We start from the raw sequence: 72,089 nt of genomic DNA, 5'->3' as shown, positions 1-72,089 counted from the left end.
GGGAGATGTGGGACTGATGGAGGATGGGGGAAAAAGACTTGGGGGAAGAAAATGAGAATTATAGGCAGTTGAGGTTGGCCAAATTTTTGTTCTCTACTTATTTTAGCAAAATTAGAGGAAGGGAAAGGTGCTTTCGGTTGGATTTCTCCAATGGTTGATGCAGGATCAACGGTTGAATGACTATAGTGGTTCAAGAGGGTTATTCAACAGTCGCTTGTTCAGCATTAAAAACAACGGAAGGGCCACCATCGGTATATGACTAGTTGATGTCCGAGACTACAATTTCGTCTTATTTTGCTTTCTCTTCATTCCCAACATCTTCTTCTTCTACGCTCATTTCATTTAGCATGCAAAGGCTTCGGTGGCATAGATTTTGTTTGTCTTGGAGAGTAGTTGAAGATAGAGTAGTTGAAGAGGCATTTCAAACTTTCTCCGCTTATTCTGAATCTCGGCGTCGATGGACAAAATATTCAACTCCAGTCGTGAGATGACGACAACATCATTGAGAGTTGTGCGGCTCGTGAAATCAAAATTTGTCTGCCGCTGGATGATTATCAGTCGTAGAAGGCTTTCCCTCAGTTGGAAGTTAATAAATGTTCGTCGAACAAGAGTTGCTTCAATTTCATCAGTTCGGCCCAATCCAACATCTGGTCTTTCAAGGTGGCCAACTTCTCTAGTAGATCCTCCTCCAGGATGATCTTGAACAATACAGAGGTGCGATGTTCAAACCATCTGTCGAACATCTTCATTTTCTTTGTTGCCATCTTCGATACTTGAGAAAGTGTCAGAGCGCATTTTTTCTGAATATCAGTAAGAGTCTTGGATGGGGGTCACATCTTACCCTTGCCCTTGTCCTTAGTGCCCGCTAGAGGAACAACAAAAGTAGTTGAAGGAGCAGCTTCTTCAGAAATGCAAATGCCAGATACCTGCCGAGTGGGCTGGACTTGTGGAATATCTGCAGGTTGAGTCACTTCGGATACCAACTTGATTTTCTTCAAGCTAATGACGTTGTGCCAAGCTACTGATGTTGTGCCACTTAATCTGATTGGCTAGGTGGACCATAAAATATTGAGGTCAGATTTTATTGGATAATATCGTCTTTGTTGGGGAAAGTGCCAATGGTAGAGAATGAGTAAGACTATTCTTTAAGCGATATAAAACAACACCAGTAGATAGACACGCACTTCTTTGGACTCAAGAGCCCAAATGCCCAACCGATTAAGCACCCAAGTAGGTGCACTATCCGTTGCCACGAGTGTAAGAAACTATAGTTGTACCTTAACTAAAAATTATAGTTTTTGGCACATTGGTAAATGGCTGATCCTAAAAATTGTAATCAAAGCGAGTTCATGGGTTCAAATTTCCCAAGAAGCATTTATATATTTCTTGATGGGATGTTGGGTTAAGCATGCATGAATAAAATAGTACTGGGACGAACGACCTCCTTGGAAGTTCTCGTGCATCAAGATATAAATGTTGTGTCACATAATTTTTTGGTTGATTAAGTGGGCCGTAAAAAATGACATCAGATCTTAACGAGCAATAATGTATCTGCTTAGGACAGTGCAAATGATAGGAAAAAGTAAGACCGATATCTAGAAGATATGAGACAACAACAGCAGTTAGACACACACCTCCCCAGACTCATGAGCCTAACATCACGACTCATTAGCACCCAAGTAGATCCACTTTGCGTTACCAAAAGTATAAGAAAATAAAGTTGCACATTGACTAATAGCTATAATTTTTGGCTTAGTGGTAAACATTTAATCGTGACAGTCATATCTTAATAATTTAGATATGTGTATTCTCAAGTAAGTTAATGATAACAAACAAGCACAACGTATCATGAAGCTTCAAAAAAGAGAGGAGTCTGACATCACTTTATTATTTACAATAACACTCAAAACAAACCAAAAAGTATGTAACTCATTTTTTTTATTTTAATAACTATTTTTTAATAGTTAATTTTTTTTTTTGGCATATAGATTTCTCTGTGTTGATATTTATACATCACTTAATTAAGATCAAATATGCAACATGGTGATACCCCATGAATGGATCTATCAAGATTAAGTCTAAACCGGACATTGGATCTCCGGCCCATTCCTAACCGAGATAGGTGGCCCATGACAGACCCAAATATTCTCCTTTAAATATCAGGTTTGAGTGTCTAATTCATTCATTTACTGTATTGATTCTTAGCAGCGTCCCTATCTTCTCTCTAATTTTATTCTCGATATATTACTTGAGCGTCAGAGGGGATACGCAGGAACACCCTCCCGGCCCCTTTCTAACGATCTCCTATGTGATTTCAGGACCAATTCGAGGTTTGAATTCGGGATAGTATCACCTGCTGGAATCGAACCTATATTTCTAGTGAGTATCACTTGGCGCTGTCTGTGGGAAACTTGAGCTGAGACGTAAAGATGGTAGGCCCGAGAGGGAGCAAAATAACTAACTCAGTATCGTCACATCCTCAGACGAGACCCAAACAACCTCGTCTTGAGATGGGACCTGAGAAACCTTGTCCCAATGAGACGTATAGATTTCTCTGTGTTGATATTTATACATCACTTAATTAAGATCAAATATGCAACATGGTGATACCCCATGAATGGATCTATCAAGATTAAGTCTAAACCGGACTTTGGATCTCCGGCCCATTCCTAACCGAGGTAGGTGGCCTATGACAGACCCAAATATTCTCCTTTAAATACCAGGTTTGAGTGTCTAATTCATTCATTTACTGTATTGATTCTTAGCAGCGTCCCTATCTTCTCTCTAATTTTATTCTCGATATATTACTTGAGCGTCAGAGGGGATATGCAGGAACACCCTCCCGGCCCCTTTCTAACGCTCTCCTGTGTGATTTCAGGACCAATTCGAGGTTTGAATTCGGGATAGTATCACCTGCTGGAATCGAACCTATATTTCTAGTGAGTATCACTTGGCACTGTCTGTGGGAAACTTGAGCTGAGACGTAAAGATGGTAGGCCCGAGAGGGAGCAAAATAACTAACTCAGTATCGTCACATCCTCAGACGAGACCCAAACAACCTCGTCCTGAGATGGGACCTCAGAAACCTCATCCCAATGAGAATGTGGGGAGTTTGACCCTGAAACAGTTAGGCCAATTTATTACCAGGACAGTAGACGAAGCCATAAAGAAGAACCAAGAGTCATGTTTGCCGAATAACAAGCTCTTCGTTAGGAACGAGAGGAGAATGTTGAGGGCCATCAGAGCAGGGTTGAGATGCAATTGCATCAGTATTCGGATGGGGTTAGGTGCAGGGTGTTTCTAAGCACGTTGGTGAGATCATCCAAGCAGTGGAACCTAACTCCATACGGTCTTTTGAGGATTTTTCAGAGCTTTTTGCATCTATTTGCTAGCAGCAAGAGGTACCAGAATAGTTATCTAAGCTTGTTTGTGATGAAGCAACAAGTGACAAAGACTTTGCGTGAGTTTATCTAGCGCTTCAACAATACAGCGTTGGAGATACTAGCGGCTATCTCTGGTATCATGATAAGCTCCTTTACCCAAGGATTGAGAGGAGAGGAATTATTCAAATTGCTAGTTAAGAAACCTCCATTGAGCTATGATGATCTTTTGGCTCAGGCAGAAAAGTATGTGAATCTAGAAGATTCCCAACGGCACAAGAGGATGGAGCAGCGAACCGAGGGAAGTAGCGTTGAGGGAGCAGAGAAAGGAGGTAGGAATAGAGGCACGGGCGAAAGAGAAGAGGATAAAGCATTTCCTCGATACCTACTACTCGGCTAGCTCAATCGCAGATCAGGCATCCTCGTGATAGATTCAGCCAACTTCTTAGCTCAGCCTCTTGCAGACCTTCGGGGCTCTTACCCATATGGGGTGCTGTTCATAACAGTCATATTGTTCTGATGGAGAGAAGAACTTATGATTAGCTTTTCAGGAAATTTCCACTTGTTTGGATGGGTGTTCACCCCAAAGTGTTCCCGGACATGTCGTTTCCTTGGCTCTTTCCTTTCGTTCGGTATGCTAGGGTTGCTCATCCTTTATCATCACACTAGCTCAATTGGTACCAGGACTCTTGATATCAATGTACTTATCCTATAGGTCATGGGATCGAGTCCTAGGGAGGCGAAAGAAACCCCTTAGTAAGGAGGGGGAGATCCTATGAGTAACCCGTACGACGCCTATGGAAAGCCCGTGAGGGAAAAGGCCCCTTTGAGGGAGCCCAAGATCGGGATAGCCTTGGGTCGATCGGGGCAGTGCGCCGTATGGGCGGTCCACTGGGCCTATAATGGGTCGTTACATTGAAAGGCGCCTTTTATTGTAAAGACCCATTACAGGCGCAGTGGACCGCCCATACGGCCCACTGCCCCAATCGACCCAAGGCTATCCCGATCTTGGGCTCCCTCAAAGGGGCCTTTTCTTTCACTGACTTTCCATAGGCGTCGTACGGGTTACTCATAGGATCTCCCCTTCCCTACCAAGGGGTTTCTTTCGCCTCCCCAGGACTCGATGTCATGGGATCAAGTCCTGGGGAGGCGAAAGAAACCCCTTGGTAGGGAGGGAGAGATCCTATGAGTAACCCATACGACGCCTATGGAAAGCCCGTGAGGGAAAAGGCCCCTTTGAGGGAGCCGAAGATCGGGATAGCCTTGGGTCGATCGGGGCAGTGGGCCATATGGGCGGTCCACTGGGTCTGTAATGGGTCGTTACACAGGTCCTATGTGCTGAAGTTGAACCCTCAGAAGTATATCTTTGAGGTGATGAGTGGGAAGTTTCTTGGATATATGGTGACAGAGAGAGAGAGATCGAGACTAACCCCGAGAAGGTACAAGATATTCAAGATATGATTTCCCCCCGAGGACCTAAGGATGTCCAACAGCTGACGGGGAGGATTGTTGCGCTGGCGTGGTTTATCTCAAGGTCCACTCACAAAAGCTTACAATTCTTCCGAATTTTGCATAATGAAAAAAAAAATTAATAGGGTCCAGATTGTGAGAAGGCTTTTGAATAATTGAAAAGGTATCAAGCTGAACTCCCTGTCCTAGCCAAACCGATAACATGTGAGCGTTTGTGGGTATATATATATGCCGCCGAAGGAGATGTGAGTTCGGTTCTTATCAAACAAGAATAATCAACTCAACAGCATGTCTACTATGTTTCACATGCGCTCAAAAGGAGAGATAAGGTACTCAGGGCTGGATAATTTTGCTTTGGCTTTGGTAATGACAGTGAGACGCTTGAGACCATATGTTTTGTCTAATCCAATTGTGGTGCTCCCAAACATTCTGTTGGATAGGATCTTAACTCATTTGGATATGTCTGGTCTTTTGGTTAAATGGACTACTGAGCTAGGAGAGTATGATATTTAGTATGAACCAAGAACAACTATTAAAGCACAAGCCTTGGCCAATTTTCTAGCTGAAACTGTACATCAGGAAAATGAGGACTCTTGGAAAGTGTATGTAGATGGTTCCTCTTCGAATGATGGAAGTGGGGTGGGGGTGGTATTGATTTCGCTAGCTGGAGATGAAGTGAAGTTAGCTATAAGGTTGAATTTTCGGGCATCAAAAAATGAGGCGGAGTATGAAGCAGTGTTGGCAGGGCTCTGGGCAGCCAAGAACGTGGGAGTTGCTCAGGTTCATGTTTTTCTGACTCACAATTGGTGGCGCAGCAGATGAAGGGAGTGTATCATTTGAAAAATGAAAAACTTATTGAATATGCTCGAGAGGTGGACATGGTTAGAGAGAGGTTCACAGAAGTCATGTTTGACCATATCCCCAAGAAAGAGAACAAGAAGGCGGAAACTCTAGTCAAAATGGCTGGGGTGATGAGAAGTTTGAACACTAGGGATGTGGTATTTCAAGTTGAACTCACACCTCACATGAAAGATTCCTGATGATTCTAGGGAAGCTCATAAATTGAAGATGAAGTGTTCGCGCTATGTGTTAGTCGAAGAAGTGTTGTATTCGGAGATCCTTTCAAGGGCCGCTTCTTTGATGCTTGAGTTATCAAGAAGCTGATTATTTACTCCGAGAAGTTCACGAGGGATGTTGTGGAAATCATTTGGGAACCTATGCTTTGACAAGAAAAGTGTTGCTAGCAGGTTATTGTTGTCCCTCGATGCTGCATGATGCCAAGGAGTTAGTGACATCATATGATAGTTGTCAAAGTCATGCTCGGTTGCATCACCGGCTAGCTGCGCTGATGAGGACTATCATAGCCGCTTGTTCTTTTGACTAGTGTGAAATTGATATTGTGAGATCTTTCTCTATAGCTCCCGCTCAGAAGAAATTTTTGTTGGTAAGTGAACTAATTTTTGAAATGGGTGGAAGTAGAGCCTTTGGCTAGGATTACTGAGATTGAGGTCTTAAAATTCTTATGGAAGAATATAGTGTACAGATATGGGGTACCTAGGAGACTGATATCCAATAATGGAAGACAGTTCCATGTAGCTAAGATTCAAGCCTGGTGTAAAGAGATGAAAATTTAACAAGTCTAAAAGTTCTATTTTGCAAGGTGGAGGTGACTAATAGGATGCTAGTGCAAGGTCTAAAAGTTCGATTTGGCAACGCTATGGGAAATTGGGTGGATGAACTACCAAGCGTCTTGTGCGCGTACCGAACCACTCCAAGAGAAGGGACAAAAGAAACTCCTTTCAGTTTATTCTCTGATAATGAGCCGACGCTCCCAACTGAAATCGGATTGAAATCAGTGAGGGTGATGTTCTACGAGGAAGATAATGGTATGAGACAGGCCATTGACCTTGAGCTGTTGGAAGAGAAGAGAGAGGCCGCGCGCATGCGCATAAAAGCTTATAATAATCATGTAGCTCAGTCTATAATCGTAGGGTCATTCAGAGAAGCTTCCAAGTTTGTGACTTGGTCCTGTGGAAGGTACAAGAAGAGCAAAGAGGAAAGTTGGACCCAAAGTGGGACCTTTCAGAGTGATCGAGAAGCTTAATTCTTGAAGAACGTGCAAGGAAAGGCTTTAAAGAGGCTCTGAAATGCTTACCACCTTAGGAAATATCATTCTTAATTTTATCGTTGATATATTTTGTTTTTGAATTTGTCCTATGTAATCGGTTCAAATTTAATAAAACAAAGTTCTTCTATTCAGTTCATGTATGTTTTTGTATTATGAGGATGACATGAGTTAAATTTTACCTTCGTGGGTTATGCCTTGTAAAGGAGAAGAGTAGAGAGGATTGAAAATTAAATTGTACCTACTTGGGCTGCACCTGGTAGAGAAGAAGAGGTGAGGATATGGAAAATTAAATTATACCTACGTGGGCTATGCCCAGTAGAGGATAAGTGAAACGAGATTTTTTATATACTAAAGCATAAATTATAACTCAAAAATACCAAATAAATAAACTTAACATATGAAATCTCAAGTTCATAAAATAAAATCCTAAATCATCGACTAACCAAAATTCTTAAATCGACCTTTAAAAAGATCAGCTAACAATAAAATTAAGCATAAAAATATCTCTAATAAAAATCATTAACATAATCTTTAAATCATTTATCTATCTAGCTAGTACGGAAACATAAAGGCCCTCGGGTGTGTATTGCTGCACTCGATCAACTCAATCGTCAGCACCTCCTATAAATCATCAAATCATACATCATACAAACCTAGTGAGTTTAAAAACTCAACACGTTCTAAAGATGGATAGCAAATAATACATACACATTCACATGCATTAAAATCATATTTTTATTTAAAATATCTTTTGAACATAAATAAACCATTTAAAATCATTTTAGCATAATTAAATCATAAATCGTAAAATCATTTCAAAATAACTTTAACCATAAATAAATCCTTTAAAAATCATTTAAAATAAGCTTTAATAATAAATAATTCATTTTAAAAAAATAGCTTTAATCTTCATAATAAATCATATATCATAAGAATCATTTTTATCATAAACTTTCAATCATATATCATTTTGGGTGAAGTTTGATCCTTGAAAGTGACTAGCTTTTATCCTTTGGTCGACTAATCGGTCTTCAGCTCCACATGCCCCATGGGGTGTGCACGAGGCTCTACCATAAAAATACGATCGTCGAGGTTCCCTCGGGGGTCTTTTCCCATAGACGGGTTCCCTAGGGGGCCTTTTCCCACAAATGTGTTCTCTCTGGAGCCTTTTCCCGTAAATGGGTTCCCTCTGGGGCTTTTTTCCCTCACGACATCCCCATACAATCATATATCATAAATCATATCTTTTGTCACAGTCAATTCACATCTCTCAAAATATTTTTCATTTTCTTTTAAAGTCATAAAATAAGACATATTTCCAAAAATAGCATTTTAAACAGTATAAATTGCACAGCTTCACCATAAATCATAAAAATACATATTATCATAAAATCATCATTTTAAATCATATAATATCATTTAACATGCGTTATGATCCTTCGGGACGCTGCCCAGCGTTTACGTACTTTCCTAAGTGTAAAATTACTGTTTTGCCCATGGACGTAAAAATTCTCGAATTTATATTTTTCTCAATTTAAATGACATGGGCTTATCTTAAATAATTATTTAAGCTTAAATTTAATTTTTCATAATTTTATAATGCATAAAACCAGGCTTTTTAATTAATTCTTTACTTAACGTTTTGTGAGGCGATAAAATCCCGGATAAATCCAAAACTCAATATTTTGACCTCAAATTTTAAACATAACATTTTTATTATTTATTCTACCCTTGTGAGCCACGAACCACGCCCATGGACCCATGGTTCCAAGTTTTCCTTATTAAATTCGAAGCATGACCCTTAACCGATCAACCCGAGTCATCTCCCAATTTACTCGAGCCACGTCCGAGCCACCTAGAGCCAAACCCTAGACAACCCACCTAGGCACCCTCCTTCCAACACTGACCCAAAGAACCAGACATAGCTCGCTCACCAGCCCTGCACCCGAGCTCCAGATTTCTGCACGTGAGCTTCCTCTTCACTAAGACACCTAGTCAACCTAGGACACTTCCAGTCAAGCCACCACCGAGCCAACCTGACCCTAACCAGTCCCAGACCCAACCCAGATCAGCCCAGGCCCTTGAACCCAAGCACGAAGCACCTGAATTCAGAAGACACAAGCTGCGCGTTCTAAGCTCTCTCACAGTTCCATCTTTTTCCTCGAGCCAGCAGCGACCCAGCCACAGCAGCCCCATAGCCCAGCCCTTACCCAACTTCCTTAGACCCTATAGGACACACCTGGCTCACCCCCAGGCCATCCACGAGCCCCCTTTCTCAGCCACACCAGAAACCTGCACGCTACTACTCTCTCACCCATCTCTCGAGCCAGCAGTGAGCCCAGCCGTTCCAGCCCCTGGCCCGACCTCTGCCCATGACCCTAGTACCTTGATGGACCTACCCAGCTTGCCCTTAGCCCCGCTGCAGCCCTCTCCCAAAGTCTATCAGTGCACAACGCATGGGGGAGAGTCCCACTTCACGTGGAATCTTCCCCAGCCCATGACTCGAGCCCTAGCCTTCCTAGGACTCTCCCTAGGACCTAACCATGACCCCTAAGACCCAACCACCAGACCTGGTCGAGCCCTCTTTCCCCATGCACAACCAACCGAACCTTGCACCTTGAAAAATCAAACAAAACCTTAAGCCCTTGTTTTGGTTCCTTGCCCACGGTTCCAGCTTGTTTTCTCCTAAACAAATTATCATGTTTTGGGCTATAAATCATTCATAATTTATCGTGTATTGCAGCGTACTCGTTGGATTCAAAACATTTTTCATAAAAGCGCAAAAACGTCGTATAAACGTTCTACCGTAAAAATCGAATACCTATTTTTTCACGCATAAACAATTAATTCAAACATATTATGATTTGTATGATGTTTTAAAAAGGTTTAGAAAATGTGCCTTTGCAAATATCATTAACTCGATTATTCGATCGTTGGCGAGGTTGCGACGTTGGACGACCGGACGACGAAGAACACAAGATTTTCTCTCCTCCTAATTTTCAAAAATCTGAATTGTGTGTGCAAGGGTGATTCACGGCTATTTGGTGGTGATTTCTGACCTAGGTTTAGTTATTTATAAATTTAATTACATATTAATGGGCTTTGGTTTTGGACTTGCAAGATTAAGGGTAATTGGACCTACTTAAATTAATTAAATTGGGCCCAATAAAACTTATTTAATCAAATAATAAAAGTTTATAAAATAAGTTTACATAAAATAATATTTTTGATCTTTTAAAACACCTCGTTTGCCCAAAATCGGCTTCTCGGGAAAAATCGAGCTCAACTCGTATAATAATTTGAACTACAACATTTTTAGAAAAATTAAATTATTTTTAATCATATTAGGAAGAAAAATTATATTTTACCTACTTGGGATGTGTATAGTAGAGGAGAAGAAAAATTATATTTTACCTACTTGGGTTGCGCCTAGTAGAAAAGAAGATTGAAAATTAAATTTTACATACTTGGCCTGTGCCTAGTATAGGAGAATAAAAATTAAATTTTATCTACTTGAGTTGCGCCTAGTATAAGAGAAAAGTGGAGGAGTAGATAAGTTAAATTTTATTTACTTGGGCTACGTCTAGTAGAGAAGAAGAGTTGAGGAGATTGAAAATTAAATTTTACATACTTGGGCTGCGCCTAATAGAGGAGAAGAGTTGAGGAGATTGAAAATTAAATTTTACCTACTTGGGCTGCATCTAGTAGAGGAGAAGAGTTGAGGATATTGAAATTAAATTAAACTAATTGGGATGTGCCTAGTAGAAGAGTTGTGGAGATTAAAAATTAAATTTTACTTACTTAGACTATGCCTAGTTGAGAGAAGAGGTGGTGGAAGAAAAATTTAGATTCTGTTTACCAAGTTAAGCATGACAGAAGGAAAGACATAAGGAGAGAGAGCTTTGGTAAGCTCGCCTTCTAGCTGATGAGCTTTGGTAAGCTCATACCCCAGTAGTTCTAACACGCCGAAGATAAACTCGGAAGAAACAATATATTTAAACGTAAGATACTCGATGTAGCATAAAAGTGGGTCTCATACATACCAAAAGTGCGTAAAAGGAGATAACCACATATACGCGTCACAAAATCCATAATCGCACAACAGTACGTAAAATTAAAGTAGTGCAATATGTGACAAAATACAGCCCGAAGGCATATATTGTTTGCGTCAATTACAAATTGTACAAGTAAAAGAGCGTGCTACCTAAGGCTGATGAACTCAGTGGAAGCACTTGTCGGAGGGTAGCCACGAGCCTTGAAGAGGTTGACTGCACCATCGAAACCTACCTCCAAGTAATGGAAAGCTTTCGGACCACAAATCTAGTTGAATTCTTCAGACTTGAGAAATTCTTCCTTGAATGAGGAGGCTTCCTTCACGTGTTGTGCAATGGCGTCTTTTGAGGTCCCCATGGGCTTGTGCTGCTTCAACTCGAGAAATCTTTGACTCCTCCTTCAACTTCTGGATCTCTTTTATGTTCTTCTATCAGTCGCCGAAGCTCCTCCTATTTCTTCTTCAGAAGCTCATCATATCGAGCTTGAGACTCCGAAAGCTCTTTATCATGTGTCGCGTTCACCTCGTCGATAGTCGCCTAGAGCTGATCGCGAAGAGCCTTAACCTTGCGTAAATCGTGGCAGGCGTTCGACCTGAGAACGTTGGCGCGCTCAACCAACTCTCCTAGATACATGATGCCCTGAATAAAGAAGACGAGAATGAGAAAATGAGAAGAAAATTAATCGTATATTGAACATCAAGTTAAGGTTTAAAGGGAGAAATGTACCTCAGTGAGACTGCTGCATGTCCGACGGGCAAGATCAGACCATCCCAGTAAATTCAAGAACACTGCATCTGCATGGGAAGGGACCTAAAATAATAGCTTATGTTCTATGTGAGTAGGACCTCGCCCAACAATAACCGATTCCGAGGCATACAAAGGATGTATCCTTGACCGAGAAGGATATTCATCATCTGAACCGAACACTTCTTGAGAAGAAGCCCATGTGATTGAGATCTCGGAAAGTTTTCGCTTACCTTTCTGTCGGATGGATGGGCCGAGATCAGGGAAAGTATTCTTCTTGCCAGAGTGAGGGGGGACTCGACCTGAGGAGGCGGGGAGGAAACTCGCCTCTGGGTGGAGGAGGATGAGACTGCCTTTTTCTTCGTGGTGGTAGGTGAGCCAACATGTATCTTCGTAGCAGTGGAGCAATTTCCCTTCATGTTTGTCATAACTGCTGGAGTTACTTGCTTCTTGGGTGCTGATAATGAAACCCCAGCCTTATCTTTATTCTCAAGTTCACGGAGAAATATCGCATTCGTTACTTTAATACCTGTGGATAAAACCAATGTACCAGATGAGAATGTTATCAAAGAGCGTAATAAGTAAAAATGAAACAAGAAGTATAAAAAGATAAGAATATCTACCAACGTCCCCCTTCAGTCTAATCTTTGTAGGACTTAACCCGACATAGCACAAGAGATTTTCAGATAAAAGTTTGGGGAAAATATCGGCGTTGGATATGCCATATATCCAATCTAATCTTTGTAGGACTTACCATATATCAGCGTTGGATATATTCATCTGTTGGTTCACGTGACATATTTCCTTACCGGGACGACTATGACTTACAATCTCCTCCTCGTGGGAGTTGGGGGAAAATTCGAGATCTTCTAAGGAAGTCCTAGTCTCGTCAAACTCGCTAGACCTCTTGGAATCGCTCGAGGAAGTGAACTCAGAATCAGATGAAGACATGGACGTTAAAGGTAACTAAACAAACAGAGAGAAAAATTACCCAAAAAAAAGATAGGGAAAACACTTGAGGAATAAGATTAAGGGGTGAGCGTGCGGGCGAGGGTGTGTGGGTAAAGGCGTGCGGGTGTGGGCGAGGTGGCTGGGCAAGGTGTGCGGGTGAGGGCGTGCGGACGGGGCGAGCGCATGGGGCAGCTGGGAGAGTTCGTGCGGTTGTGAGAGATGCGGCTAGGCAAGGTGTGCGTGATAGGGCGTGCTGACGAGGGCGAGTGCGCGGGGCAGCTGGACGAGAAGATGAGTGTGCAAGGCGCGTGGACGGGTCGAGACTGTTGGGTAGGGCGTACTGACGGGGCGATCATGTTGAGCAGCGGGGCGAGGATGTGTGGGCGATGGCGTGCGGTTGTGGGCGAGAGGTCGTGTGGCTGTGGGTGAGGGGGCGAGCGCGCAGGCCGCGCAGACGAGGCGAGCGCTCGGGGAAGCCAGGCGAGGCAGCTGGGCAGTGTGTGCGGGTGAGGGCTGGCGTGGGCGATGTTAGAGGTGTGGCGAGAGGAGGCTGCGAGCGGTAGCGGTGAGGGCGGAGGGGGTGGGGCGAGGCGGCTAAGGCTGGGCTAGACTGTGGCAAGGGCGATGGGCGAGGATGTGGCGAGGGCCGAGGAGACTGCGTGGCTATGGTGCAAGGACATGCCACGAGGGATGGTGCAGCAGCTGCGGGCGAGATGGGCAAGTGTGGGCAGGGCTGTTGGCAAGGGGAGATTGGCAAGGGCAGGGGTGAGGCCGTGCTAGGGCAAGGCTACGGGCTACGTAGGCAAGGGAGAACTAGTGAATGAAGCGAGGATGAAGTATTGTGTGTAGAGAGAAGACTAAGTGGCGAGTGGATGACTATTTATAGGGGAGCCCAAAACAGACCTGACCCGCCAAATGGAAAGGTGATCCAATTTGTTTCCAAGTTTTTGGAGACTAATGAGTAGCAGGAGAAGAATACACAACTCACATATTGTAAACCAAGGGCTACGCAATTAATCGAACTTCAAATCTACGATTCAGTTCGATTTGGAAGGTGGAGACTAGTGATACTCCACGAATGAGCCTATTAATATCAGGCCTAAACCGGAGTTTGGATCCTCGGCACATTCCTAACCAAGGTAGGTGGCACATGACAGGCTCAAGTACTCTCCTATAAATATCAGGTTTATGTGTCCAATTAATTCATTCACTATATTGATTCTTAGCAACGCCCGATACCTGACTTGAGAATCAGATGGGCTACGTCGGGACACCCTCCCGGCCACCTTCTAACGGTCTCCTGTGTGATTTCATACCCTAAATAAATTTGAGGTCTGTATTTGGGCTAGTATATCACCTTTTGGAACCGAACCCTATATTTCTAGTAAGTATCACACCATTAAAAAATTGAGAAAAAAACAAAGGATTGAATAGAAATTATAAGATCATGGCAATGCGAAGTGAGAGGGAAAAATGTAAGTGCAACAAACTTACGATAACAACTCTGATGTAACGAAAAATTATCTAGGGTTCAGTAGAAAAATCTTCCTCTTTCCAGGTGCGAGTCGGGCAAGGGGTATATACGGATCTGTACAGACGAACAAGAGTGAGAAGGCATCAGAGATGTTTCTGACGTTACCCCACCATGATTGAGTCAATACTCGGACGAGATTATATTGTATTTAGATGAATGAATTTGAGGCTATGGATTTCATATTCATAATAACAAATCTATTGGTCTGTTTGGGCAAATCCACTCGGCAAATTATTTCACATCTCAAATAGTTATTTTTTGAGTCATTTCGATGGATTTCAAATTTATCCCAACCTAGAGTCGTTTCAAATCATCCCCTCAAATAATTCCGCAAACCCAAATCCTTCGGTCCAAATACTACATAAAAGTGCAACAAAATTAGTGTTAATGATAATAATGTGTGAGTGAGTTAAATCTATAGCGCATACCTGATATTTATAGAAAAAGTGCAGCTTCTTTGATTATGAAGTGATTCTTGAGCCGAAGCGTCTCGGTCCTAACTTTGAGCTCTCTTTTATCATTCTTGTCACTTAATTAGAATATGAGCATGGTACCAAATATCCAATAGGCTATCAAATACTTTTCAAGCCGATGTTTCAAGTGACGAATTTCTTTGTGTACTGATCTTACACCAATTTATATGAAATTATCACTTATCATAATAAAAATATTTATTTAGAATTATATATACACACTCACGGGGTATGTGTATATTGTATATATTCACCGCAAGCATTCGAGAATCAAATCTCATCTGCGCAACCTCTCTCTCTCCCCCCCAACCCCAATTGCCAATCCATCTCGAGCTCTCCTCAGACTTCACCTTCAAATTTTGATATCATTTTCAACCACTAAATCTGATTCACACGTGCGCTTACACGTATAGATGTTCTATTAATTTTTTATTGATATATATTCCAATTTTGCGATTTTATTTTCGATCATTTGTTGTTTTTGATCTGCAATTTAGCTTGTTTTCGATCTATGGATGACGATTAATCAAGCGATATTGTATCATTTAATTCTTGTAATTGATTCTTTGGATAATTTTGATTCGGATGGGTGTGAGCGGAGGCGAGTTCTTCTGAGCTGATGAAGAACTGAAATTGGGGGAAAATGCCAGGGATATCGCAGAGAATTGATAATTTCACTGAAGATAGTATCGATATTGATCATAGGAATCCATTGGTGGGGAATGGAGTGGTTCCATTTCATTCATGCAATGGATCGTCGGCTTCTAATGATGGATTCTGGTTGAAGCATCGCGATGACGTGAGCTACAACCAGCTGCAGAAGGTATATGTGTTTGCTTTTATTTTTACTCTTGCTGGCATTCAGAAATACTGAAGTAACATGGGTTTATGGGTGGTTTTTTAAATTGATTCGATTTGATCTTTTGCTTTGAATTGTAGAGTTGATTTCTCAGGATGGAAGTTTGCTGGAAGTGTATTGGTAGTGTTGGTATGAATCCATAATATGTTTGGGATTAGTAGTTCACAATTAAAAAAAAAAACATTTTAGATTGATTGTGCATTATAGCAAAGCAAAAAACGGCAGTATTCGGTGGGTCGACATCTGGATTGTATCCACTTTTGTTATTAAATATATCTTTGGTTCCTGCAAAATAATTTAATAAGCTTCATAGGTTCTGCGGAAATGCCCATGTTTGTTATTATGTTTTTCTTTTTATCTGCACTATTATTGGTTAATTCATTCATGTGCTTGATTAGCACTTCGTATCTCAGTAATGTTGTAGGGTGAGGGTGACCTGCGTATAACTAAACTATCAAGTATTGTGATTATGGGATTATTTTGTGTACACCTTTCTCCTTTTACTATTCTTATTATTATTATTATTATTATTTCTCTTTGTTAGCTAAGTAACAAGTAACTTAAATAGTCACGTACAATGTTCTTTGTTTTGTTACAGTTTTGGTGTGAGCTGACACTACAAGCTCGTCAGAAACTTATGAGGATAGACAAGCAGACATTATTTGAGCATGCCCGTAAGAAAATGTATTGCTCCAGATGCAACGGGATGCTGCTTGAAGGTTTTCTTCAGATTGTCATGTATGGAAAGTCTCTACAGCCGGTTGCATCTGGTGGGCAGTGCTGTGTAGAATTCGCGTGCAATCAAACTGATGACGAATTACACATTGCCAATCGCTGCCACGATGATTCGATAGATCCATCCGTCCATCCATGGGGTGGATTAACCACAGCTAAGGATGGAACACTCACACTGTTGAATTGTTATCTTTGTTCAAAATCTTTCAAGGGGCTCCAAAATGTAAATTTAATTTCCATGGTGTTTTTTTATGTATTTTTCTTCAGGGAATATCATTAAATTGCTTTGATTTGCATCAGGTGTTTGACAGCGCTTGTGCAAGGGAAAGGGAACGTGAATTGCTCTATCCCGATGCATGTGGGGGTAGTGGTAGAGGATGGATAAGCCAAGGAGTTGCAGGATATGGTAGAGTGCATGGAATAAGAGAGACATGTGCTCTTCACACTGCCAGATTGTCTGTGGAAACATTGGCAGATTTCTGGGCTGCCCTTGGTGAAGAGACTCAACAATCTCTTCTAAGGATGAAAGAAGATGATTTTGTTGAAAGACTTATGTATAGGTGTGCCATTCTGTAACAATTTGATAATTTTGCTAACTCGAGATGTCTGTCTGTAGCCCATGCAGAGCACATAGGAGTTATCTACATTCCATGAACTTGAAAGCCATTCACTTACCTTGGGCTCTCTTCTTTTTTATTAGATCTACAATCCATTTACCCTAATTGGTTTATTTTTTTTAAAATAACTAGAGTAATTATTTGAAACTGAATGTGCTGATACAGGCATAGTGCATGCATTCATGCAGTGTATTCGTTTCATTGGTGAGACCCTATACATTGGAAAACATAGCATTTGCTTAGCTTTTGTTTCACAGAGAAGTACTTATCTTGCTAACTGGTGGCCTGTTTACTATTAAAACGTTGGTATATAGTAGATGATAGAGTCCGTATATTCTGGTTTTCATGATCACAAAGATAGAATGCATTTTTGGTGATCACTTTTTATGCAAAAGAGGTTTATGAAGTTCTTGTTTGCAGGTTTTACCGCAAAAGGTTTTGCAGAGATTGCAGGAGAAATGTTATACGGGAGTTCAAGGAGCTGAAGGAACTCAAGCGCATGCGAATGGAACCTCGTTGCACAAGTTGGTTTTGTGCCGCAGACACAGCCTTCCAATATGAGGTGAACAATTTGGACAGTGTTGCTGTTGTATATTCCTTCTTTGTACATACAGTTCTTGTGTCATGAGAACTGCATTGATTATTCAAATCAAGCTTAGTTTTCAACTCAAGTTATGGTTTACGACTATATTTCTAGAATCATGATGCATATGCTGTCTCAATCATCAGGTATCTTTTGATACAATTCAAGCTGATTGGCATCAAACATTTTTAGATTCTTTTGGGGCATTTCATCACTTTGAATGGGCTATTGGAACTGGAGAAGGGAAATCTGATATTTTGGAGTTTGAAAATGTTGGCTTGAGTGGAAAAGTTCAAGTGACCGGTCTAGATTTGAGTGGTTTGAATGCCTGCTACATAACCCTGCGTGCTTGGAAGAAGGATGGACGCTACAACGAATTATGTGTAAAAGCTCATGCTTTGCATGGGCAACAATGCATTCATTGCAGGCTTGTGGTTGGCGATGGATTTGTCACAATTAAAAGAGGGGAAAGCATCAGAAGGTTCTTTGAACATGCAGAGGAGGCTGAGGAAGAAGAGGTAGTCCAGTGTCAGATATGTTCTTTTAGAAATATATGCTCCAAATGTATGTTACATTTTTGGTTCCTTTCCTGTTGTCTGTTTGTTTTCTTTATATCTGTATTTTATTTTTGTGACTTCCAGGATGATGATTCAGAGGACAAGGATGGAAATGAGCTTGATAGTGATTGTTCCCGTCCCCAAAAACACGCGAAGAGTCCTGAGCTAGCTCGAGAATTTCTCTTAGATGCTGCAACTGTCATTTTCAAGGAACAGGCATGTCTTCCTTCTTCCCTTCCTAGCTAGCGGTAGATTTTAAGTTCACTAGCGGTGGCCCACTTATTCTAAATTCTACTGTTATTTATTGTTTTCACCAAATTTATGTTTTTTAAAAATAGTTTTTCGTTTCTGGATAATCAATGTTTAGTTTTGTATGATGATGTGATGTGTTATTATTATGCACATCATTCTCTTGAGACCGAGGCAAGTTTTTCTGTAGATGTGCATCCCTTGAAATCTCCATTTTTTTTTGCTCGGTTAAAAAAATATTATGTACAAGAAAGTCCATAAGCAGAAGAATCAGTGACTCTTTAAAAATTGCATAAGTATATTTGAGGAACTAGCACAATTTCTCCAATTAATGAAGTTTAGTTGTTGTGGAGTCCTTAGTTTGCTGATTTATTGTTTTTATCATCTAGTTAACTTGTTCGTTATTGAGAGTTTACTAACTTGGCAATGCGTTATCTGTAGGTTGAAAAAGCTTTTAGAGAAGGTACCGCCCGACAAAATGCACATGGCATTTTTGTGTGTCTTGCTTTAAAGCTGCTTGAGGAGCGTGTGCACGTGGCGTGCAAGGAAATCATAACCTTAGAGAAGCAGGTGTTTAATCTATCGTACTGTCACAGCTGTATCTATCTGTTGGCCTATTAGAATCGAACTTCTTAATTTGGATTCATAACTGATCCCTTTCAATTTTTGATTGCACAGACGAAACTTCTTGAAGAAGAAGAAATGGAAAAGCGTGAAGAAGAAGAGCGCAAGGAACGCAGGAAAATTAAAGAAAAGGAAAAGAAACTCCGAAGAAAGGAAAGGTTAAGAAATAAGGAAAAGTGGGAAAATAAATGTGGTACTGAATCAAGTATAGATTCACAGGCTCCTGATATTTCAGAGGAATCAGCGTTATATGTTGACGAGGAAGCCAATGTTGTTTGCAGCAGTGACACAGTCTGTGAAATACCTGTCAGTCCTTTGTCCCCTGATATTCGAGATAACCTGCTTTTTACGGACTACATTTATTCAAATATGGTCAATCACTCTGGAGATAGTTTGACTGGGGAGGAGTTTGGAAAGAGGAGAGACTGGAACTCATGTCTCCTAACTGATCGTGTTAAATACACTCGTAGGAAGCTGAGGTTCCGTAAAGATTCCCAGCCAGAAGTAAGTTTGAAATGGTCTGATAGGAAAAAAGGTTCTTCAGTATCAGAAACTGGAGCGATCATGAGCAGTTTTGCATCTAGAAATCATTCAGAAGGTTTTGATTCTGCAAGAAGCGTTAATGGTTTCATTAGGCCAGAGTCTCACGTGATAAAAGTAACTCAAGAACCTAAATATGGAATTAAGTCGCTGTCTCCATCAGATTTATTGAAACCATATCAACGCAGCAACAAGTATCCTCAACAGGAGTCCGTACCTGAGATTATTGGGCGACATAAAAGCAAGTTCATTGCTCGCCACCTGCACCCTCCTAATATTAAGAAAGTTTGGGAACCATTGGATTCGCGAAAGAAATGCCTGCAAGGAAACTCAGACCCTGGTGTTACCTTGAGATCCACACTGAAAGTTGAAGCCCCTGAATCATCAGGTGCTTCTGGTTCTTATGAAGCGATATTTATTCCAGCTCGAAACAATCATCTGGGTAATGATGTAAGAGGGTCAACGGTATCCACAGCTGATAATTGCATAGAAACAGAAAATGTGTTCCATGTAATAGACAAACCTTTACAATATTCAAAGGAGGCAGTAGCAGAGGATCCCAAGCCACACTCTATGACCGGATCTCCACATGGAACACCAGAGTCATCAGTTATCAGTTCTTCCAACTCTGATAACTACTCATTCCTCAGTGAGGGAGACAGTAACACATCCTCGTCGAACTCTCAAAATCCAGAAACAATATCCATATCAGATGCAAAGGAGGCATCACGAAACGCCGATGGAAGAGAAACATCATGCTACTTGAAAAATGAGTTCACTGCTTGCCACAGTGTTGTGATAGACCACAGCACAGAGAGAGGGCAGGACACTAAGGTCCAGGGATCTGATTCCACGAGGACCATTTCTTTGGAAAATTTTCCTTCAGAAGCAACCTCGTATAATGACAACAGGAGATTAAATGTCAGTTTAGGAGTTGCTCATCCTCCGAGCTTGCTTCCACATTATGCATTCTTTCATGCCCCACCTGTCAACTGTTACCATCCGAGTTCACTAAATTGGTCAGCTGGTTCTACAAATGGATTGATGCCCTTACCTCACACCAACCATTATTTATTCCCCAACACTTTTGGTTATGGTTTGAATGGCAATGCAGGGCTAATGCAGTATGGAACCTTACAGCATCTGCCACCCCCATTGCTGAACCCTGCACACATACCATTTTTCCAGCCAGTTGCACAGGTCAAGGGTGTTAGCGCAAAGGCACATACTGCCAATCTAAGTGGGCAGAAAGAATTGCAACAGAACGTGGAGAATATGGCTGAAACTGACCAGATTCCTGCAAAACCACCAATGGTGGTGGATCCAACACAGAATGAGAAATCTAACAAGTTGGATGTGGGGGATAATCAGGGTTTTTCTCTTTTCCATTTTGGTGGCCCTGTAGCTCTTTCAACAGGGTTTAATGTTGATCCTGCTTCATCAAGAGAAGGAATTACATGGGACTCTTCTGCAAAGTGTCCTGATGGTGATCATTTCATCAATAAGAAAGATGCCATCGAAGAATACAACTTGTTTGCTGCCAGTAATGGCATTAAATTTTCACTTTCCTGAAGCGTTGGTACTTTTTGATTTTACTCTGAAGTGAGCAATTCAAGTGGCTTCCGGTTGGTATATTTCTGATTTCATATCGAATGGTGGAAACTTTGAGCACTTCGATATAAAGCAGTATCTTCATACCTGAGTACTGAATGATGGAAGATTTGAACACTCGACTTTTGATTTGGTGCTCGATAATCATCTTCTTGGGATTGCCATTTTTTTCTTTTTTCTTCTCTGTGGAAAGTAGGCCGAGGGAGAGTATTAGAGACTTCCATTTATGTTTGGTGGTGATTTTACTTCAATTTATTTTGTTTGGCCATCTGCAAAATTTTTGTTGAAACATAATATTTGATCATTACTTGAAACAATTATATCGTTTTTTGGCTGGTGGTTCTTTGTGCGGGCAGTTGCTTTATACTTGATTTGACGTGGTTTGGCGTAATATTTTCTGACATAAATCGTTAGTAAAAACTAACGCAAATTCACTGTTCAAATGCCAAGGAACAAACTTGTTCTAGATCAAATGAAATAACAATGGTACACACGTTTACATTCCCTGCAATGTGTTTTGACTCTCAGAACGGTAGGTAGAATCCAGCAGGTTCATCCACAAATTCAACCACTTCAAATGAACGCTCAGACGTATCGTTTCCTCTGGCAAATTGGAAACCACGACATCTGGATACTTAAGCCGTTGCTCTTCAACCGCTCGCCTTCCTTGTGGATGGCTCATCACAACTCGTTCACCTTCAAGTCATCCAACCATAAACAGCAAAGAAAAAATTCGCCAACGCAAGATCTCAAAAAGCAAACAAGATTTGGTTTTACAACATACTACGATTAGGAGTAAAACATTGAACAAGAATATAAATAAGCCCCGAGAATTACAACTCAAAAAATCATGCTAAAACATGGCATTGTTTAGTCTTCCATCCATTGCTATAGTTCGAGATTTGAACAATCAACTCAACCAGCGTATTGAAACATTCAACCAAAACTAGAAAAGGTGTAAAACAAGAGAACGGAAATTTAAAGATGAGAAGTACCAGAATGATCGAAAAAGATCGCTATATAAATTCAATGTTACCTGGCGAACAAAGCTTGGCAAGAGCTCCAAGAACCTCACCGAGTTCAAAGGCTAGACCAGGGAGGAAGTAGAGGAATACAACATCAAAAGGTGTCCACTTCTCAGGTACATGGACCAGTTCACCTTGCCAGCATTTGACCTTGTCATGTTTCTCCTTGATGCAAGCCAAAGTTAAAAGAGAGTCATGTACGACAAGTAACTGTTCGACTGGTGATGTATCAACAACTCTATCCACAAATGCTTCAGAACCAATGGAAACAAGAACCCTCGAGGTTTCCGTAATGTCTCCAACTAGGGAAGTAAAAATTCACACCAAAACAAACAGTATCAAGCTTAAATTTGGTCTGTTTAAGATTGTTTAGCTCGAGCTCGACTCGTTAAAAGCTCGTTTATCATGTTAATCAAGCCAGACTCGAGCTTAATTCATTAATAGCTCGTTTATCATGTTTAATAAGTCTGGCTTGAGCTCGGCTCGTTTTCGAGCTCGTAAAGCATAGAATTGAGATCGAATTTGAGCTTGATCATTCGAGCTTGTTAAAAATTAAACTTATCTATTACTAATTTTAAATCAGACATAAAAATATAAATTCATTCATAAATAACCAAAACGACAAAAATAACAACTAAAAAAACATAAACTCGTTATATTATGAACATCCCAAAATAATACATCTAGCATCCAGATAACAAATATTCGTCATACACTAATATCACTATATAAATAACATTGCAATAATTTCACTCCTTTAATACTTCATTTGATGTGTTCCATATAAATTTTATTTTTTAATCAATATAAATTCATTATATTCAATTTAATATAATATTTTAGGATAATAATTTGTAAAGTTATTCAACGTGTGTATGACTTGGTGATATAAATTTTTTTGGGGAAAAAGTATAAGTTGGTGTATTTCTGTTAATTTATTATGTTTTAAAGAACATTGTAGTATAATGATATGCAAGTAAGATAAAAATTATAATTGTGACTATGTGATATAAATTCATATTTTTCCAACTATGTTTTGTGTTCAATTCGTTTCATTGACATTAGTTCTAATATTTTTATTTGTCAACTCAACAAATGAGTCAAGCTTGAGCTTACAAGCTCGAGCTTACAAGCTCGAGCTCATGAGCCTATTATTGAACATGTTTGCGAACCTATTATCGAACATGTTTGTGAACTCACGAGCCGAATATCCTTAGGCTTGAGTTTGGTTTGATTAAATTTTCGACCTCGAAATTAAGCTTAAGCTTGGCTTGATATGATTAACAAACGAACTCAAACGAGCTTTTTATTGAGCTGAGCTTCGAATAGCTCGCAAATGATTTAGTTCATTTACATCCCTACCTCCAGCCGAAATGATTCGGTCCATCTTCAGTCTATGCACTTCATCAAAACTTGGATAGTCCGTGTCAAGAAATGACCAATCCTTCTCTGCAAAATCTTCAAATTGCACTAGGGAAACCGTCCCCTCGTTTGAAGAAATTGTCCCACTAATGAACCATCGATGTGAGCGTGCAAAATTGAGGGTAACGAGAGGAGATCGAATTTCATGGGAAGGCTGGTGATGAAAGTGGGAGTAATGATAATGATCCAAACTACAAAAAAGTTGTATTTGGCGATAAGAAGTCACAACATGGGAGGATAGCTTAAGTGGAAGAAATGAAGAGATTCACAAAATAGAGCACATAAGGATCAAATCTTTCAAATCTATGTTAATTTCTTTTCTGAAAATACGGAGGAGGGAACGAGAACCAGAGATGTTAAATCATTTATATGGGCTTGTATGTGGATAATTATGCGTTGTTGATTATCTATTAAGTTATGTCCAAAGTGATCAACTAAGGTTTCAGGTTATTGGGCATTAATCTATCTAATAGATTGTGAGCATTTAATGTGTAGAGACATAAGTATAAATTTTGTTTTTATGATAGGCTAAAACAGAAATATCAGAAAATATTGGTAAACATTATCTATATATATGGGTCATGGTTTCTAAATCACGCTCTATCACGATCCATATTCTCTTTCCCATTAAGAAAATAGTTTTGAAGATAAAACTAAAGGATTCTCTCAAGTAAAGAGCGCGTAGATCTGGAAGATCAAGACATGTTCTAAAGAAATCAGGATTATAGCTTCATGTACGCTTCTGCTTAAGTTTTCAGTCAAATTCTTAATTATTTAACATGATGGATTCTGCGGTTTATAGATTTTCTCCAACAAGTGATATCAGAGCCACTAATACTTGAATCGTTGAGATTTGTTTAAATTTTTGGATATAATTTGGATTCAGATCTGGAAAAGAAGACTTTGTTTAAAAAACTTTTTGATATGGTTTCATATCTGGAAAATATTTTGATATGATTTTATATCTGGAAAATATTTGATTGAAAACTAAATCTTTTAAAGTTTCAGTTTTGGTAAAAACATTTGGTTGAAAATTTTAAGGATTTGGATAAGATTTCAAATTTTCTTCTAGTTTTTTTCAATAAAAAAATTGGAGGAAAATCGAAAATTTGGATTAAAAAAAATTAGGGATTCGGGTCAGCTCGTACGGATCTGGGTCTGGCCGTACGGATTTGGGTCGACACGTATGGAAATTCAACTTTTTTTCGATTCAGGTTTATTCGGTTTAAGGTTAAATATTCAATTATTCAAATAATGATAAGGTTATATGCATTTTTTTAAAATAGATCAATTGATATAAAATGTCGTCAAAGTGACATCTTTTATGAAAATTAATTTTATTTTGAAATAAAAAAGAATTTTGGTATATGTGATCTATATGAATATTAATTGGCTCAAAAGAAAATTAATATTTATTTAACTATATATACACTTGTAGTGATAAATATGTGATAGTTGTTCAGTTTTTCATGTGAATAATAAATCGGCTCAAAGGAAGGTTGTTATTTGACATGATAGTTACTATCAGTGTTTGACTGCTGCAACAGAATATCACTTACAAGTTAATTTTTTGTCCAAATATGAAACATTAATGGTGTGCTCGATATTCTGTTTATGAGGTTTACATTATTTGAATTTATTGATTATTTTATTTGGATATTTGGTTGAGCATGTATATTTGGTTTTTGTTATCTGTTCAGATTTAACTCTTGCAAATATTCATTCGAACATTAATTCTATTTCTATGTTAAATGGCTCTAATTTAAAATCATGGCAAGAGAATTTATTGATAGTTCTCAGAGTCTGGATTTGGACATTGCGATAAGGGTTGACTCTCCTCCTCCCGTTCCTCCTGCCGTTACAGATAAGAGTACCTCTGATGAAAAGAGAGAGTTTGAAAGGTGGAAGAGATCGAATCGCATGTGTATGATGAACATGAAGAGGGTCATTCTAGAAACATTCAGGGGCACAATGTCTAGCGACATTGCTACGGCTAAGGCTTTCTTTCAAGACCTTGAAAAGAGGTTTGCTAAAAGTGAAAAGTCTGAAATTGGTACACTTTTGGCAAGCCTTGTTTCAATGAGGTACGGGGGTAAGGACAACATCAATGAGTACATTATGGAAATGTCTCATCTTGCTTCAAGGTTGAAAGCACTGAAGCTTGACCTCTCTGAGGACTTGCTGGTGAACCTAATTTGATTTCTCTTCCTCCTCAATTTAACCAGTTCAAAATGAGCTATAACTGTCAGAAATAGACTTGGTCTCTGAATGAGCTCATCTCACACTGTGTACAGGAACATGAAAAGTTGAAGCAAAACAAGACAGAAAGTGTTCAGTATGCCTCTACCTCGAATGATAATGGAAAGAAAAGGAAGGATAAGGAAGTTGCAGATACACAGCCTCCGAAGAAACAACAGAATATTTCTAGTGATTCTCAAAGTTCCGGTTGTTTTTTTGTGGCAGTGATAGGCATATGACCATGCTTGACGTGCTAAGAAATGTATGCTTCTGAATATGTCTTTGTGTGAAGATTCACTCAACTAAACTTTGAAGTTCAACTCTCTTGTATATGTTTGAGGAATTTATCCTTTACATTGTAAATCTCAAATGTATCCTCACACAAGGACTTGCGCTCTCAACTAACATATTTTTTCATGCTAACTGCACATGCTTTTTAATCCCTTTCAAAAGCTCTTGTTTGATCTTCAAGATGTTGTATTTATAGGCCTCAACAATGATATATACGGGAGACACAAGAATATGAACGTTTGGAAAGTTTTTGTATTGTTTCTGAAATTGTAATTTTCAAATTCTCCTTGCTGGACATTTTCCCGAGCTTAAACTGGTCGTTCAGCGGTTGGTCAATGGTTGAACTAGTCAGCGGTTGAAACTGATCAGCGGTTGAAACTGAACTGGTCAGCAGCTCAATCTGATGTGCTGAAATTGCTTATTTCTGTTTGTGTAGAACCAGTAGCTTCATCACCATTTATCAGTATCTTAAGCTTCGATTCAGAATTTGACTTCTGAAGATGATTTGTAGATCATCGTATTATCTTTTCAACGCATACCGAATCACTTTATTCCAATAATCGAGCTGAGAGATATGGGCAAAATACCTCAACTACTCATACCAAATTGATTACTATTTTCGTGCAATCAGTTTGGTCATTCAACGAACGGTTTGGCCTAGATAAAATTCGATTTTTCCCAACTGAAGTGAACTACCACTTGGTCAAATTAATGGATTGTCATTTGAATTATCCAGCTGAGAGATATAATCAAAATAACGAAGCTCGCCAGAAATTTAGTTTGGCTAAACTCAGTTTCGGTTTTCTTCTTGTGTTAATAACTTCACACTTGAGTAAATATGTTAAAAACACAATAACGAGTTTTGTTAACATCAAAATCAAGATTTCAAACATGAAATGTTCCAACAATTATACAGATTTTAATAATTGTGTTAATTGTATAAAGAGAAAACAAAATAACAAAAGGAAATTAAAAGCCAATAGGTGTTTAAACGTCTTAGAACTTATACATATTGATATTTTTGGACCATTTCCTTCGGCTTCTTGGAATTTTCAATAGTATTTTATAACGTTCACGGATAATTTTTCAAGATATGGCTTCGGTTATCTCATTCATAAAAAAGTACAGTCATTGGATGTGTTCAAAAACTATAAAGTTGAAGTTGAAAATCAACTTGGCTTTAAGATTATAAGAGTTAGATCTGACCATGGTGGTGAATACTATGGTAGGTATGACGATTCAGGTGAACAACGTCCAGGACCTTTTGTTAGATTCCTAGAAGAATACAGTATCGTCCCACAATACACAATGCCGGGTTCGTCCACTATGAATGGTGTTGCTGAAAGACGAAACAGAACGCTTAAAGACATGGTGAGAAGTATGATCATTCATTCTACCTTACCAGAATCACTCTGGGGAGAAACACTAAAGACCGCATCATATATCCTTAACAGGGTTCCAACTAAGGCAGCGACCAAAATCCATCATGAACTTTGGACGGCTAAAAACCATAGTCTTAAGCATCTGCACGTTTGGGGATGTCCAACTGAGGCAAGGCCTTAAAACCTAATGAAAAGAAACTGGACTCAAGAATGGTCAGTTGTTATTTTATTGGATACTCTGAAAGATCCAAGGGTTACAAGTTTTATGATCACACAAGTAAGTTGATTTTTGTGTCAAGAAATGCTCGGTTCTTTGAGGATGTTGAGTTTGCGGGGGGCAGATAAAGTAAGGGATATTGTCTTTGAAGAGGAATTGTAAATATTCCATAGGTGTCTTGGAATTTGATCAGGATCACAATCCTCACTTTGACCAAGACACATTATAGGAAGAAAATATTAGAGATCTTTCAATTCCAGATGAACAAACTCAAGCACCTCTAGAAGCTATGCCATTAAGGAGATCCGCTAGATTGCGGAGAAATACAGTGCCAGATGATTACATTGTATTTCTTCAAGAACATGAGGCAGACATTGGACTAATGGAGGACGATCATATTAGCTTCCGTCAAGCAATGGAAAGTTCTCACTATCAAAAGTGGAATGATGTCATGAATGAGGAGATAAAGTCTATGAAGGACAATGACGTATAGGATCTTGTCCCATTGCCTAAAGGTCCATTGTTTGCAAATTGATATTTAAAATCAAAAGGGATTCAAAAGGCAATGTGGAAAAATATAAGGCTCGTCTTGTCACTAAAGGTTTTACACAGAAAGAAGGCATTCACTATAAAGATATTTTCTCTCCGGTTTCTTCGAAAGACTCTTTAAAAATTATAATGGCTTTTGTGACATATTTCGATCTTGAGCTTCATCAGATGGATGTAAAATTGCGTTTCTAAATGATATTGATGAAACAAGTTATATGGTACAGAGAAATTTTGTGTCCAAAGACACAAATAATATGGTTTGCAAATTAAAGAAATCCATCTATGGGCTCAAACAGGCATCTTGAAAATGGTATTTCAAATTTTATCAAGTGATCATCTCGTTTGGTTTTGAGATGAATTTTGTCGATGATTGTGTGTACCATAAGTTCAGTGGGAGTAAACATATTTTTATGGTTTAATATGTTGATGACATTCTACTCACTATCAAATGATATAGAGTTGTTGCATGACACCAAGAGATTTCAATCTAAGAATTTTGATATGAAATATCTTGGTGATGCATCTTTTGTACTGGGTATTCAGATACATCGGGATTGTTCTCGAGGTGTTCTTGGATTATCTCAGAAAGGCTATACCGAGAAAGTTCTCAAGCGATATAGGATGAAAGATTGTAGACCAATGGATACCCTTGTGGTTAAGTTAGACAAATTTAGTCTCAAACAATGCCCAAAGAATGATTTTGAGGAAAAGGAAATACATAATATTCTCTATGCATCTGCAGTGGGGAGTCTAATGTATGCTTAGGTTAGTACACGTTCAGATATTGCGTACTTGACAGGAATGTTGGGACGATTTTTAAGTAATCCAGGAGTGGAACATTGAAAGGTAGTCAAAAGGTTTTTACGGTACCTACAAAGAACAAAATATTACATGCTCATATATCAGAGGTTGGATCAGCTTAAGATCATTGAGTCTAGTGACTTCGATTTTGCTGGATGCCAAGATAGTATGAAATATACGTCGGGCTACATCTATCTCCTTGTTGGAGGTATCATTCCTGAAAGAGTGCTAAACAGTTATTTATAGCCTCTTCCACCATGACAGATGAGTTTGTAGCGTGTTATGGGGCATCCAATCATGGAATATGGTTGCAAAATTTTGTCACAGGAATGCGCATTGTTGATGGCATTGAAAGACCACTAAAAATACATTGTGACAATAAATCAGCGGTTAGGTATTCCAATAACAACAGGAGCTCGACGAAATCAAAATATATTAACATCAAGTTTCTGGTTGTTAAAGAAAGACTTTAAAGTGGAAAGTTTTCTACTGAGCATATCGTTACAAACTACATGGTTGCGGATCCGCTTACTAAGGCAGTACCACCCAAAAAGTTTCATGAGCACACTGCTAGTATGTGTGTTATGTCAATTGAGCAAATTCAGTTTTATTTATATGGGCTTATATGTAAATAATTATGCGTTGTGGATTGTCAAGTTAAGCCCAAAGTGATCAACTAAGGTTTCGGGCTATTGGGCTTTAATGTATCTAATAGGTTGTGGGTATTTAATATGTAGAGATACAAGTATAATTCCTGTTTTTATGATGGGCTAAAACAGAAATATCAGAAGATAATGATAAACATTATTTATATATATGGGTCATGGTCCCAGACACGCTTTATCATGTTTCCTATTCTCTTCCTCATTAAGAAAATAGTTTATACGAGAAAACAAAAGGATTCTCTCAAGGAAAGAGCGTTTAGATTTGGAAGATCAAGATACGTTCTAAAGAATTCAGGATTATGACTTCAGTTACGTTTTCGCTCAAGTTTTCAGTAAAATGTTTAATAATTTAGCATTATGGATTCTGCAGTTTATGGGTTTTCCCCAACAAAAAAAAGTAGAGTTCTTGTTGTATCATCCAAGATTACTGAAATCCCAGTCTTGCTCTGAGTGCTGTCTTTAAATATCAAAGGCAAAAAATCAATCAGCAGCGAAAAATCCTAACAGACCAAGAATCTTACCATCTGATACATGATACATTTGTTGCGATGACTCTGGCAAAAGCGTTAGAAGAGCGATAGAAAGAAGAAGGTGTGATTATCCTCATGCTGTTGTCAAACGCGATTTCTCCTTTATTTATTGATTTTTTGACACGCAGTTTCTATTTTTTGGGTTAAATTGCAAGGATTCTGTCAAGATAAAATGAAGTGGTTAAGGCTCAAGTTATGTAGTTTTGGATCTTACTTGGCCCACTAAATATTTTTGGGCCAGCCGGTTTTCTAGGCCAAAATCACTAAGACAATGCCTTGGGACAGGAAAAGAGCTTATTTTCACTTCCGGGTGGTTTGAGTAACCCATAATTATTCAAAAACATTTGGGTAGATATTGAAGGAAAGTATAATTTATGTATTAAATTTATTTCCCAAGATTAATTTTTCCTTGTTGATATGACTTTAAATATTTAAATACGGTTTTGTCTTTCTAGATAATGTGATAATTATTGTGATAATTATGCTAAGATTTTTGTGATATAGTATCTTTGTTTAAAAAAAGTTTGTTTCCAATAAAACTCTTACTTTTCATATTGCTTATGTTTCCTTGTTGATAAACCCTAGGACTATAAATAAGAGGATTCATCTCATGCAAAAGGGGGTGATTTACGTAGAATCACATACATACTCTTGCATCTTTGCAAGCCACAAACTTTAGAAGAAAACAATCTACAAGGTTGCTGCTAATCGAAAAGTGCTGAATCCACGTGTCGTTTTGATTGTTGGAGACATCTGCAGACAAAAACTGTGAAAGAGTTGGCTGAAGATTTTTTTGCCTGCTCCAGCTTTGGCATTGTGTTTTGCTTTCTTATATATTGTTTTAATGTGGTTCTTTGTTTTAAAAAGCATTTGATTTTCTCAATAATTAAAATCACTAGTGATAGTTTTTTGTGTAAACTCGTATGTTTTCTAGTGACTATTTTTGCCCTGAGGCACCACGTAAGTATTTATACTTGTGCAAAATTTATTTCGTTCCATCGTATTTAGTTAAAGAAAATTTGTGTTACAAATTTATAAATTCTGCTACATGTTGTCTGAAATGTTGTAACATTTAGCATAACACTTAATTCTGATAAACACAAATTTACGGTTTCATAAGATCTTACTTGTTTCACTATTGAAACAAAATACATCTTATATCTTACAAGTGGTATCAGAGTCTATTCTTGATATACTAAGTGCTGATCCTGACTATTTTGTTTAACATATTTGCTTTTTATAATGGGTGTGTCACTTGCAAATGCAGCACTGCGACCATCAGTGTTAGATGGTTCTAACTACAGTATATGGGAAGTGAAAATTAGATTTTATATAAAGTCCATAGATGAAAGGGCATGGCAGAATGTTATATGTGGTTGGACTCCACCGAAGAGGATAAACGAAGATGATGACAACCTGACAAAACTGGAAAGTGATTGGACTGCTTCGAAGTACAACTCAAAGGCGTTGAATGCAATCTTTTCTTCAGTCAACTTGAATATGTTCAGTTTAATTACAAACTGTGTATCGGCCAAAGATGATTGGGAAATCCTTCAGAAGAATTGTGAAGGTTCTGAAAATGTGAGGAGAATAAAGTTGAGAATGCTTACATCAAAATTCGAGAATCTAAAAATGGAAGAAACCGAAACAATCATTGATTATGATTGACATCTTAGGGAGATTACCAATGAAGCATTGAGTCTAGGTGATCCAATCTCGAATGAACTTCTGGTAAGCAAAGTACTTTGATCCTTGCCTGAAAGATTCAATATAAAAATATGTGCAATTGATGAGGCTAAGGATACAACTCAGATAGCTTTGAAGGATTTAATAAGTTCACTTCGTACCTTCGAAATGAACATGGACATGCAGAAAAAAGATAAGGGAAAAACTATTACATTCCAAGTTTCTAATGATTCGTATAATGATCTTCTTCAACTATTCCAAAAAGTTAATGAATCAGACCGTTGTGAGGGCTCTATTTCCTACATCACAAAGAAATTTGGGGATTATTTAAAAAGAATCGGAGACAAAAAAAGGTTGGACAAAAATCAAAGTTTTTTAGTCTACCAGCCCCTGAAAATCTACAGAAGTTTCCTCCCCAATGTCAGTTTTGACCAAGAAATGAGGGAAATGGTCAGCTTAATCCAAAGAAGTATGATTTAATGCAATGTAGAGAATGCAATGGATTTGGAAATTATGCCAATGAATGTGCAAATAGAACTCGCAAGAATAAAGGGTGCATTGTTTCTTTAAGCGATGAGGAATCTGATGAGGAGGAATCAAATGAAGAAAACAATCACACCTCCTTGACTGCACTTTTGGTAGAAAAACGTTGAATGCGGGTGAATCCTTTAGGTGTGGCCACACCTGGGCGCAACACGTGTTAAAAATCATTGTGCTTTAATTCTACAACTTCTGGAAACTCAAGTATAGATGATGATTTGGAAGTTGATGATGAAGAAATTACTCTTGAGAGTGTACATAAGCTTTATAAAGAGTTGTATGCTGACTGGACTAAAAGAAACAAGATTAACACAACTCTCATGAAGGAGAACACTGAGCTGAAAACGGTGGTTGCCAAACTTGAAGTAATCCTGAACAAAAAATATTTGGAACTATGTAAGATCAAGGATGAGCTTCAAAAGGCGACTGAGACTCTAACCAAATTCAATTCGAGCACATCTAAGCTTGAATCCATACTTTTATGGGAAGAGATGAAAAGAAGTGTTTAGGCTTCAAAGACAGTGTATTTGAAATTGGTGAATAATCTAAATCAACTGTCTTTGTGAAAATAAAAGCTGATTCTTTTAAACAGTCACAATCCACATCTTCGAGTAAAAGTCCTCTACCAAAAAGACAACATGCTGCACCTGTTTCGATGCAAAGAAAACGCAGGTATGTCTGTCATTACTGTTTTAACCCTTGACATATCAGGCCCTACTGTTTTAAACTTAGGGAAGACTGCATGAATACAAATATGAATCGGATGTTGACCAAAACGTTGTCCAACACTTCCAACCATCGATCTACAGTATGACAATTTTGGGTACCAAAGGTAAAAACTCACTGTAATACTGTCTATACATCATTAAAAACCAACACTGCAGGTCACTGGTACTTTGATAGTGGAATCTCACGCCATATGATAGGATCACGAGAACATATCACTGATTATATTGATTAAAAAAAAGTAGTAGAGTAACCTATGGAGGAGGAGCTAAAGGAAATATTGTTGGAAAGGAAACATTGAATGTCGAAAGACTACCAAAGCTCCACAATGTGCTTTATGTCAAACGATTAAATTCAAATTTGATAAGCATAAGCCAATTGTGTGATGATAATTTACATGTCAAGTTTGATAAACATACTTGAGAGATTTGTTTTATGAAACAAATGTGAGCATTATGACAGGAACAAGGTATTCGGACAACTGATATCAAATAGGTAAAGAACATACATGCAAACATGCACAAGTCAGTGAACTTGACATTTGGCATCAAAAACTCGGTCATGTGAATTTCAAAACCCTAAAGAATTTGTGTAAGTACGGTGCAGTACGAGTTATGTCTAATATATCATCTGGTACACCATATATTTGGGGGGATTGTCGAAAGTGTAAGCAAACTCGTGGGTCACACCTCGTGTTGCCTCACTTTGGGACAACACGTTGTCTCGAGTTACTACACATGGACCTTATGTATCTATAGAAATGGGAAGCTTCGGAGGTAAGGAATATTTTTTTTGTGTGTCGATGATTTCTCACATTTTTCATAGGTAAGTTTTATTAGGGAAAAGTCGGACATTTTTTATGTTTTTAAACAGTTAATCACAAGGATTATAATCTTCCATAATTTGAATGGGAGAAGGATCAGGACTGATTATAGTAAGGAATTTGAAAATTCTTTATTTTCATCCTTTTGTGACAGGAAAAGAATTTCACATGACTATTCGGCTCCAAAAACACCACAATAAAATGGCATAGTGGAACGCAATAACAGAATATTGCAGGAAATGGCAAGAGTAATGCTAGCTTCGAAGAACATCTCAAAACGTTTTTCGGCAGAGGCCTTTAACGCCGCATGTCATATTTCGAATAGGGTGTATTTAAGAAGTGGTTCAACCATGATATCTTATTAGATATTAATGGGAAAGAAGCATAACATTAAATATTTTCATGTTTTTGGTTGTGTTTGTTATACTTTGAATGACATAGATCAACTCGCAAAATTTGATTCGAAAAGTGACAAGTGTCTATTTGTGGGATATGCTAAAAATAGTCGTGCATATTGTGTTTTTAACCTAAGAACAAAGACTATCATTGAATCAGTTAATGTTTTTTTTTATGACTGTGCAGATCTCAAAATGAAAACAGCTGAAGATGATGTGGATAATCTTCTGGAAATTCCAATCTTACTGGAAATTCATGTGTTACACTAGATGTTATAACACCTAGCACAACATGTGACATTGAAGTCACTGAACCTGATGATGAAATACACACTGATGATGATACAGTAGATGATGGACAAAACGTTCCAAATAAAATCCAGAAAAATCATCCATCATCTCAATTAATTGGAAATGTGCGTGGAGACGTTCGAACTCAAAAGAAAGAAAATATCGATTATCGGAATATGGTTGGACTAGTGTACATAATAACTATATACTCACAGGTCAGATTTTCATTTTTTGTTTCAAATCCCGAACCTAAAAATGTCAATGAAGCATAAAAAGATGAGTTTTGGACCAATGCAATACATGATGAGCTTGAACAATTTGTTTGAAATGATGTATGGTATTTAGTTCTACCTCCTGACCAAAAATAGAATTGGGATAAAATAGATTTTCAAAAATAAAACCGATGAGTCAGAAAACATCATTCGAAACAAAGCAAGGTTAGTTGTTCAAGGGTACACACAGGTTGAAGGGGTTGATTTTATTGAGACATTTGCTCTTGTTGCTCGTATTGAGTCAGCCCGACTATTGCTAGCAATTACATGCTACATGAAAATCAAACTTTTTCAAATAGATTTCAAAAGTGCATTTTTGAATGGGATTTTGTGTGAGGAAGTATATGTAAATCAGCCTAAAGGATTTGAGGATCCACATCATTTGGATTGTGTTTAAAATTGAAAAAGGCACTCTATGATTTGAGGCAAGCACCACGTGCTTGATATGGAAGACTGACTGAGTATCTAATTGAAATGGGCTTCAAACGAGGTCAAGTAGACAAAACTCTTTTTATTCAAAAGTCTAAAGGTGTTATCCTTATCTACCAATTATATGTTAATGACATAATTTTGGCAAGGTTCTAAAAAGTGTGAAGCACCCTGAAGCGCGGATGTCGAGTTCCAAGCTTTTCAAGCTTAAACGAGATTAGCACAGGCTTAAGAATTTTTTTATCTTTAGTGTAATTGTAATTATTTCAAACTAATAAATAGATAAAATAATACATAAATATGATAAATTTAAGTTTGATGTATTAATTCTCGTATTTATTAAAGCATACAAATCTCAAAATTACAATCTTTAAAATTTTGACAGCATTTCCTATGGATTTCCAGCTTTATTCAACGGTTTCAGTCGTCACACCATTTTGTCGCAAACCGGTGCTGGAATTCTATGCCAATCTATCACCAGGAGTCGGTGATTAAGATCAGCTAAATATGGGAAAGTATTTGTTCGAGACAAAATTTATGAATTCAATCCTGCTGCAATCAATCTGCACTGCCATACACCAACCGATTTTGTAGATGGACTCCCTCCTGACATTCACGATGTCACTTCCACACTCACTGGGGGTCTTATCACCGAATTCCCAGCACATCCACAACGGCACTCAGCTGCAAAATTGACCTCTTTTTATTTGGTGTTACACAAACTGGCCATCCGAAATTGGCCACCTTCTACAAATTCCACCATCGTGACCCGAAGCCAAGCTTTGGTTCTATACTCCATTGGGACTAAAGGAGTGTTTAACTTTGGGAAGCTAGTCTTTAAGATTGTGCTTCAATATGCTGAAAGAGGCCTCAAAGCATCAAAGCTCTTGTTCCTCTCACTGATCTATGGAATGCTTATATCTCAAGGATTTGTTCGGGACATTGATGAGCAACTCTCTGACATTAGTGATAAATTTAAAATTTCTCTGGCTTTCTTCAAGGGTAATCGGAAGATTGATCTTCCATGGTCTGATTCTCATTCTTCTCATGTTGCAGATGATATCCCTCAAAGTACTCACGATATTACCGGATCTATAGGATATGTAATGCTCTCAACGACTGTCATCCAAGCCCGGATAGACCATGATTTGGCCAAGATAATTCAGGGCAAAGCTGATCTAGTCTACTATGAGAACTTCGTTGTTGTCTATCGACTGACTATGGAGATAGCTGTCCATTCTTGACAAAAAAAGAGAGGAGATGCAACTCAAATTCAAACCCAAGCTGATGTTGATGTTGATGCCGATGTTGATGTTGCTGGACCATCTAGCACCAAGAATGGTGAAGATGCTGATGAAGGGACTGCGAATTGAAAGGATCAAATGATTTTTATCTGATATTTTTTATGTTTTCTCTTTTAATGTTTTGCTCTGATAGTATGGTTGTTTATATCTGATTTGATTGATAAAAGTTTTTGTTTTCCCTGATATGTTTCTGTTTTTACTCTGTTTTAATGAACAGTTAATGATATTTTGCAGGTGTTGTCTCTTGTGTTGCTAACACAACTAACAACACCCGTGCTAACTTGATTTTATTTAGAGGGATAAAAATTCTCATATTAAGGGGGAGTTAACTGGAGTTTAACTGAGAAATTGAGTTTGATCTCATTTTTTCTATAAATGCAAAAAGGAAGAGATTGGGGGGAAATATAATTTTCGTATTAAATTTATTTCCCAAGATTATTTTTTCCTTGTTGATATGATTTTGTCTTTCTAGATAATGTGATAATTATGCTAAGATTTTGTCTTTCTAGATAATGTGATAATTATGCTAAGATTTTTGTGATATGGTATCTTTGTTTAAAAAGAGTTTGTTTCTAATAAAACTCTTATTTTTCATATTGTATAGGTTTCTTTGTTGATAAACCATAGGGCTATAAATAAGAGAATTCATTTCATGAAAAAGGGGGGTGATTTACGCATAAGCATATACATACTCTTGCACCACGCCATAAACTTTAGAAGAAAACAATCTACAAGGTTGTTGTTAATCGAAGAGTGCTGAATCCACGTGTTGCTGTGATTGTGAAAACATCTGCTAACAACAATTGTGAAGGAGTTGGCTGAAGATTTCTTTTTGTTGCTCCAGTTTTGACATCGTATTTTGCTTCCTTATATATTGTTTTAATGTTGTTCTTTGTTTTAGGAGCATTTAATTTTCTCAACGTGTTGAGGAAATTGATTTTTGATTAAAATCACTAGTGATAGCTTTTATGTAAACTAGTTGGCTTTCTAGTGAATATTTTTTGTCCTAAGAGACCGCACAAGTATTTATACCTCACTGCGGTATTTATACTTGTGTAAAATTATTTTATTCCATCGTCTTTACTTAAAGACAATTTGTGTTACAAACTTATATATTCTGCCGCATGTTGTCTGAAATATTGTAACATTTAACAATTAATTATGATAAATACAAATTTACGATTTCAACGATCTTCCTTGTTTCACTGTTAAACAAAATACACCCCATACTTTACAGATATAATATTCATTTATGGGAGCAAGTAAAAAAATGCTATGAAAAGATTGTACTCGAGGACAAAGATATGCTGTCTGCTATCGTTATCACTAAAAAAATTGATTTATTCATTGTTGTATTTAAGTATTTCCAATCTTAAAAATTCGATTCTAAAATTTATTTGTTAGAAATCTGATCAAATTGACTGATACAGGGAGAAATTATGTTGATTCTGTATAAATGGTGTTAACAACGAAAAATTTTGGTTCAATTTATACAAGGTTTGAACAGTAATGGCATTTTTCACGAATAAATAATCCTAGAAGAATTCTGTGGTTTGGGCATGTATAAATGTATTGGTCTGAAAATCAAGTTCTTCAAAGAAATTTTGGGGAAAAAATACTAGATTTCAAGAAATTGATCTTCTTGGTATACAGCTATTAGAATGAGTTTTTGTAAAGAGAAAATAAAACCTTTCTATCAACAATTTTTTACGAGGAAGACAATCCGTTTATGCCAACAGCAAACGGCAGTTAACAATGAAATAGCTTCAGTGTGGTAATAGCCTGCAGGTCGGGCAGAACCACTTTCCTTTAAACCTCGTCTCTGGTGTGAGGCCAACGCAGGCATAATGAAACCATTCACCCCCTTGGCACTGTCAACAAAACCCAAGAGTGAAAAATGTACCCATGAAAGTCCATTTCAATTTTAACAAGTAATCGCAAATATTTACACCCAAATTATTCCCACCCTTCGTTCAATATATTTAAACCATGCCTTGAGTACATTACTCCAAAAGAATATATTTCAGTAATGTAGCAACGATTCATGGAAGCTGCCAACCTCTTCTAACAGGCATTCAAGAATTATTGGTCCCATTTCTAATAAGACTAAATGGTCCAAACAGGAAAGAAAAAGACTATTTTTGAAAAAGTTCAGGGAAAAGAGGAGAAAAAGAAGGGAAAATAAACTTACATTTTCATTGTCACAAGCAATCATGTCACCAAAAGAAACCTGCACAACAAGTATTTCAGTAGTGCTTCATACAACATTGTGTTAATTCTGAAGCAGTGGACTCAAACTAGAAATCGGGGATACGGAAGTCAGGACCTGATGACAAACACAGTAAGTAGGTTCATTTGGATCAATGGGTTGATCTAGCTCAACCACAGAAGCAAATTCTTTCTTAAGGCTGCCAGGAGGCGGCATGAGATCCAAACCTCTATTGCGCTCCCTGTCCCAATCCTTATCCCTGTAATCAATCCTTTTTGATTGAGGAGTTCCGTAGAACCTACGCTTTTCGTTTTTAGGAACTAAAGGTAATGGAGGAAGCACAGCCAATTCATCTGGTGCTATTTTACCTTCTGCAAAAATTATTATGGACATGATCCATCATCAATTATAATCATTTTGGCAAGCTATGCTAGAAACAGGCATGTTGGCTAACTAGCTCACACCCACCTTGTTGGGCTTAGAAACTACACACGCATAGACATAAGCTCACACAATTTGTCGGTCCATAAAGGGCTGGCATTACCGTTGGGTACTAAGTACCATTCAGAATGAAAACTTCCTAGACCTTGTAGTAGAAAAGTAATATCTAGTTGTTTTCAAAGCAATACACTATGTTAAAATCCACAACAAAGAACTTGTCAAACTCAGAAATCCACAACAAAGAATATCATGTGATCTTGGAAATCCACAATAAAGAACTTGTCAAACTTTTACAAGCCACAGGGCCCCGACTAAATTTACTAAAAAAATACCTATCTAGCTGTTTTCCAAACTAGAACACACTATATCAAAATCCCTAGGAGTACCTTGTTTCAGATCTTCCGCAAAGTTGTTCAGATCCTCATCAAGACGTCTTATGTGACTGTCAATCTGTTGGAAAGTCGCAAAAAATAAATATTATCACCTTCCCTAGTATATAGACATGGCCACAACAGATAGCAGGCTGAATTCTTCCTTAATTCACCACCCAAAACCTAGAAACAAGAAGCCAACGAAAAGCGTACCTTTTTCCAGTCTCCAAACATGGGAACAAGATAAAGAGAGAAAACACATATAGAAGTGACAAAAGGAGCCGAAGCTTGTTGAAAGGTATTACACTGAGCAAGCAGTGGTGACCGAAAAATGCAGTTAAACACCAAACACTGACACTACTACTTTGCAAGTCAATTAAAACATTGAACGCAGAAAATAAACAAAATAAATGGAAAAGAAACATTCCGCGCGAAACTAGTAATCAATGCAACAATGGAAAATATATATAGAAGGGTTTACAAGGTCATGAGCTTGTCGAGCCAGTAAAACCTTCTCAGTGCAAAGGCTAAGGGCATTGTCCTGGTTCACCTCAATCTCCTTTCGAAGCTTTTCAAAAATCTTATCCTCATCATCCTCTTCCACCTCCTTGTTTTTCCTCCACATAGAGTTCACCTGAGATGCCAACCCCAGAGAGTACTTGGTTTGTTGCCTCGTGTGAGTTATCATAGCTTAATTGAGAACACTCAGATACAGAGACAATGTTAGTCATTTTTCATATCAATAGCTTTAGTACAACAACATTAGCAATCGATCATGCAAAAGAAACAAACACTAACATATACTACATCAAATAATAGCAGCTAAACCTTGGGAGCGTTCATCAAGCTCTCGAATGGTGTTAAGAAGTCTCTGCAACTCCCCCGGAAGTGTGCTAGAATCTTTCATTAAATACCCAAGAAACAACAAATAATAAACATCACACTCTAAAATTTAACCAACACTGCGATTATATAGAAATGAAAAGCTCACATTCTACATAGTCGTCCACAAAAACCCCTGTCCTCGCAATAGCCATCTCTTAAAAAAGATCGTTTCGCTCGCTAACCAATCCACTTCCTCTGCAGTTTAACAGCACACTGAATGAGGTAGAAAAATATAGAAATTGACCAAATTTTAAACTTCCCAGATGGCAATTGAGCTACACATGTTTTAAGCTTCACTTACCATAAAGCTGGGACTTTTATTATTTGAAAATTACAGCAACGTATAATAAAAAATAAGACAATTATTCTCAAGCATATAAACTTCAAAATGAATCCAAGATTGATATATCTACCACTTCGGGCTTCGAAATTTGAGGCTTTCGCATGGAGGTGGACGAGGAATCGACTGCCGGAGTGGCAGAATATTCGGAGAGACGATTGATTTCTAGGGCTCGGAAGCTAGAGCGAGAACGCATGTACCAAAATTAATTTGGGATTTTAGTAAAATTATTCTTTAACCCCGATGCCTTGTAATGTATTAAAAATTATTTATTTACTTTCTTAAAAGGACTCAAATACCCTTCTTCAAGAAAATGATTAAAAAAATTAATCTGTTTAAAAAAAAAAAAAATAATAAGTTTCTTCAAGATTTGAAAGTTTGTCTAGTCATTTTGCACATTATCTGACATTTCAGAAAGTTCTTGATGACTCTTCTGCTTGAACAGGAGAGGTTCTCTGAACATATTTTTCCTCAGCAGTAGCATCAGAACCTGCAATTTCTTGTGGTTCATTTGGAGGGGAGAAGATGGATGATCTTTCATTTCGTGCATTTCTTGTTGTTGAGCATAAGAGAATAAACCAAGCTCAAGAATTGGAGTGTGCAAATGAATTTCTGGAGGAGGAGCTGGTGCTGATTATTCCGAAACATGAGCTTGCTGAGGATCAACGATTTCTTCATCAGGCGTAAGGGCCACTTGGACAATTGAACTCACAACGTCATCCAAAGTGGATATGCTAAATCTCGTGTGGAAAGCAGATAAGACTGTAAACGTCAGACTTGAAGTTGAGTTATTTAGTGTTCATCTTGTATACCTCCATTGTTTCTGCACAAAGTGTGAAATTGGATCAAAGTACGAATGTTCAAGGTTGAAGATTTCCAAGAGAATTATGATGCAAGAATATGAAAAGTTGCTGAGAAAATCAGTCGAGGTGAATGAGGCGGTGAAATAGTACATGTAGAGCCGGAAAAGACCAACACAAAGAGATGTGTCAACATGTTTGTGGTTATTTTCAAACTTTTTAAAATTAACTTTCCGTTAAGCAACCAATCTGATAAATTTAAGGGATTTAATAAAAAGAGTAATATTTGATTGTCTTTAAAGGTTAATAATTATATTTGAATCAATTTGTTTACACTATATGATAATGGCTGCTGAACAGAGAAGTGTTGAAGACCAACAAAGACCTAAATTCACCGGAATGTTCTGTTTTATCAATGTAATTGTGAATTAATGTTTAACAATGTCAAATGATTTCCCCTAAAGACATGAATAACTTAAGAATAATTAAGAAAAATCGATTAATACTAAAATATTACAAAAATGCAAAAAAAATTATTCTTGGGTAACGGTTTGGTGAAGATATTTGTTTTTCAGTAGACATTTATTCCAGTATGATATCTTTTTTCATAACATTATCTCTGATTAAATGATGTCTTATATTAATGGGCTTTGTTCTTGAATGAAACATTGTATGTGATCGCAATTTCAATTGTGTTGTCACAAAATATAGGTGATTAAGAGTCATATATGTTGTAATTTCTTAGTTTTTGTTGAATCCATAGAAGCTGAGAACAAGAACTTCCAGTAACCAAATATTCAGTTTCTACTGTTGATGTAGCTATGCGATTCTGTTTCTTACTAAACCATGATATCAATTGTCACCAAGAAATTGACAAGAACCACTTATACTTTCATGTCAAGATTACACTTTGCATAGTTAGCATCTGAATATCCAATTAATTAAATGTTGAATATTTGGGATACCATAAGACAACATTTTGAGTTCCTTTCAGATATTCAATATACATTTTGTAGTAAGATAATGTGATTGCTTAGGGCCAAATTGAAATCTTGCATAGATACAACAACAAACATGATAACAAGTCTACTGACAGTTAGATATAGCAGTGAACCTATTAGTCCTCGAAACATGGTTATCTTTACTGAAATTCCTCTTTAATCTTTGTAATTTAATTGATGAATTCATGGGAGTTGATATAGTAGAACATGTTTCCTTGTCAAATTTTTTCATCAATTCTTTTGTATATTTCAATTGATTTATTAAGATTCCAAATTCATTTTTCTTAACTTGCAATCTTAAGAAGAATATTAACTATTTAATCATGCTTATCTCAAATTTATTTTACATCAAATTGACAAATTTCTCACACAATCGATGGTCAATATTTCCAAAAGTGATATCATCCACATAAATTTGCACAAGATTTTCACAAATTTAAACAAAGTCTTATCCACAAAACCTATAGTAAATTCATGATTAATTAAGAACTAAGATAAAATATCATACCATGATCTAGGTTCTTGCTTCAATCTATACAATTCTTTGTTCAACTTGAATACATGATTAGTCAGTGTGTGATCAATAAATCCTGGAAGTTTTTCAACATAAAATTCTTCTTGCAATAATTCATTCAAGAAGACATTTTAACATCCATTTGATATATCTTAAATTTCTTAAAAGCAGCATAAACAAGAAATATTCTAATTACTTTTAGTCTAACAACAATACGAGAAAATGTTTCATCAAAGTCTATTCCTTCATCTTCTCTAAATCATTATACTACTAATTTTACCTTATTTCTTATTACAAGTCAACCTTTATTTAATTATTTTTTAAAACCATATGGCTCATATAAAAGATTGATGACTGGGTTTAGGTGTGAAGTTCCATAGTTTGTTTCTTTCAAACTTATTTAGTTCTTCCTACATAGCTTTTATCCAACTAATATCAACAAGGGCTTTATCTATCTTATTAGGTTCAAGTTTAGATATGAAAGCAGTAGACATATATTCATTTATCATTTTCCTTCTAGCTATAAAATGAGATGAAGGATTACCTATTACCAGATAAGGATGATGAGTTTTACTCCACCTGAGAGAAGGATAAAAAATATCCTTCTTTGATTGCAGATGATCATCATTATGTATTGGAACTTCAAGAAGGGGTTCTTGATCAATGTTGTTTTCTTCCTCGTTGTTTTGATCTCTGCTGATCTGCTCTACTAGTTCCAGATCAAAAACTTCTGGTTCAGGAGATTGAATAGATCTTTTGGCTTAGTTACATTATCATCATTGTCATGTAGGTCTAAATGAATGACACTACAAGAAAAACGACTTTCCGCAGCACGTCATCAACAGCGTGCATTAAAAGCACGCTGCGAATTCTACTTTTCACGGCGTGCACCCACCTGTGCGCCGTTAATAGTGTTGCACTTGATACTATTAACGGCGTGCGGTAAAAGCACACTGCGGATAGTACTATGGACGGCGTGCATATAAAGCACGCTGCGGATAGTAATTTGATACTATTAACAGCATGCATTAAAAGCACGCTGCGGATATTACTATGGACGGCGTGCATTAAACGCACGCTGCGGATAGTAATATTTGCAGCATGCATTTGTGCGCTGTTAATAAATTGTATAAATGACAGCGCACAATAAACGCACGACGTTCATAGTATTATTAACGACGTACAAGTTTATGGGTGCTGTTAAAAATAAATCATTTTTTTTAAAAAAAATCGTGTTCAGACATTAACGGCGTACATTAAGCACACGCCGTTAATAGTATTATTCACGGCTTGCATATTATTAGCACGCTGCCGAAAATGAGTTCTAATTTCGATTTAAGGCCACATTTTCCGATTGACATGGGCGACGGCTGCGAAAAATGAGTTAAGGCCACATTTAGCGACGGCTTATTTCAAACTGTCGCCGATTTTACTTTCGCGACGATTAAATAATAACCGTCGCTATATGACATACATCGGCACCACATTTAGCGACGGTATATCTAAAACCGTCGCCGATTTAACATCCGCGACAGTTAAAAAATAACCGTCGCTATATGACAAACATCGGCGACGGTTTAGTAATAAACCGTCGCAACAAAGCACAAATTATCTATTTAAACCCGATTTCCGTTCCATTGTACTTCACACCATTAAACAACACATAAAATTTTTCTATGTTTATATGATTTTAGTTTCGATTTAGATACATGTTTTTGTTTCAATTTTTGGTTAATTTTTTAATTGTATTTTTTATTAAAATTTATTAAATTATAAAAGTAAAATTTTTTTTTATATTTACGCAAAATTTAGCGACGGCTTTTAGAACTGTCGCGAAATTTTAAACCGTCGCTTTATTTTAAGACCGTTGCTATATTAGCGGGCGTTTCTTTTCTTAACCGTCGCTAAGAGGCGACGGTTTTATCCAAAACCGTCGCTAATACTTTGTTTTTTTATGACTATTAACGGTGTACGCATGAACGCTGTGGAAAGTTGTATTAACAGCGTTATTTGCACGTCGTTGATAATAGTATGAACAGAGGGCATTGCACGCTTTGGATAATCTTAAACTTTTAACAGCTTGTAACTTTGCAGCGTGCAATGCGCGCTGTGGAAAGCCCATATGCGCGCTGCGGAAAGCCATTTTTGTTGTAGTGTGATTTTCATTCTATTACTAAAATCATGTAAGTTATATTGTTTGGAATATCAACTGATTATCAAAACTACACGAATTGTTTTTCCACATTTAGTGTTCTGTTATTAAATACTCTAAATTCTTTAATAACTGCAGAATATCCCTGAAACAGACCAACATTGGACTTGACATCAAAAGCAGATATATGAGTTTTCTCATTATTATGGATAAATATTTATATCCAAATACATTAAAGTAAGAAATATCAGGTTTCACATTATTCCAAATTTCATATGGAGTTTTACCGGCTCTTTTGTTTACCATTGTTCTGTTTTAAGTATAGCATGCAGTGTTTACTGTTTCTACCTAGAAACATTGATAAATATTTGAATCAGCTAGCATTGTTCTTGTAGTTTCTTTTATAGTCTTGTTTCTTCTTTCATCACACAATTTATTTTACGAGTTCTTGTTGTTGAGTATTTATGTCTGGTTCAACATTCGCATCTAAATAGATCTCATGAGTTTTGTTAGTAAATTCAGTACTACGGTCATTTTGAATTTTGTTAATCATAAAAGATTTCTCATTTTGAGCACTTTCTCAAACTTAATCAGTTGAGAACTTGTTTGATACTTCATACCGAGTAAAATTGCACGGGTAAATATGGAGAAATCGTCTTTTGAACTGGTTGGATATTCTAGAATCGATGATGTTTACCCTACACTGATACATACTTTGTTGAGACATACTTTGCTAGGTCTAGTCTGCTGAAAAGCTTTTCTCTTAGGTTGAACATAGCTAAGTCCAAAGTGTCTTCCACTATTCATCTAATCTACTGACTTTTCAACTTGAATTTCAGGTTCTTTATGTTCATATATTGTGGGGACTCGGACGCTAATCAAATTCTTAATCATTTTTGGGACTAATTAATCAATTATAAAATAGGGTCTAAAATTTTATTTTTTTTAAAAATGCGGAACGTAGTGAAATCAAACTTATATACATATCAGTATAAAATACAATACAAGTCATGTACTGCATGCATTCAACTAAACTAAGGTTTAACAACTAATGTCGAGTGTTATAACCCTATTATACATCATAATCCAAGTCCGGAGCCTCCACTCTAATCACGATCTCTCCTCATCTCCTGGACCCTGATCATGTCTCACCTGTTGTCATGTACACATACAGACAAGACAACAACCGGATAACTCCGGTGAGAATAAATCCCAGTATAAATCAACGAAACATGCTATCATATAAACAAATATAAAGCATGTAATCAGGTAACAGTAATATGTATCAAAATCTGAAACATAATTACAAATCTACAATTCAGACTAGACTCAATCCTAGTCTAGGGATCCCGGTTTCCAAATGTGGTGTTCCTATATCGAATTCCGTAATAGAAGGAACTCTGATCCTATTACTCGATATAACCAAATATGGTGTTCCTATATCGAATTCCGTAATAGAAGAATTTCAATTCTAATTACTCAATATAACCAACATCCGGTGTCCTGACCAATCCGTCATGGACTGTAGCTCTACCACTAATATCCCATCTTGAGACATCGTGCAATGTGCCCGTGGCGATTCCACCACTATCAGGTACTTCTGTCACAAGATTACTCGTCTGATACCTGCTATCTATAAATCAAGAGAACAAGTATATCAATCAAATCAATGCAATATCAATGCAATAAAGTAAAGTATGTGATTTAGGGAAACTCAAGTCTAAGCTGACTCAAGTCGATCTCCCAGTACCACATTGATTTATACCTTTATCGTCCTGGTCTAACGAAGACGAAGTATCGAAGTCAAATCTGTCCATATCAAATCTGAAATGACAATATCGAATACACTGTATCAGTTAATAACTCAACTCACAATCTGTTCTGATCAATACTCAACTCAGTACAAAATCTGATCAATATCTGAACAAGATACAATTCAATTTATATCATCGACATCGCAATACAATCAAAATCATATCTGAATCTAATCAATCTAACTCAACTGATGTCTTGACAGCATATCAATATCAATGACATAACAATGAAATCTCAATCAATATCAAATCTGATCAGATGTCAGTCTGCTGATGTTTCGATGGCATAACAATAAAATCTGAATAACCCCGTCAATCTCAACATTACAGATATAATACTAGAACTCATAATCAATACTGATATAACTCACAATCTCAGTGATAACACAAATATGATATCGAATCTCCGTCAATATCTTTTAAAAATCATAACAATTACATAAACAGTCTGTTTTTTAATCTGACTTCAATTCTACAATGTCTACGGTAGTAGAAACACTATATCTGAATCATATTCGATTCTAGCAACATCATATTTTCAAAACTACCTCAAAACGTAACAAAACTTACGTCCTTGTGTAGCCCGTAGCAAAAGGAACTCAGAACTGCAGTCGGATTTGAATTCTGATGGACGGATCTTTCAAAATCACAAGGCGTAAGGAAATCTTCTCCAACACTTTGACCTTATTCTGAGTTTTCTGAGGAATAAAACGTGCCATTCAACTATATATATACTGCATGCACATCATAAAACGCGGCATCATTTTTCAAGCTACACGCATGACCGCGAGTGCGGTGTGTTCAGCAGCGCGGGTGCACTCAAGCTTCGGCAGCTTTATCATTTTCTAAAATCTTCGACCGTGTGCGCTACATACAAGATCGCGGGTGCGGTGTCACTACCGCAGGTGCGGTCCCTCTTGCACAGCGGGTGCGGTATCGAAATGTCAAAATTAGGTACCCTACTGGACATTCACCGCGGGTGCGGTACTTTCCTGAGCGCGGGTGCGGTCTTGTCTCAAATAAAAACTCTTATTTTCTCATGTCTTTTCTTCCCTCATTGCATGTCATGCATTCTCATATCTCCCGAGTCTCACGTTAATGAAGATTAATAATCTTGGTTTATCAATTCTATAATTCTCGGCATTACATATATCGTATTAGAGCTTTTCTCTTAGGTTGAACATAGCTAAGTCCAAAGTGTCTTCCACTATTCATCTAATCTACTGACTTTTCAACTTGAATTTCAGGTTCTTTATGTTCATATATCGTATTAGAGCTTTTCTCTTAGGTTGAACATAGCTAACTCCAAAGTGTCTACCACTATTCATATGGTCTACTGACTTTTCAACTTGAATTCCAGGTTCTTTATGTTTGTATAACATATTGGATCTCACAAAATTAGTATATTTCCCTTTGAATGTGTCCAGATGCGATTGATTACTATTTTCAGAAAATGTTCTATCAGTGACTGAAGCCGAGACCAGTCCTGTCTTCATATTACTTTTGTAACTCTTGCATTTCCTCTAAATAAACATAAGATTTATTTCATTTATTTATCAGTAAAACTATCTCTTTTTTTCGTTTAGTATCATCTGGTAACCTACATTTGTCCCTTCATTCCCCACTCTCAGCTTACATACTTAATCCTTAATACTTTCCTAATTATCTTTTTGTAAACAATCGAACTTATTGATTTGGTTAATCAGGCTTCTGTTTTCAGCTTTGACTTCTTCTAATGATTAAGAAAACTTCGAAGAGTATCATGTCGTGCAATGTTTTAGTAAGATCATTTCGTGTAAATTCTTCACATTCAAAGTTAAATACCTCATATTTTGTTGTTTCCAGATCATCATCGACCATCAAGCATTGAATTTCTCATAATCAGTTTCGCTGGATTGGATTTCTGAGTTAGAAGACTCATAATCTAAATCAGCATATTCTTTATTGTTTTCTTAATTAACCATTGATTTTATGTCCTCTTTGAACTTTTTTCTCACTTCTTGAATGTTTTATGTTTCTTTAAATCATCTTCTTTGGAATTTCTTTTGCTCCATGGTTAAAACAATTTGTATCATTACAGATGAACATTTCTTTAGTTCTCATTTTTATTATGAAGCTGACTTTGATTCTTCTTCGTGAATCTTCGGATTTCTTTAAAACAATGACACAGTATCATTGTTACTTTTTTCAGTAGTACTTTTATTAGACAGTTCAACGGTGGCATATAAGGTGTTTGCTGATTGGATAAGGATTCTCCTTCAATCCTTGTCTTTAGTTCAAACTCGTATGCATTCAAATCTGCAAATGTATCATGTAGTTCCACTGTGTTCAAATATTTGGATTATCTTATCGCAATGTTTTTGACATCTGGGCAATTCTCTCATGGCTTTTAGAGCAATTTCCATGTTAGTGTATTTCTTGCCAACGACAGCTAATTCAATTACCACATTGTTAAATCTTTCATCAAAATCATTTAAAAATTTTCCTCGTTTTATCTTCATGTTTTCAAATTTTTGCACAATTACTATGAGTTTGTTTTCTTTGGTTTGATCATTTTCTTCACGCAACTGAGTTAACTTCTCCCAGATCTCTTTGGAAATGGGGCACATTTTGATTTTGTTAAACGTAATCTTGTCAAGAGTTTGATATAGAATTTCCTTGGCTACGTTTTCGAAATTTGCCTTCTTCTTGTCTTATGACCAGACATTGCGCTATAGTCGAAAACTGTAAACGCTTTCATTATCGTAAAAAGTTGAGGATTATCAATGATTTTGTTACTATAAATTAAATGATCATTTATTACGAATTGTATATTGCCTGCAGTATTTCGAAATGGACATTAAATCTTTGTATAAATATCTATAAGAAATGGGTTTCGGATAAGGGATAAGCAAGCACTCCCAATTTGGGTGCCACAAATAAAATTTAAATTTGATATATAAGTAAGTAATTTGTGAAATAATGTTAGGATCAAGCGCTTATCACTAGGCCAAAAATTATAGCTGTTAGTCAAGACGCAACTTTATTTTCTTATACTTGTGGTAGCGCAGAGTGCACCAATTGAGTGCTAATGGGTTGGGCTGTTAGGCACATGGGTTCGAAAAAGTGTGTGTCTATCTGTTAGTGTTGTCTTATATCCCTTAGAGATCAGTCTTACTCTTTCTCTATCGTCGGTCATGTCCCCAGCAGAGATAATATTACCCATTAAGATCTGGTGTCTCTTTTTTACGGCCCATTTATCCAACCAGATCAAGCGACACAACGTCAGCAGCTTGACGCATGAGAAATTATCAGGAGATCACTCATCTCAGTACTGCTCTCACTCATGCACGCTTAACACAACATACCCCCCCACCCCCCACCCCCCAGAAGTATAGAAATATGCTTCTTGGGAAACTTGAAATCATGACCTCGCTCTGATACCAAATGTTAGGTTCAAGCGCTTATCACTAGGCCAAAAGTTATAGCTGTTAGCCAAGAAGTAACTTTATTTTCTTATACTTGTGACAGTGCAAAATACACCAATTGGGTGCTAATAGGTCAGGCTGTTAGGCACATGAGTTCTGGGAGGTGCGTGTCTATCTGTTAGTGTTGTCTCACATCCTTTAGATATCAGTCTTACCATTTCCCTACCATCGGCGTCATTCTTTTACGGTCCACTTAACCAACCAGATCAAATGGCGGAACGTCGGTACCTTGATGCATGAGAACTTCCCACGAGATCACTCATCCAAGTATTACTCTCACTCATGTACACTTAACCCGACAAATAATATAATTGCTTTAAATATAATACTGAAGAATATTATTTTTAGAGTTGATTTTAGAGTATCTATGTTGGATAATAATTTTATATTTAGTAAAAAATTATGTTATTTTGAAGTTAAATTTATACTAAAATATTGCAACGGGCTGGAATGACCAAAGTCACCTACTTCTGTATGGGCAAAAACTTGTGATACAGATCTCTTATTTGGATCATCAATGAGAAAGTATTATTTTTATGTTAAAAGTATTACTTTTTATTGTGAATATCGGTAGGATTGGCCTGTCTCATAGATAGAGATTCGTGAGACCGTATCGCAAGAGACCTACTCTTCTTTATGATATTATGATACTCAAAAAATCCAAATGGAATGCAGAAAGAAATTATTACAATAATTATAATTAAGAAAATATTATTAAAAATATGAATTAAAAATTAAAAGGACATAGGGTGAGAATTTAGGTATTTTAGAGATAACCGCCGAGAAAAAGGCTAGACCAAGAAATTTGACATAATCTATACTCTATCATCATCATTATTAAATTTTAGAAATTAGAATAATTAATTTTTATGTCTCGTCTAAGAGTGAGTCTCATGTGAGACCGTCTCACGGGTCATAATCCGTGAGACGGGTCAACCCTACCCATATTCACAATAAAAAGTAATACTCTTAGCATAAAAATTAATACTTTTTCATGGGTGACCCAAATAAGAGATCCGTCTCACAAATACGACCCGTGAGATCCGTCTCATACAAGTTTTTGCCCTCGTCTAATTTCTAAAGTATAAAAAAAGTTATTTCAAGTTACACAAATTATTATATTTTTATTTTAAAAAATATAATAAAAATATTTCTCTAATTATTACACAAAATAAAAAATTATTTTGTAAACTTTTTTTCAAATTTTAAAATTACTAAATTATTTCTTTATTTTTATCGAATTTTTAAATAATCATAACACCAAAAAACATAAATTTTAAATAATCATATCACTACAACATAAATAATATCAAGTCATTTCTAGAATATGTTTTCGTGATATGGCTAATGTATTCAATGTAATTTACATATACTCATTAAAATATAAAATTTTGAGATTATAGTGATTTATTTATATGTTCATTTTAGAATATATTTGTTTATCGACAATGAAAATGATGTAAGAAGTTTTCATACATTTTTTCCATATCCAATCATATTATTTGTTCTTCTACACGACTAAAGAAACATAATTTAGTTCCTTCCATTAACAATTTTTTTGCTATAGTCGGCCAACAAATTACAATAAATGTTAAGATTAAGGTTTTGACCTGACTCAACTCCAAAGAAGGTTTAGAGATGAAGATTGTTCGAGTCTATAAATACAACTCTCAAAGACTTAATTCAACATATGTGAAACATTTAACATACACATGCATCACGCTAAAAAATAAACAACTGAAACATGAAGTTTACAATATAAAATCGGGCAACACGGTCTGATACTATGTTATAAACATTAACATCCATCGGCAACAACTTAGAGAGTGTTTCTTGGTAAAATATTGCGTTCATTTCAGCGCGGAAAGATGACAGCAATTCAAAGGACCATGCATGCTAGGATCCTGAAATCAGTTGTAGTACTGAAGAAAATCTTTTGATGAACAAATATATATTGTCGATGTATACGCAAGAGCTGAGAAAGCACAACCCAAAGCTACCAAAATCCCGGTCCCGGTGACATGCATGTTCATTTCAGCCCACTTTCATAACGCTGTATGTTTCCAGGAAGATGAAGTGCAAATATTGCAAGTTAGGAATCATTATTTGGGAGTTTACAGAGTATTGTATGTTCAGGCTTATGATCACATTCGTAATCCAAATGGACAAAAGCCCTTTCGACTTCGGTAAGTTCTTCGATCTTTATCTGAAGTGATTCTCCGACCGCATGAGCTTCCTTTAATGGCAGATCCTCTGGAAGCTCAATGTCCACCTGCTCCGCATTCGAATGCATATGAGTAAAAGCCGTAATTTCACATTAACATCTATGATATTTGACGGAGGAAGCCATACAGAACAAACTGATCAACTTACCTCCACAAAGTAAAGAACACCGAAGGTGTAAGCACGGACAGTGTCGACACGTTTTATTTGAGGATCATGTCTCAGAACAAGATAGGTAAGTTTCTGCAGCACTTCAGGAGGAGCTGATTTTCCCACCAATGAAACTACAGAAAATGATCCAACCATAATGAAGTAGCCAAAAGTGAGCAGCTTAAAGAATTTTTACAAGAACCAAAATCCTTGGTGTACAAGTCCGGTTATGAATTTTCTAGGCACTCAATCAGCCTTGTATTTATTTGGCAGAGATTCTTAACGTGCATCATTAAGAAGCTTGTTAAATGTATAAAGCTATCATTGACCATTTTCCATTAGCTCGATCTTTTAGGATAGACTAGTTTCAATAGTGCCAGCGCCAAAAGCTCACAAGTTCGAAATATCGAACCAAGTTGCTCTTGATAAGTAATTTCCGAGTCTCTGTAGCTCAATACCTGACCAAAATTCAGGTATGCGCCTCATATGTTATTCTGGGCAAATATTCCAAGTCTTAAACTTATATGTAAGATGCCATATTAGAATGTAAAAACTATTATCGGTCCAACTCTCATGAGCTCAAACTTTTTTAAAAATGGCCTCTAACAAACTTCTGTATTTGCACCGCGAAAACTTGAAGGAAACCTGCCATGTATATCAAGAAACTTGCCATGAATACCAAAAACCTTGAATGGAATTTGTCTTGTTAGAAGGAAAGACAGTAACAGTAATATGGTCAAGTTATTCCTCTGCAAACAGAACAAGGTGTGTGATATATATATATATATATATATATATATATATATATATAAGCAGAAACCTGCATTTTCCAGAACAGTTCCTGACCAATTGAAGATCGTGTAAAGAGCCAGAAAAATAGCACCAGTAGGATCAATCCACCAATAAAACTTATCTCCAAAAACCGCAGCAATCAACCCCACCACATTTGTCACAACATCAAAGTAATGGTCCTAAAATGGTCATGTATAGTAATCATTTAGTGAAATAACTTTCATCCTTAAAACCATTAATCGGTGTGAGAGTAGACCTTGGCATAGGCTCTAACAATATTGTTTTTAGACCTTCTGCAGTAAATCCAAAGAACAAGTTTAACTCCAGTAGCAGTAAGCATGATGACATACAACCAGATCAGTTGATCTGAACTCATCTTTTCTGTAGGCTTATCTTGAATTAGCTGTTCTAAAGCCTGCACTAACACCTGAAATCCTGAAAAATTATCAAAAAATGTTAACCCTCGATACATATGTTCCTCTGCAGAATTTAATACCATAAATGCTTAAAAGAACACCTCTGTTTATACCCACCAAGAGTTGCCATTATAGCAGCAAAAATGATAATGCCGACTGGTTGAACCCTCAATTTCCCAATGGGATATTTGTAGATGTTGATGTTTTTCATTGACAAGTGGGTGATCCAAAGTATTCCTCCAGCCATAAGATCAAGCAAAGAATCCAGTGTTGAAGCTTCAATGGCCAACGACCCACTTTTTACCGTAGCAAAAATCTGTGAAAAAAAAGGTCGAATATATCATATAACATATACTCAGTGGTGAAAAGGAAATATTACAAAAGCAATTAGCATCATCAATCGATTACTTTAAACCCAAGGAGGAAAACGTTGGCCCAATTAGAAACATTCATCGCCCTTTCGTGTTCCGCCAGTTCTTGAAGTTCCAGGCGTTCATCGATGGCATTGGATGAATGTAGGGAGTCAACTTCCTCGAAGGACTTCAAGGTCGCGAATTGCCTTTCGTAGTACTCTCTCTCGCCTGAAACACACAGAACATATACAGATCCATACAGATTAATTGATCAATAAATAAATATACCATGAATATGTTCCTTCTAAGCAGAAAATCTACCGGCTACATAGCTCAATATTGTTCCAGAAAGAAAGAACCTTTATTTTTCTACGAATTCAAAAGAACCCAAAAAAGAAACGAGATTATCAATCTAAAGAAAGAAATTAAGATACAAGCGTGCGTGGCGTGGGTACCTTGAGCTAAGGCGGGTGTTTTGGAGAAGTCAATATGAAACGGGGATTCAGGATCAAGGCCCGACTTCACCTTGTCAGGCAATTTGGACAAGAAATCACATCTCAGGGTGTTGATAGAATACCTGCTTTTCTGATGGTTCCACAAAGTTTCTGCGGGTTCTTGCTTACTCGACAACAATGGCGTCTCCGAATCCATAGTATACATCAATCAAGGCCTCAGATTCTGAAGTAGCTGTATCTATCTACACATGGTCTCAGATTTCAGACCACACTGGATCCCATTTCCGGTGAACAAGAAGAAGGTCGACTTGCAAAAATCTTGGACAACTATCAATTCAACTTCCCATTCTACGTACCCGCCGAAACATGTATTTTGCTCCTCTTAATATTTGTTATTATATATTTATATTTTATAATAATCATCATTGAATAAATATATATCAACTTAAATGTTACAAGTTACCCCATTCAAAAAAATTTACGGATTAAATTTATATTAGCTCGATTAAAAGATTCATCTCAAAAAATTTGGACAGAGAGAACGGTGTCGTGGAATATGGGGTTGATTTGAATTTTGATTTTGTTAAGTAGAAGTGGATGTGCATGAAAAGCTGAGACTTTATTGCGATTAAGGCATGGTATAGATACATTAAATGGGGGTAGATGGGGGTTTGTCTTTCACCACTCAGTGGTATCAGGATTCATTAATGAGGGACCTGACCCAAGATTCCAGAATTATACATATATATATATATATTTTTTGTAAGACGGTCGTGAATCTTTATCCGTGAGACGGGTTAATTGTACCGATATTCACAATAAAAAATAATACTCTTAGCATAAAAAATAATATTTTTTCATGTATAACACAAATAAGATATATGTATCACAAAATACGACCTGTGAGATCGTCTCACACAAGTTTTTGCCATATATACACACATTATCTCCTTTTTTTAAAAAAAAAAAGAAATTTGATTACAATTTAATTTAATGAAAATTTATAAAACCACGAAACTAAATTCATTAAGCATGAGTGAAAAAATATATATTAATTTATTCATCAAAGGGAAAATTGGTTGATCGTGTGAAATATGAAGGAAAATAGAGGCGAAATTTATGTAGAAATTTAATGAGAAAAAACTAGTTATCAATTAATTTAAAGAAAATATAATTTTTATTAAACTTGATGAAGTTATTGAATGAAGATGATTTGAAACATTTAAGTAATTTAAAATGGAGGCATCAATTAAAAACTGTGAGAGATTTGAAAAAAAAAATTGAGAAAGATTATTAACTAAAATCTGTTTTGAATTGATGATTCTTAAATTTTTCAAGAAATATATATTCTTCAAATCGTTAACAATATTCTTATATACTTTTACACACAAAAAATTTAATATTATTATTTTATTTATCCTTTTATCTTTACTAGAAAAATGCACGTGCGTTGCACGTGAAATACTAAACTACCGAAAATATATGTACTAAATTTTAATAATATTTAAATGAATTAAAACATGGTTAATAACATTTATCAACTGAAACAAACTAAGTCATAAAAAATAAAAAATCATGACTATAGACGGTATATAAATCAGAGTAAGTATCTTATCCACTTGACAAACTTTCCAATATACTTCTTGGTTGATTTTGACAACTCAACAGCTCTTTGTCGTAGTTTGTTATAATATACATATAACTATTTTGATATGCTCAACAAGTATCTGATCGTCTTTAACATCTATTATGTTATTTACAATCCTTATCCGGGATCTGACATGCTCGTAGTTTGCTTCTTTATCACGACATTTTTTCGATTTTCTATATTGTTTTTATTTGATAATCTTATTTTCCGACTATTTTTTTGTTGTTAAATGATTTTTCAGCTTTTGACAATCATCAACTATAATTCCTAAGAAAAAATGCTTTTACTCGTGATAAATTTTCAATTGTGACTAAAAGTATTTATAACATATATATTCTTCAACAACATAACCATTGAATGGTGTTGCACCTTCTTCAAATATTGTGATATTTGTGATATCATTTTTATATATTTAGTATCAATATTATCAACATATAGCTGTAAGGTTAATAAATTTTTAACAACTATTTCTCAATCAGTGTAAGAAAAATACTTGAAATATCTTCAAATGGCTATATCTTAGAATTGTGTCCTCATTTAATTTGACACAATTCAAGAAAGTCATCTTGATCGTCATTTTTTGGAAGCTTTGAAATAATGATTGCGAGCATCATGTCATGAGAATGATATAGTTTCAATCTCATTTGTTGCGTTTAGAACATAATATTATATTATTCATTGAAACAAAATAAATTTTCTTCTATCGAGTTTATATTTTGTTTTATAATATTTTATATCTTGTGGAACGACATACAAAATTAATTATTGTATTTTAAAAAGCTTGAGAAGAGGTACGAATAATGTAATTAAGATATGCATATGAGATATCATTCAAATATATGTCAAAGTATTTGTCTTATTCAATATCTCATCTAATAATATAACCATTTAGATTTGATGAGCATTTTATGATAGTCAAAATTAATTTGATGAAATATTGTAGAATTTTATTTGAAGTTCAATATTTTGCTAAGTGAATTTATTTGACGAGGAGTTTTCTATTCTACCATCATATATGTTATGAATTAGCTAGTTAGACACTTTGACTAAAAAAAGAGACAAAAACAATCTCGTATCACCTCGAAATATATCGAAATAATATTGGAGAAAATAAAGTGAAACTGACTCAATGTCTCAATAAAATGTACAGAATTGATCTGTTATATTGTGTCAACAAAGTTTTAGAATTGTTCTCATACCATTATAAATAGAATGAGAATTATGCACAATTTGTTTTTCATGTATTTCTTTTTCTAAATGAAGAATTTTTTCTTTTTGAAAAAACTATTTTATTGAGAAATATTGACATTTTATATGACATTTATATGTCGCACAATCATGAAGTAGCAACATAATCATTATATAACACTTAACGTACACATACAATTCTTCAATTCCTTCTTCATTATGTTTCGTTGAAATTTAAATCTGGATCATTCTTGATCTTAACATTTTTCTTTAAATATGATTTAATATATATGTATATGTTTCATGTTACTTAATTATACCTAATTTCAAATATCTATAAAAAAATGTGCTTGAATTATATCATACAGAAATTAGGACATAGTATGTAGGACCGAATACTTGCTGCTTTACCAAAAGCTATAGCTGGTGCAACTCAAATCTTTTAAATTGCGCAGCAGCTCAAGCACCACAGTTCGGCCGCTCAAGCAAGCATGGACAATTATTGCATCCAACAATCTTCCTCCCAATAATTGCACTCCTTGCAATCAATGAGAATCGAACTCGTGACCTTGGCTCTGATACCAATTGTAAGACCGAGCGCTTGCCGTTTTACCAAAAGCTATAGCTAGTAGTAATTGTGCAACTCAAATCTTTTAAACCGCGCAGCAGCTCAAGCACCACGGTTCGACCGCTCTACCAAGCAGGGACAATTATCGCACCCAACATAGTAATACACAACATTATTTTTTTTATTTAACATGTATTTTTTTTCATCAACTATGTTTGTCAAAACTTTTTTGTTCAAAATTTAACGCATTTCGTAGACTATATATATGAAAAACAAAGAAATTATATAATTCACAGAAACCATTTACTATTCTCTTCGAAGAACAGAAGACACAAAATACGTGGCTTTGATTGATGTACTCTCATACTTATTTTTATATAAACAACAAGACACGTCATATAATATCAGAAAAATCAATTATCGCCAACAATACTAACCAAAACGAATAAAAAAATCATAACAAAAACAACCTCGATAAGAAAAAAAATGATAACTCAAAGTTTAAAAATAATTTATTTAGTACAATAACAAAAAATTTGAAGTATATACGAGCAATAAAAAGCATAAATCACTCTCAAATTAAATATTAACTCATATTATTCACAATCTGTAGAAATTTTCCAATTTTTTTTTCAAATAAAGAGAAGAAGCCTTATTAATGTCATCGGTTTATAGATATTCATTCCACTTCTTTAAAAAACACATGAAAAATGGTGCCTTGAAATCCTAATAAAACTATTTAGAAAAGCAGCCGTAAAAATATAATACAAAGTCAGACAATTTTTCTTAAACCATAGAAAAATATTAGACTATTGACTAACTATATCTAGCAATAACAAAGCATGCGTTAACTTGTGATATAATTAAAATTTAGAATCATGCATAATCATTGAATTAGAGCAAAATCGCATGCCAAAAATCTACTGGATATTATATATTTTAATAATTTATCCATATTTGTCGTTCACCAGAGGACTCTTAGACCTGTCAAATTTTGTAGTTCACCTATTATTTTCATGATAAATAATATTACAAAAATAATATAAGCAAGAACATAAAAACTCAAATTAAAATGCCTACTATTAATTTAAGTAAAAAAAATCGATTAGAGAATATAATAATGTCGTAAAAAATTTAAATATTGATTTATAGACAGAAGTTTGAAAATACATTTGCCCCAATAAATAAAAAATGTTATCTCTTGATATTCTGAGACATAAGGTAAAAACGAAGAAATATTTCAATCTTTTTAATATTTTCTAAATCACTTCAAACTAAGTAATCTAAGCAAACAGAAAACATGCATTATGTGTTTAAAAATTAACAAAATATCTCAACAATAAAAAAATTGAAAAATAACCGTTTTTGTTGGATATTTGATTTTGTTTTCTCTTTTCTTTGTGCAAACAAACAAATCATATAAACAATGCAAACACAATTACATGATCAACACAAAAGACATATAACAATCAAACATGTTAACGCTAGGGTAAAAAAAAACTCCTCTCATTGCAAGAACACAAAATGATCAAATGGAGCATATTATTTAGTAATATTTATTTAGCAGCATTTATAAAAAAATTGACTAAATAACTTAAAAACAATGTTTGAAATCACTTAAAGACAAATATTTCTCTCAATCACATATCTCTATTGACACTTAAAAGTCTGAAAATATTTTTATTCTAAATGGGAGAAAGAAATTTTGTATGACATTAATATTTATAAATAATTTATTTTTATTCAATCCGACTCATTTTCCTTTGTCTTCCTGTTATTATTTGACGGCAATGTATAAATTTAAGTAACTAAAATTAAATTTAAAGTAAATTAAAATAATAATTAGTTTGATTGAGTTAAATACACTATTAATGATCTTATTAAACTAGGATAAATAATAATTAGTTTGATTGAGTTAAATACACTATTAATGATCTTATTAAACTAAGATAAAAAAATGAATTAAATAACACCATTAACATGACAAATTGTAAAACAAAAAAATAATATAATAGTAAGCTCAAAAATGAAAGTCATATACTTAATAGATTAATAATAGATAATATATTATTTAGTAATATGTATTTAACATCATATATTGAAAATTGATTAAAAAAATATGTATTAAAGATTATTATTAAATGAAGGTAAGGATATTTATGTAAATTCACAATTCACATTCATATATTTATATTAGTAGTATTAGTATTAGTATAGATAGATATAGATAGATATAGATTATTTGTAAGATTTTTTCACAAAACAACTTTTAATCTCGGCTATTGAATTTAAAAGTTTAGTAATTAGTAAATAAATAATAAGGATAAGGATTAAAAGTTTAGTAATTAGTAAATAAATAATAAGGATAAGGACAAAAGAGTAAATGCATAATTGTAATTAATAGATAATAATAAGGATAAGGACAATGTGGTAAATTCACAATTCAATTTGTATAAGTAAATAAATAATAAGGATAAGGACAAAAGAGTAAATGCATAATTGTAATTAATAATTAATAATAAGTATTGAATTTAAAAGTTTAGTAATTAGTAAATAAATAATAAAGATAAAGACAAAAGAGTAAATGCATAATTGTAATTAATAAATAATAATAAGGATAAGGACAATGTGGTAAATTCACAATTCAATCTGTATATTGATGTAGATATAGATAATTAATAATAAGTATTGAATTTAAAAGTTTAGTAATTAGTAAATAAATAATAAGGATAAGGACAAAAGAGTAAATGCATAATTGTAAATAATAGATAATAATAAGGATAAGGACAATATGGTAAATTCACAATTCAATCTGTATATTTATATAGATATAGATTTATTATATTTTCATTGTTCAAGTGAAATTTTGTTTGGACTTTCCAAGCTATAGATTCTAAATTGTTAAAAATATTTCATCAATTGAATTTTTTATTTCCCTAACAATCTCTTTTGAATTATTGATACTATTGTTTTTAATTACATCTAAGTTATAATTTTTTTACAGAATTATTTTTTTTAATGATGTGTGAATCTGCTGTCACTATTTTTTAGTTTGCACTGAATAAACTTTTGAACTAACGCAATAGTTCGGATGTAGTGAAACAATTTTATAATTAAGTGAGTCTAGTGAAACAATTTAGTTACAAAAAGGTATGATGAAAGTGAAAAAATAAAATATTGTTTATTTTCTCATACAATAATTCGCCTTTTATTTACAAAATCAAGTACGTGAATATCATTATGTGAATATTAATAAGAGTGAGTCTCATGTGAGACCGTCTCACGGATCTTAATCTGTGAGACAGGTCAACCCTACTCATATTCACAAAAAAAACTAGTACTCTTAGAATAAAAAATAATATTTTTTCATTGATAACACAAATAAGAGATGCGTCTCACAAATACGACCCGTGAGATCGTCTCACACAAGTATTTGCCTATTAATAATCGTATATTTTATTTTAAAATATTTCTTCTAGAGTAGGTCTCTTGTGAGAAGGTCTCACGAATCTTTATTTGTGAGACGGGTCAACCCTACTGATTTCACAATAAAAAGTAATAATCCTAGTATAAAAAGTAATATTTTTTCATGGATGACCCAAATAAAATATATGTCTCACAAAGTACGATCCGTGAGACCGTCTCACACAAGTTTTTTTTTTTTTTTAAATGGAGCTTTAAGAAACAATTGAAGAAAAATAGTGTTCGGAAGTGTATATATTCTCATTTTAGAATTTGGGAAAAATATCAAGAATAATTTTACCTCTTCGTAATTCACAGCACCCGGGCTTCCAACTGCTATCATTGCCGACAAACACGCTTACCTAATCTTTCAACGCGACATTTGTTCATGCCAATACGAAAGGACAAATAGCTTAGTGTTAATAACATAATAATTAATCGATGCCGACCGGGATATTTATTTAAAAATAGGTTTTCTGTTAGACGATCTCACGGATCTTTATATTTGAAATGAGTCAATCATGCTCATATTTATAATAAAAAGTAATATTTTTTTATAAGTGATCTAAATAGAATATCCTACTCAAATTGACACGTGAGAATGTTTCAATGAAGTTTTCGTGTTAATTTAACTAACTCCAGCCGAGCATTTCGAAAGTCAATTTGATTCTTGTAATAAGAAATGCTTAATCAAACTTTATATTCAAAATTGTTAATTTTTTATATATACAGCTAACTCGATATTATAATTAATTTCATATGTTTATTACTAGATTATAATTATATTTATGAAATACCATTAATCGTCATCTGAAGAAAAAAAAAAATTATTGGCAATTGTGAGATGGACAACAGTTCTGCAGATTTAACAATATGTTTTTATATATAATATAACATACAGGTCCATATGAAAAATATTATATATACATGGATCTCTTTAACCATTGAATTAACATCTGAGATATTAACATAGTGTTTGAAAATATTTTAAAAAATTATTTTGAATTTTTTCTTTACAAAATTTCTTCTATTTTATAAAAAAAATATTCATAATTATTTTTTAAAGTATTTAAAAATACTACCTAAAAACATCCAATAGAAACATTGAGATAAACTATGGTTGAGGGGGAGCTTCCTCCCATCCCTTCCCTTTTCGACCTCATTGTCCACTCATCGATCTTTATTCTTATTTTAAATTAAATAAATATATTTTTATATTTTATTTACATCGTTAAATGATTACTATTTTAAATAATAATAATTTTATTTTAAAAAAATTTATTATAAATTTGAAATGAAATAATACAACAGAGCAAAACAAACACTTACATATAATTTAAAATGACATATAAATTAAACGTTCTGAAATTTGTAAAATACAAATTCGCGGATTTTGGTTTTATTGTGTTTTTTTATAAATGTCTAATTATATGATTTGATTTTTATAATTTCATATTTTATTTATATTTATTATTAATAATTGGTACAATATTTTTTTAAAAATAAAAAAGAAATGAGGTGGTGAAGCCCAATGGGCGGGCCTTCCACCCAAGGCTTTTCCACGCGTAATGAATGGGCTATGAAAAAAAAATAAGTTTGAACGCCGAGCTGATGTAGACTCATATTGATTTGGTGTTCAAATCTATTAGTTTGAATACTAATGTGGATGTCCTTTACTAACCATGACATTAGAAAAATAGTTATTTTTCCACTAACTTGATGTTTTGATTTACTAAATTTTTAAATTTTGGTTTTATTACATTTTTTAGTACTTTGGTATAATTGTTTATGTGGCGACAGAATTGTTGATATCGCACCAAAAAATGTTTACATGACATCAGTAGGTTAAGCTATTATAGTTACAAATAATTATCAAACAACCAAGATTAATTTAAAATCGAAGCGAAAAATGGTTTAAAATACTTGAAAATAGACCTCAGGACCATTAAAAATTTCGACACGACATTTTCGTAAATAAGACATGGTGCGGAAATTCTATTACCATGTCCTCTGAAATTCTATCAACCCATCCTCTGAACTGATGCAAAGGGCGACTAGACTGCTGTGAACAGTGGGATGGTGTTGAAACTGTATTACCATGTATTCTCTAAATTGCTTGAAATTTGTTCTTGGTCTGACTAGGAAAAACTCACGCAAAGTGATCATGTCTGCCACAATTATTGCAAACCTATTGTACTCCAGCACATTTATTACCGTAATGTTCACAATATGGTATAGTCAAACGTTGTCCACTACGATTCCCAAAACTCAAAGAGCTAGAACCAGATTTCTTAAATTGCTCATCTCTGGGTGAAGTGATGCAGAGCCAGATGGACTGAATGTTACTTCCCAGACTGTTGGTGTTGAATAGGAACTCAATTACACTTATTCTCGGACTAGCCTCGGCTCTCTTGGCTAATTCCACTGCATCGTGATAATCATTGGTTTCCACTAGAGACAAAAGGTTGCAAACGATCATTAAATCCTTCAACAAACTTCTCAACAACAGCTACCTGACTAACAACATGAGGAACATACATTAACATAGCATAGAAAGTATCAACATATTCCTCAACAGACTTGTCTTCCTATTTCAGATTATTGAATTTGGAAGCCATACAACTATAGAATGACGGTGGACAATAACCCTCCCGAAATTTCAAATTAAAGATATTCCAAGATGAAACAATCACCTGAGCATTTAGAGTCATCAAAATAGTAGACCGTCATATCTTAACAGGGTCCCTTAACTTATGAAAGGCTAACTTCAGACGACATTTTTGTGGATACTCGATCAAATAAAAAAGATCCTCAATTTCAAAAATCTACAACTCATATTTTTTGGCTTCTTCATTACCACTATAACAAGGTGGATGCATGGTATGGAAATGGGTAATTAACTCATCCATCTTTAAGTTTCTCTATCTGATCAACACTGGGTAACGTTATCATCATCAACACGAGTACGAGGTCTACCACGTCCATGACCTCGACCACTACTCCTACCAGCCGAGGTTTCACTTTCTTTTTTCATTCTATAAAATATAACAAATACTAGTTAGAACGGAAATAAACAAAGCATATAAACACATACTCATTTTGACAAGTAGCATGCACAAGTGCAATGAGCATTTTAGTGCCAAGACTCGAGTGTCTTAGACTTGAGTTCGAGCGTATCTCAGTTTATGCTCTGATACCATGATGTGAGGTCCAAATATTATAATTACAATTAATTTTGAAACAATATTAATTAATTTAAAAGCGGAAAATGGTTTAAAATTCTTTAAAAAGGATCTCAGGACCTGTAAAAATTTTGGAATGACCTCTCCGTAAATATGATAAACCAAAAATTTTAAACACATGAAAAAAAAAGTACTCAAGAACGACCCTGTTATATTCATAAACAATCACATAAGTTTCAATCAGACACAAATCAACAATTTACATGCAACATTCAAATAGAGCCGGCAAGGCTAAAAAAAACATAAACTAAATCCAAGCCATCATGGTAACTCTAAATAATCATACAGATGCACGGGTCATCTCCCCAGTAAATAGTCTCTGACATAAAATTGAAAAGACTCCAATATAAATATAAATGGACTAATTTCGAGACTTCAACTCTGACAACCAAGCAATCACATATCTCACTCGAGAGCTCCACCGGCTGACCTTTAGCCTGATGCTGCAAAACTACTCGAGTGATCGACCATGGTGCCTAACAGCAACCACAGTAGTCCCCCAGTATAAAATACTGATGTTAGGATTCTGATAAGAAACAATTAAACAACAAAAACAACAACAAGCATCATAAATCATGCATGAACATATAATAAAAAAATCATGCTCCATGCAGCTGATAACGATACAACATGAAGGCACAATAACAAACAAATATAATGTCAAGATTTCAAGAGCATATCGCACAGAAAATGTATTAAAATATAGACAATCATTTTTTTGTCTCGTGGATGACTAATCTCGAAAGTCTCCAACTGATTCTGAAATAATAGTCTCGCGTGCCATGAATACAATGCACAGTAGAAATGAGTAACAAAAATGATAGGACTCGACATGTATTTCATAATATCATGTCTAATTCTAAATGTCATAAATATATCAAATACAGGAGCATATAATCAACAAGACATTTAATAACTCATATAATCCACATAATAACATTAATAATCCATAACAATATATAAATATGTTTTAAAACATCATTTATATATTATTGTTATATTTTGTTGAACTGTAACATAGCTAAACCAAATTTGAACCACAACAAGCTCAACTTTGGTCTCCTCAGCCTAACAAATAGTATAACATGCCGAATAATTCCACAATTCACCAAGAAAGCTAAAATAATCTAACTTATTTCCAAAAACTACTGAAGTTGAATTTATTTACTAAAAATCCAACTTAACTATTTAATTATAAAAATTCATCTCAATATTCTCAAAATTTCATCAAAACACTTTTTATTTCCAATAATACCGAAAATCACTTATCGAATTCAATATTTGACTAAAATCAACAACTAATTCAACATTTCGTTTAAATTTCCAACTTTCAAATAATACGATTTTAGTCAACTAATTATAGCTCTAATAAATTCTAACAACTCCGATAATAAAGAAATAACCATAATTCCCAAAATAATCACACAATTTAATTCAATATTAATTCTCAGGGTCTGAGATTATACCTCAAACACGTCCCAATGATCGAATCTATAATATAAACCCAAGTCAATATAACACATTTTAATCAACAAAAATGAATTAAATCGGAGGGACGATTTCCTTCCCCCGAAATCGGAAGCCTACACTTGAACGAATAGGGATCGGAATGAAGCTCAATATACCTCTAGAATAGAAGGTAGTAAATGGACAATAGCGGTAGCCGGTGGCCTCACGGTGGTGCAGAGGCTAGAGCTCGCCTAAAACTTGCCGGAGAAGCTCTGAACTCGGCTGAAAGTCGGCTGAAACACAAGGGAGGAATAGTGCTTCAATTAAACACTCAAAAGGTCATAAAATACCTAAGAAAACGAACCAAACTCTCACCTAAATTGAATCAAGAGCTCGCGTACAACCAGCTCGCTTCAAGTCGTTTTTGGCTGTTTGGTCTTCAGCTGCAGCTCACGGTAGTCGTGGTCCAGTTTTTGAGCAGCGCGGCGGCTTCCATGACGAGCAGAAGGTGGCCGACGAGTTTGGTTGGGGAAAGGGTATCAATTTTATCTTCTTTCTTTATTTGGAATAGAAACGCATGTACGCATATTTGTATTGTATTTAAAATAAATTACTAATTAAAATAGTAATTGTGTCAATTTATCTCGATTTTGTATCTATTTGGCTCTCAGCCTCTCATTTGTAATTTAAACTATGGATGTATTTTATATTATTTAAATTAACTCTAAAATACTTACTAAATTTATATGACATAAATAATTATAATAATTTATCAACTCCATAATTATTTTAATTATATCAAATTATTGGATAATTAATTTACAGGACTTTACAATATTGAAAAATACTGACGTTATATCGAAAATTGTTGAATTGACATCGTAAACACTAATGTAGCAATAAAAATTGTTGTCTTGTCGAATGACAAGTCGACAATTTCACCAAATTTCGAATATTAAAGTTAGTATACAAAAACTAAATGTTGAAAACTTAATTGATAAAAATATAAAATTAGACAAATTAGTGGAAAAAATTCATTTTCCCTACCCACAAAAAAAATATTTAAATTATTCAACCCAACAATCCAGAATTGATGAGTTGAATTGGTTTTTATTGGGAAAGTTGAAATGTTGGTATAATTAATTATAAGGGTCGGGAAACCCCAAAATCTCAAAGCGTGTTGATTATGTTCATATGTTATCTACCCATTATGATAGTTATATACATGAACAACTTTTATAAATATAGTTCTTGATATATATCCAAAAGTATAGGGCTTCCATACACTATATATAAATATCTAAAAAAATATTTTAATTTTTGAAAAAATTTAAAAAACAAAGATGAATTGGTCCTTTGACTTTTTTGTCTTTGAATCACCTTTACTTATTATATAATAATATATTTATATGATATTAGTGTTTATGTGAAAGACTTGTTTTTAACATTGCTCGCTTGTTAGTCATTTTGTTGTATGATCTGAACATATAGTTTGAGTTTTGCGTAAATCGTCATGTTGTGTGATCTAGACGTTGCACCTAAGTGGCTAAGTCCATAACTTTGCTCGCTTGTAAATCGTATTGATGTGTGATTTGGACGTGCAACTTGGACCACTTGCTTGTAAGTCTCATGTTGTATGATATGGACTTGTAACGTTATGTTGTGTGATCTGGACGTTGAACCTAAACCCTTAACATTGCTCGCTTGTAAATAATCATGTAATGTGATCTGGAAGCGTAGATTGAGCTAAACAATCAAATCGTGATGATTGACCCGCTAATAAACATCTATAGGCCTGCACATCAGAATAGAGAAATAAAACTTAAAATAATTTATAAGTACCGCTCATACTAATAAGGTTCATTTTCTTTTCAGAAATTCATGACTTAGAAACTTAAAATTTAAGCTTGTTTGACCTAAACCAATTTTGAGATGAGTGGCTCTTGGAAAGTTTGAATAATATATAATTTTGTATTTTTTTGACATGTTTTTATTTTTTTATTTTTAAAAAAGAGAATATAACTTGTTTAGTAAATTCAATTTTGGCTACTCGCGATGAATTATAAATGGCAAAAACTTGTGTGAGACGGTTTCACGAGTCGTATTTGTGAGACAGATCTCTTATTTGGGTCACTTATGAAAAAATATTACTTTTTATGCTAAGAGTATTATTTTTTATTGTGAATATGGGTAGGGTTGACCCGTCTTACAGATTATGATCCGTGAGACGATCTCACATGAAACCCATTCATTATAAATATGCAAATTATATTGACTATTGAAATGATTACATGTGGTAGCGAATATTAATTAAAAATAGTATTGTATTAGGTTGGATTAATATAGTTATAAATAATAACATGTTCGATTGGATGCTGAAAATATAAGGTTTAAGACACTGATTGAAATTATGACAAAAAGACGGATTATTGTAAATAATTAGTAAAATCAATTAAAACATGTTCGTTTGTTCGATGAGTTAACAAATAAATAATTAGTAAAATAAATAAAAAATAAGGATGATAATTATATATATAGTCATAAATTGAAAATTTATTCAAATTCAAAAGTTTTATAATTTTTTCACAATTTTAACAAGACTATAAATTGAAAATTTATTCAAATTCAAAATTTTTAATTTTTTTACAATTTTAACAATTTTATAATCATTATCACTTCCCAACACACAGGCAAATCCATCCCTTTATGTCTGTTTAGTTTTTTGTCCATGCAAAACAACACACTAAGCTAATTTGAAATAATAATATTTTTGGTCATGTAACTTATAAATTATTTGTTTTTTAGTCTATTTTTACTAGAATAATAACATGACGCTAAAACATACTGATTTGATATCAGAAAATACTAACGTGGAATTGTCAAATACTGATGCATCCGATGTAGATGATAAAAAAAAATCTTACATTACCGAAAGAGTTAATTTTTCAGGCTACTTTAGATTGATTATGGCCAAATTCTAAGACAAAATATCACAATTTTCTTGAATCTAAACGATTAACAATAGGTGAAAAATTAGCTCGTGTTGGTTCCATTTTTATCATGCAGTAATTATTTTGAACCAATCATTCTACCCAGCCACGAGTGAAAAATAGCCTTTTTTTACTGGTCAAGAAGCCGACGGCTGGGTGGTGGTGGTTCTCCCTTTGACTTTTCAACGCCACCTAGATTTACCCCTTGAGTCGAGGGGGGTTTTGATCCAAATCTTGCCAGCGTACAGTATTTTCGTGTCTTGGAACTTTCTCCAGCTTTTATTTTTCTGTTATTGTCATTATTTTCTTTTCTGTCTTCCCTCTGTTTCTTTGCGAGGGACAGAGTAAGATAATTTCTGGAAAGAGTTTATTAAGGGGGAAGAAGAGGACAGAGAGAAAGAGAGGGATAGGTTACATTAGAAGGCGATGGAAAGCATCACAGGGTGGCAAGTGACTATTCTATGTGGGATAGCATTGTGGATTGTGGTTTCTTCGATTTTAAATTTGACTGGAAAGATCAGATCTTTAACACAGCCATGGGTTTTGCAATGTGTCGTTTCTGGCACTCCAATTATTCTCCGGATCCAGGTAGGTTTGTTGGGGTGTGATTTTTTTTCTTTTTTATTTTGTTTTGGCTTTTTCATGGGCTACTTCTTTGGGTTTTGCAGAAATACCAGAATACGTATTTGGATGCCTTGTTTTCCGGGATGTCTTGTGTTGTTTCTGTGCCTTTTTACACTGCTTTTCTTCCTCTCGTTTTCTGGGTATGCTCTCGTTTATCCTTTATTACATGTGCATTTTCTGTTTTTGATTCTGTTTTGTATTTCAAATGGGCAAAGATTTGGCTGAATTTGAAAATTGCATTCTTGGAATAGGTGTTTGTTTTTGAAGTTTTTCCTTGTCTTTTAGACTGGGCATTGCAAATTGGCTAGGCAGATGACTCTTTTGATGGCCTTTTGCGATTACATCGGAAACTGCACAAAGGTAAGTTTCTTGCCATACTTTTCATCGGATTATATATATGCCAACTTATAACGGCAACGCGATCATCTATTTTGTAGCGTATTATTTTATGCTTTTTTATGATCATGGCTGATAGGATGTAGTATCGGCACTTAGACCTAGTTCTTCGCTTGTTAGGAGATTAACAGCGACCAAAGACGAGGAAGAGAATGCCATGGAATACGGATTACCTTCTTCGCACACTCTTAATACCGTTTGCTTGTCAGGGTACGAAGGTTTTCTTGCATTCCAACTCATGTTATTTAAGGCCTACTCAAGAGGCAGTATCCTTTGTTATGTTTGCTCGCCACGTGCCAAAAAACTTTTATGTTAGTATTTGTTGTTGTGAGAAAATTGATATTGCTCTCCGTGTTATTGAAATGCTTCAGTTTCCCAATCCATCTAATCTTCTTGAGTTTCTCTTTTGGGCAGCGCAGGTATCTGTTTCATTACATTCTGTCCTACTCTGGTTATAATGTCTACACTGCTGTAATGGGATTCAGCATGGTTTGTCTGCTTGTGGGACTCATAGGCTTGGGCAAGTATTATGTTTCAGAATTTTAATGGTTTCTTATTCTTGTCCTTTATATCCTGATCTAAGGTTTCTATATTTTCAGGAAGGATATACCTGGGAATGCATAGCTTGATTGATGTTATTGTTGGTCTAGCTATGTGATTGGTGATCCTGGCAATCTGGCTCTCTATTTCTGAATACTTGGATAATTTCATAGTCTCGGGTCCAAATGGTAAGGATTATCATCCCCTTCCGTCTTCTGACATTCATCTTAATTCGCCATTTATGAGTCATAATTTCTACCACGCTGTTGTCTTGTCATAATTGTTGGGAATCAGTGTCAATTGTTTAGAGAAGCTAAAGAATGGTGATGATTTTTTTAAAATCTTCATTCAGACTTGGTTTTACAGAATCCATTGCTGTTAGAATTTTTTAATTTTTTAACGAATGACATTCATTAAAATAAGGTAAAATGAGTTTTGTACAAGTAACTTCACGGGACATACCCCGATTTTAGAAACATACAAAGATGATCATATCCACGCACAACATAAATAATAATAATAATAATACAATCAAGAGTCTATATCTAGATGACTTGGTGAACATCGAAGAGCAAGGATCTTGATTTTCTTAATGATATCCTCGGGGCACAACATTTCTTCTTAGAAAATATCTCGATTGTGTGCATTTCAAATGTTGTAGACATATTCTGCCACTGCGATACATCTCAACTCGGACAATGCAGAATTACCTTATAGACACCTCGCAAAGCTTTTAGAGCTGATGTTGCAGATCCCGTGATTTTACGTTTGTCTAGCCATTCTTTGATGCCATTCCAGGTTCTCTTTGACACATCACAAACAAGGAAGAGATGACCAGCTGATTCCTCACTGTTATTACAAAGTACACACATCTTATTCTCAATATAGCTTTGTCTATTATCTTTA

At 35.4% G+C, this 72,089-nt stretch overlaps 4 protein-coding genes, 1 long non-coding RNA gene and 1 pseudogene across 7 annotated transcripts; 2 read left to right on the top strand and 4 right to left on the bottom strand.

Annotated features, from left to right (window-relative positions):
* Positions 1 to 14,981: 14,981 nt before the first annotated feature.
* LOC140827094 (uncharacterized) lies at positions 14,982 to 21,439 on the top strand. The gene is made up of 8 exons (XM_073189702.1): positions 14,982 to 15,555; positions 16,190 to 16,549; positions 16,627 to 16,886; positions 17,364 to 17,505; positions 17,673 to 18,044; positions 18,168 to 18,299; positions 18,774 to 18,902; positions 19,011 to 21,439. The coding sequence occupies exons 1-8, from the start codon at positions 15,376 to 15,378 to the stop codon at positions 21,066 to 21,068; spliced, it is 3,633 nt and encodes a 1,210-aa protein (XP_073045803.1). The 5' UTR covers positions 14,982 to 15,375; the 3' UTR covers positions 21,069 to 21,439.
* Positions 21,440 to 21,479: 40 nt separating this feature from the next.
* On the bottom strand, positions 21,480 to 23,907 carry LOC140827095 (uncharacterized). Its single transcript, XM_073189703.1, has 3 exons — positions 23,495 to 23,907; positions 22,144 to 22,428; positions 21,480 to 21,803 (listed from the first exon to the last, which is right to left on the bottom strand). Exons 1-3 carry the CDS (start codon positions 23,517 to 23,519, stop codon positions 21,604 to 21,606), a joined length of 510 nt encoding a protein of 169 aa, XP_073045804.1. The 5' UTR covers positions 23,520 to 23,907; the 3' UTR covers positions 21,480 to 21,603.
* A 14,388-nt stretch (positions 23,908 to 38,295) lies between these two features.
* Positions 38,296 to 41,176, bottom strand: LOC140827091 (PHD finger protein ING2-like). Of its 3 annotated transcripts, none has more exons than XM_073189699.1 (8): positions 40,982 to 41,176; positions 40,706 to 40,794; positions 40,543 to 40,614; positions 40,196 to 40,404; positions 39,730 to 39,793; positions 39,020 to 39,273; positions 38,885 to 38,923; positions 38,296 to 38,564 (listed from the first exon to the last, which is right to left on the bottom strand). In XM_073189699.1, exons 2-8 carry the CDS (start codon positions 40,749 to 40,751, stop codon positions 38,460 to 38,462), a joined length of 789 nt encoding a protein of 262 aa, XP_073045800.1. In that variant the 5' UTR covers positions 40,752 to 40,794; positions 40,982 to 41,176; the 3' UTR covers positions 38,296 to 38,459. The 3 variants fall into 3 exon arrangements, with proteins under 3 accessions (XP_073045800.1, XP_073045799.1, XP_073045798.1); XM_073189698.1 differs by having other exon boundaries at positions 40,706 to 40,812; positions 41,013 to 41,176; XM_073189697.1 differs by having other exon boundaries at positions 41,013 to 41,176.
* An 11,539-nt stretch (positions 41,177 to 52,715) lies between these two features.
* Positions 52,716 to 55,549, bottom strand: LOC140827090 (metal tolerance protein 4-like). Its single transcript, XM_073189696.1, has 7 exons — positions 55,077 to 55,549; positions 54,677 to 54,849; positions 54,386 to 54,584; positions 54,109 to 54,287; positions 53,881 to 54,031; positions 53,061 to 53,194; positions 52,716 to 52,959 (listed from the first exon to the last, which is right to left on the bottom strand). The coding sequence occupies exons 1-7, from the start codon at positions 55,279 to 55,281 to the stop codon at positions 52,780 to 52,782; spliced, it is 1,221 nt and encodes a 406-aa protein (XP_073045797.1). The 5' UTR covers positions 55,282 to 55,549; the 3' UTR covers positions 52,716 to 52,779.
* Positions 55,550 to 64,119: 8,570 nt separating this feature from the next.
* Positions 64,120 to 67,205, bottom strand: LOC140828361 (uncharacterized). The gene is made up of 4 exons (XR_012117166.1): positions 67,009 to 67,205; positions 66,810 to 66,926; positions 64,800 to 65,660; positions 64,120 to 64,393 (listed from the first exon to the last, which is right to left on the bottom strand). It is a non-coding gene; the product is annotated as an uncharacterized lncRNA (long non-coding RNA).
* Positions 67,206 to 69,818: 2,613 nt separating this feature from the next.
* Positions 69,819 to 72,089, top strand: part of LOC140827089 (lipid phosphate phosphatase delta-like) — a 9,170-nt pseudogene continuing 6,899 nt past the window's right edge.

Source organism: Primulina eburnea, chromosome 3 (assembly GCF_022965805.1).
Source record: "Primulina eburnea isolate SZY01 chromosome 3, ASM2296580v1, whole genome shotgun sequence".
NCBI classification, from domain to species: domain Eukaryota; kingdom Viridiplantae; phylum Streptophyta; class Magnoliopsida; order Lamiales; family Gesneriaceae; genus Primulina; species Primulina eburnea.
Note: the sequence above shows the minus strand (reverse complement) of the source record. Positions and strands in the feature narration are given on the sequence as shown.

Excerpts from the sequence above, each read along its gene's own strand:
- LOC140827094 (XM_073189702.1), top strand. The coding sequence starts at position 15,376 with ATGCCAGGGATATCGCAGAGAATTGATAATTTCACTGAAGATAGTATC. Across the intron at positions 16,550-16,626 it reads CTTTCAAGGGGCTCCAAAAT|GTGTTTGACAGCGCTTGTGC; the intron begins GTAAATTTAATT and ends GATTTGCATCAG. Across the intron at positions 18,903-19,010 it reads TCATAACCTTAGAGAAGCAG|ACGAAACTTCTTGAAGAAGA; the intron begins GTGTTTAATCTA and ends TTGATTGCACAG.
- LOC140827091 (XM_073189699.1), bottom strand. The coding sequence starts at position 40,751 with ATGGCTATTGCGAGGACAGGGGTTTTTGTGGACGACTATGTAGAAT. Across the intron at positions 40,615-40,705 it reads TGTGGACGACTATGTAGAAT|ATTCTAGCACACTTCCGGGG; the intron begins GTGAGCTTTTCA and ends ATTTAATGAAAG. Across the intron at positions 39,794-40,195 it reads CTCGACAAGCTCATGACCTT|ATTGACAGTCACATAAGACG; the intron begins GTAAACCCTTCT and ends ACTTTCCAACAG.
- LOC140827090 (XM_073189696.1), bottom strand. The coding sequence starts at position 55,281 with ATGTATACTATGGATTCGGAGACGCCATTGTTGTCGAGTAAGCAAGAA. Across the intron at positions 54,585-54,676 it reads TTTTCCTCCTTGGGTTTAAA|ATTTTTGCTACGGTAAAAAG; the intron begins GTAATCGATTGA and ends TTTTTTTCACAG. Across the intron at positions 54,288-54,385 it reads TGCTATAATGGCAACTCTTG|GATTTCAGGTGTTAGTGCAG; the intron begins GTGGGTATAAAC and ends ATAATTTTTCAG.
- LOC140827095 (XM_073189703.1), bottom strand. The coding sequence starts at position 23,519 with ATGGACCGAATCATTTCGGCTGGAG. Across the intron at positions 22,429-23,494 it reads CCGAATCATTTCGGCTGGAG|ACATTACGGAAACCTCGAGG; the intron begins GTAGGGATGTAA and ends CCCTAGTTGGAG. Across the intron at positions 21,804-22,143 it reads TGCCAAGCTTTGTTCGCCAG|GTGAACGAGTTGTGATGAGC; the intron begins GTAACATTGAAT and ends GATGACTTGAAG.